Genomic DNA, 72,089 nt, shown 5'->3' on the forward strand with positions numbered 1-72,089 from the left:
GTGTGAAGGATGTGCCGATTGTAGGCGAATTTTCCGAAGTTTTTACAGAAGAATTACCGAGATTACCACCTCCGCGATCAGTAGAGTTTCAGATCGATCTAGTGCCAGGAGCTGCACCTGTAGCTCGCGCACCTTATCGACTTGCACCTTCCGAACTACTAGAGTTGCAGAGTCAACTACAGGAATTGCTAGACCGTGGATTTATTCAACCAAGTTCTTCGCCTTGGAGCGCTCCCTTTTTGTTCGTGAAGAAGAAGGACGGATCTTTCCATATGTATATCGATTACCGCGAACTCAACAAGTTGACAATCAAGAACCGGTATCCCCTTCCCAGGATTGACAATCTATTCGATCAACTGCAAGGATCAAGCGTTTACTCCAAGATTGATTTACGATCAGGTTATCACCAGTTGAGGGTGAAGGAGAACGACGTCCCCAAGGTTGCGTTTCGAACTCGTTATGGTCATTATGAGTTTCTAGTGATGCCATTCAGTTTAATTAATGCACCTGACATGTTTATGGATCTTATGAACTGCGTGTGCAAGCCGTATCTAGACAAATTCGTCATCTTATTCATAGATGATATCTTAATCTATTCCAAAAGCGAAGAAGAACACGAACGTCATTTTCGACTCGTGCTTGAGCTCTTGAGACAAGAACAACTCTATGCCAAATTCTCCAAGTGTGAATTTTGGTTGAATGAAGTTCAATTTCTTGGTCATATTGTGAGCGATCAGGGTATTAAATTCGATCCCGTGAAAATCGAAGCCATTAGCAAGTGGGAAATCCCCACTACTCCTACTCATATCCGCCAATTTTTAGGCCTCGCCAGTTATTATCGTAGATTCATCGAAGGTTTCTCTTTGATTTCACGTCCTTTAACCGCGTTAACTCACAAAGGGAAGAAATTCGTTTGGGCGGCCGAACAAGAGACGGCGTTTCAAACCCTGAAGCAGAAGTTAACCACTGCACCTATCTTATCCCTTCCCGAAGGCATTGATGACTTCGTTATATATTGCGATGCCTCGAAACATGGTTTTGGGTGCATATTGAGGCAACGAAAGAATGTTATTGCTTACACCTCTCGACAATTGAAGATTCACGAACGAAACTACACGACACACGATCTCGAACTTGGAGCCGTTCTCTTTGCACTCAAATTGTGGAGACACTATCTTTACGGAACCAAAAGCACCATCTTCACCGACCACAAAAGCCTCCAACACCTTTTCGATCAGAAGCAACTGAATATGAGACAACGACGGTGGATCGAAACACTGAAAGATTACGATTGTGAACTTCGTTACCATCCTGGCAAGGCAAACGTAGTAGCCGATGCCTTGAGCCAAAAGGAGAGAATGGTACCTCTTCGTGTCCGAGCCTTGAACATCACCATCCACGCAAATCTCAATAGCCAAATCCGTGTAGCTCAAGATGAGGCTCTGATGTGGTAGCGTGGGGGTACGAAATAGTATTATATTTTTGATACGAAAAGCGATACAGATTACACACGTTTTAATTATTTATTTACAAATGAGATATACTTAAACCTTGCTACAACACTATAGGCAGTGTACCTAATCGTAGAGTAGTATAGTTTTTAGTAAGTCCGGTTCGTTCCACAGGGAGCGGGCTTATTGCACACTATATTTTTAAACAATTATATTTGTACAAAATATATTATATTGATAATATATAAAAGGGGGTTTACCGTTTAATGACTGGTTTGTCGATTTTATATTTTAAGTTACAATTAAAACCTAATGCAAAATATAAATGACGATAGTTAAAGTAGCGAAAAATAAATGACAATAAATAAATGACGTTAAATAAAATAGCGAGTAAATAAAAGTACAATGAAATATGAAATAAAATATATTATGCTTATTTAAACTTCCGTAACCATGATGGTTGACGTGTTGATTTTAATTTTATGCCCATGGGTTAATTGTCCTTTGTCCTGGATTATTTAATATGTCCGTCTGGTTTTTGTTCATAACAGTCCATCGGTCATAAATTTAAAGTGCGAGTGTCCTCGTCAAATTATCCTTATACCCGAAGTCAAATATTCCAACTAATTGGGGACTTAAACTGTAACAAGGTTTTAATACTTTGTTTAATAATTACACCAGGATATCGACTGCGTGTAACCCAAGGTTTTAATACTTTGTTATCAATTATGCCAAGTGTCCTTGTACATAATTTCACCCCTGTTTTAATAATTCCATAGATTATTAATCCATTCCCGTGTTCGGTTAAATGAACGATTATTCGTACATATAAATATCCAGCCCATCGTATCCGATCGAGTGTATATGGTTATTTATAGGGACGTCCAATTGTAAATCTTTATATTAAAATTAACAAACTATCATTTAGTTAAACAAATATAAAGCCCATTAATAGCCCATGGTCTAATCTCCACAAGTGTCGTTCTTTTGTCCAAACCCCAATTAAGGTACAAAGCCCAATTACCCAATTTTAGTATTTTAGCCCAACATCATGATTACTTCGTCTTAAATAAGCATAATAATAACTTAAGTACGAGACATTAATTTAAAAAGGAGAACATAGCTTACATTGATTATTTATCGCGTAGTGTTACACGGACAGAGCTTCGACTTTAAAACCCGTAAAATAACATTTACATAACTCAAACTAATCTAATATAAAACTACCCTATACTATATTATATATATATATATATATATATATATATATATATATATATATATATATATATATATATATATATATATATATATATATATTTATTATTATTGGAGGAGTATTATTCTTATATTTTTTATGGCCAAAACTCGTTGCCTTTTATAGATGTGGTCTAATCCTGAGGCCCATGCAATCGCATGGGTTCTCAGTGTTAATCTCATGCGATCGCATGGCCAGTCTGGCCATGCCCAATTGCTTTGTTTGCTAGCTTGTCGACGTTATATTTAATTATATAATATAATATATATAATTTTATATAATTATATATATATATTATATTATATTCTTGTGCATAGTAGACTCATAATTTTTGGTCCGTTGCGTCGGGCGTTGATAGTTGGCTCAGGTCCCGGTTCCGGATTTTTGAACGTCCTTTCGTATAATTTAATATCTTGTACTTTGCGTTCCGCAACTTGTACTTTTGTCATTTTTAGACGTTTCTTATCAATAAATTGAACCACTTGGATTGTATCTCGTACATTTGAGCTTTTTGGTCATTTGCGTCTTCAAATTGTCGTTTTCGCCTTTTGTCTTCGCACTTATTTAATATAAACGATTACAACTTAAAATAGGACAATTACAACTAAATAATTTACATATTGGGAGGATATTGCTACTAAATATATGTTCATTTGGAGCACTATCAAATATCCCCACACTTGAACTTTGCTTGTCCTCAAGCAATACAGAACTTGAAATTAAATCACACTTCACTCGAATCACTTTTTTTTTCTCATACTTTATACATCAGTGATTTTGATACGTCGGTATAAACAATTATAGTAACGATGTGGTTTACAGTCCCACATGACTATGAAAATTTAGATCCTTTAAGGAAATTGAATCTTTATGAAAACATTTGATCTTTTGAAAATTCATTCTAGCTTTTACCCTAGATAAGTTTTTCGGAATAACCCTTCACCAGTGTTTGCAAAATATATTTTTGTGGGTTTTGTGGGTTTCAGATTTTAAAATTTTAGCTCAAAACTTACGGTTTTGTGTCACCCACTTGCTAACCTTGTATTAGGAAAGCAACACGTCTAGTATACTTGCTCCGTATATTACCTTTCGGCAAACTACCGTCCGGTTGTAAAGGAAAGCGATGAACAAGAAACTGTTAAGGCAATGTCCAATGACATGCATTTGTTCATGGTCTAAAACGTGTCGGATGCAATTACTATCCTTTGTAGGAGCAATATTAAAGATCATCCTATGATTTTTCAGTCTGGCACAAGGTCCTGTCTTCGACCATGCTATGCAACCACCGTTCTTACGGTTGACACCCAATTTGGTTCAGGTGACCTAATGAATTCCAGGTGAATTCTCAGGATTTTATGTTCAATGGTAATGAACGCATTGAAAATGGGTTTTCAGAAAACAAATCGGTTTTAATTTTGATCAAAATATTTTCTCGTTCAAGCTCGAGTTTAGATATCATCGAATTCCATGAGTATGTAATTCTCAATCTTTAAGGTCAATCTCTAGGATTGAGTAATATCAGTCTTAAAAGCTGATTTTTAATCTTTAAAGAGATTATCCTTTCTGGGGATCTGATTCATTAGTCTTATCAAGCTAATTTGCACGGCGCCCTCCCCATTTTACGAGACAGATCCTCTCATGGTTAGGATAAGTCTGACCACTTGGCGACCCTGTTTGATGCTGAGGTCCGTGGATTTCCTGCTGATTTTAGAGATGACTTTTCTAGATTTTTCGTCAACCTACAGCTGGTCTGGACGACAACTTCTTGACTAAATCAAGAAGCGCGTGTCTTTTTTGGAAGACTTTACTTCCATTTAATGATGGAATTGATTCATCGTGTAGATCCATCTTTTCTTTTATCTTTATTATAATATTGCGGGTAAAACAGTCAATTTAGTCCAAAACAAAAGCACCTGCAATAACTTTACAGAAACATGTGATAGATAGTTTTTTTTTAATTGAATAACTTGGTACATTCTCCCCACACTTAGTTTCTTTCTTTGCCTTTTTATTCTCCTTTATTCCATTTTAAATGAATTCAAGTGTTTTAGGGTGTTTCTCAATTTTATGTCCTTTCTGAGGTAACGATAATTTCGGTATTAACACCTAGTTTTCATCGTTCATAAATATGTATAAACATGATTTTGAATTCATTTAGTTGAAAATTTTTCAAATTTTCACAAAATTTGGCCATTAAACCAAGTGTAAACCTGAGAGAATTTATAACCCTTCCCCACACTTGAGATCATGCAATGCCCTCATTTGCATGAAATCAGACTCTAATTATAAATTCATGAGGGTGATTAGTGCAGAAAAGTAGTTAAAGATACCCAGTTTTGTAATTACAAAGCTCGTCGAATGATAGATGGCGCGCCTCATCGTTCATCCCTTCTTGTTTTATCACACATGTTTTTTTTCTTCTTAAAAAACGGCTGATTTTCTGAGCTGTTTGTTAATATTTGAAAATGCGTCTTTTACCCTTACTTATTATGCATGTTTATTAACTAGTTATGCACTAACCCGAACCCCTAATTTAACGTTAAGTGGGGTTAGACTTCCCCACACTTAGCTGACGATATGTGAAGTCGGTAGAATAAGTTCCACGAATTAAAATAGTGAGCCAGTTATTTACATCTCGGGTGGTATAAAATATATCAATGGGTTTAAAGTTTAAACCCACCCGATCGACACTACTTAATTCTTTTTTAAGTGTAGCTTTTAGTAAATGGATATGTCTCTTTTCTGGTTCTTGGTCAAATGGATCGATATACACCGACATACATACTATAGGGTGGAAAATTCCTAACATTTTCTTCCTTTTATTCTCGGGATCAAAGGTTTCACCTCTATTACCCAATTGGGTGAAATCCGAGGTGTCATTATCTATTACAGCCCGTAGTTCATCTTCAGTAGATGACTCGTCTATTGAGAATATTGGGTTGGAAGGTTGTGGAATGGTGAATTCCGGGATCGAAGTAGATTCTTCTTCTTTAACGGTACTTATCGGTTCCACCACTTTGGTCTCGGGGGTAAAATTTTCAATGTTATCGTTTTCCCAAGAGTACAAATTTGTCACCCTTACTTCTTCTTCATTCATTGATTGATCGATGATTTCGTCGGTAGAGGCTAATGTGTCGATATGTTGTGAAATTGGTAAAGCTGAATAAAAAGTATCATCGGGATAGTTGGTGATTTCGGAGCTCTCGAATTCAACAAAATTCGATGATATGAGATTTTCTTGTACATGACTCCTCAGATCAACAGGTGTGTAGTCTGATAGAGTTTCAGCTTGCCTATTTACAAACTTTCTCATTTGTTCATTTTGAGCATCAAGTTCTTCGAGTTTGATTTTCATATAATCTAAAGAATTTTCAGACACATAATTTTCCTCGTCTTCTGGTTGTTGAGTTTGGAAATATTCTTGGGAATAATCCCAATTTGAATTGTATTCCTCATAATCATTCCATTCAGGTTCCATGGGTGCGTAATTTTCCATAGGAACATAATAATAACATTCCCATGTTGAATGATAATCTCCACAGATTTCACAACCAGTTATTGTTTCGTCATTCGTGATCCAAGATTGACCGAATGAATTGTCATCAATACCTGTTTGAGAGTATTGATTAAATTGATTTCGGATGTCATAAAGAGTTTCCAAAATATTCTCGAGATTTTCCATAATGCCCTTTTTTTTTACCAAATTTTAGCTACAATGTGGTGCATTTACTTAATTATCCTATTAGTTATAAAAATAAAAATTATATAAGTTATCAAATTAATAGACTTTTCTGATTTTGCCCACGTTTCGAATAGCCAATAGATGCAGCAGGGAGCCAGAACCCTTTAAATCGGAAGCTCACAACTCAGCCACTAACAAATCCAACTATTACTACGAACCAGAAAATTTGGATGTCTATCAATTTAACCGCTTAAAATAATTTTTTTTTCGTTTTTGAAATTTTAGAGAAGAAATAGAGAATTCTATGTCCTAAAAACTAGATCGTCGAGAAATAAGAAAGAAAAAGAAGCGCGTCAAAAAACGTCGAAAAATAAAAATAAGAAAGAAAAACGTCGAAACTTAAAGGTACTAAAATTTATAAACAGCGTCGCAAAATTCTAAAGCACCTAAATCTTAATCTAAAGAAAAGGCACTTAAGTGATTTTACGACAAAACCTAAAATCTAGAAATATAAAATAAGCTACGGCAAAATACTAGTCTTAAAACTAATTACGAACGATAAAAATACAAATATTACGAATAAACGATAGAAATACAAGTTGTAATTAAAATGATAAAAATATAAATTTTATAAAAATATTATTTTTATATTATATATTTTATAAAAGTATTAATTTTTTTATAATTATAAAACTAATTAAAACTTAAATTACAAATTAAATTAAAACTAAAACTAAATATTATTATAAATAACCCTAAATAATAATAGTAATAAATAATACCCCGTAATAAATGCTGAAATAGGGTTTCTGGCGTGTCAGATCAGGCCATGCGATCGCATGGCTTTACAACACCCGGCTCATGCGATCGCATGGGTCAGGGTTCCAGGTTTTTTTTTTTTTTTTTTTGTTTTTTATTGTTTTTCTAAAAATGATACATAAATATATGTATACAAATATATATTAAAAATATAGCGTTTCGCCGAGTCCCCGGCAGCGGCGCCAAAAACTTGATGTTAAAGCTAAGGGGTATAAAATACTATTAAATTTTACAAGGAAATACTATTAAATACGATACAATTTTACACAAGATATTTATTTATTTACAAAATGGATATACCTAAACCTTGCTACAACACTATAGGCAGTGTACCTAATCGTAGAGTAGTATAGTTTTTAGTAAGTCCGGTTCGTTCCACAGGGAGCGGGCTTATTGCACACTATATTTTTAAACAATTATATTTGTACAAAATATATTATATTGATAATATATAAAAGGGGGTTTACCGTTTAATGACTGGTTTGTCGATTTTATATTTTAAGTTACAATTAAAACCTAATGCAAAATATAAATGACGATAGTTAAAGTAGCGAAAAATAAATGACAATAAATAAATGACGTTAAATAAAATAGCGAGTAAATAAAAGTACAATGAAATATGAAATAAAATATATTATGCTTATTTAAACTTCCGTAACCATGATGGTTGACGTGTTGATTTTAATTTTATGCCCATGGGTTAATTGTCCTTTGTCCTGGATTATTTAATATGTCCGTCTGGTTTTTGTCCATAACAGTCCATCGATCATAAATTTAAAGTGCGAGTGTCCTCGTCAAATTATCCTTATACCCGAAGTCAAATATTCCAACTAATTGGGGACTTAAACTGTAACAAGGTTTTAATACTTTGTTTAATAATTACACCAGGATATCGACTGCGTGTAACCCAAGGTTTTAATACTTTGTTATCAATTATGCCAAGTGTCCTTGTACATAATTTCACCCCTGTTTTAATAATTCCATAGATTATTAATCCATTCCCGTGTCCGGTTAAATGAACGATTATTCGTACATATAAATATCCAGCCCATCGTATCCGATCGAGTGTATATGGTTATTTATAGGGACGTCCAATTGTAAATCTTTATATTAAAATTAACAAACTATCATTTAGTTAAACAAATATAAAGCCCATTAATAGCCCATGGTCTAATCTCCACAAGTGTCGTTCTTTTGTCCAAACCCCAATTAAGGTACAAAGCCCAATTACCCAATTTTAGTATTTTAGCCCAACATCATGATTACTTCGTCTTAAATAAGCATAATAATAACTTAAGTACGAGACATTAATTTAAAAAGGAGAACATAGCTTACATTGATTATTTATCGCGTAGTGTTACACGGACAGAGCTTCGACTTTAAAACCCGTAAAATAACCTTTACATAACTCAAACTAATCTAATATAAAACTACCCTATACTATATTATATATATATATATTTATTATTATTGGAGGAGTATTATTCTTATATTTTTTATGGCCAAAACTCGTTGCCTTTTATAGATGTGGTCTGATCCTGAGGCCCATGCAATCGCATGGGTTCTCAGTGTTAATCTCATGCGATCGCATGGCCAGTCTGGCCATGCCCAATTGCTTTGTTTGCTAGCTTGTCGACGTTATATTTAATTATATAATATAATATATATAATTTTATATAATTATATATATATTATATTATATTCTTGTGCATAGTAGACTCATAATTTTTGGTCCGTTGCGTCGGGCGTTGATAATTGGCTCAGGTCCCGGTTCCGGATTTTTGAACGTCCTTTCGTATAATTTAATATCTTGTACTTTGCGTTCCGCAACTTGTACTTTTGTCATTTTTAGACGTTTCTTATCAATAAATTGAACCACTTGGATTGTATCTCGTACATTTGAGCTTTTTGGTCATTTGCGTCTTCAAATTGTCGTTTTCGCCTTTTGTCTTCGCACTTATTTAATATAAACGATTACAACTTAAAATAGGACAATTACAACTAAATAATTTACATATTGGGAGGATATTGCTACTAAATATATGTTCATTTGGAGCACTATCAGGCTCTCAAAGAGGAGAATATCTCTAAAGAACGCTTGAACATTCTCGTCTCTCGATTCGAGATTAAGGAGACTGGACTCCGATATTTCGCCGGAAGAATTTGGGTGCCTAGTTATGGGGATTTACGAAGTATTATTCTAGACGAAGCCCATAAGTCAAGGTATTCAATTCATCTAGGAGCTGGTAAGATAGACCACGATCTCAAGGAGCAATATTGGTGGCCAAACCTTAAAAAGGATGTTGCTACTTATGTTGGAAAGTGTTTAACTTGTTTCGAGGTCAAAGCCGAACATCAAAAGCCATCGGGGTTACTTCAGCAACCTGAAATCCCGCAATGGAAGCGGGAAGGAATAACAATGGACTTCATCACGAAGCTACCAAAGACGGTAGGCGGTTATGATACCATCTGGGTTATTATTGACCGTCTTACCAAATCCGCTCACTTCCTAGCCATAAAAGAAACCGATACGATGGACAAGCTCGCACAACTATACATAAAGGAAATTGTATCTTATCACGGCGTACCCTTATTAATTATTTCCGTCCGAGATGCCTGTTTCGCTTCTACATTTTGGCGTTCCTTACAAGAAGCTTTAGGAACATGCTTAGACATGAGCACCGCATATCACTCGCAAACTGACGGATAAAGCGAACGCACGATTCAAACCTTGGAGGACATGTTACGATCTTGTATTATTGACTTCGGAAAAGCTTGGGAAAAGCATTTGCCTCTAGCCGAATTCTCTTACAACAATAGTTATCACTCGAGCATTAATGCCGCACCTTTCGAAGCTTTATATGGCCGTAAATGTCGTTCTCCTATTTGTTGGGCCGAAGTAGGTGAAAAGAAAATCACTGGACCCGAACTCATCAATGAAACCATCGAGAAGATTGTTTAAATCTAAGCTAGGCTCAAGACGGCCCGTGATCGTCAAAAGAGCTATGCCGACATTAGACGTAAAGATCTTGAATTCTAAGTGGGTGACCACGTAATGTTGAAAGTCGCACCTTGGAAAGGTGTAATCTGTTTCGGGAAGCGTGGAAAGCTAAATCCACGATATATTGGCCCTTTTAAAATCTTGGAGCGTATTGGACCCGTTGCTTACCGTTTAGATCTTCTGACTCAATTGAGTTCCGTTCATCCCACTTTTCATGTATCGAACCTGAAGAAATGTCTTGCCGAACCAGAACTTGTCATACCACTCGAGGAGCTTACGATTGACGACAAACTCCACTTTGTGGAAGATCCTGTTGAGGTCATGGACCGTGAGGTCATGGACCGTGAGGTCAAGACTTTGAAAAACAACAAGATTCCAATCGTCCAAGTCCGTTGGAATACTAAACGACGACCCGAGTTCACTTGGGAACGAGAGCATCAGATGATGCAGAAATATCCTCACCTTTTCTCGACTCTACCGTCTACCTCAGCTTAAAATTTCGGGACGAAATTTTCTTTAATAAGTGGGTAATGTAACGACCTGACTTTTTCGAATTATAATTATATTTATTACTTTCACGAAACTGCGTATTTGTGCGTCCTGAGCTATATTATGTTCGGGGATACTTATTCATGATTAATTACTTTCGTTAACATCTTACAACGTGTTATTAAGTGCGTAATCACTTAACTTGATCCTGGAATGCTTTTATTACCGTTAGTGTCACTTGTCGTTTAAAACGAGCTATGTACTTTGTACACGTTAAATTTTGTCATAACAGGAATATTATGACTACGTAATACTAATTTTTATTTTCTAATGACAATTACTTGGCTTATTGGTTGCTTAATTACGCTTAGTATTTTACTAATGCACACTAGTTAGTCTTAATGGACTTTTTACCTTAATGGACTTCGAACCACCCTACGCTAGCTAATGGACTTTTAAGTTAGCCCAATTTTAATGGATTATGACCCATTAAGATGTAGGACAAAAACCCATTAAGTTAAGCCAACATACTAGCATTTTTGTGTGCCACTACTACACATGTTGCATGGGATCCCAACATACAAGCACCACCTTTGTACCACCACCATGCAAAAAGCAAAAGTTGTCCCCCTTGTCCCCCCGCCTTGGCTCGGTTTTGGAGACACCTACCACCACTACCACACTATAAATACAAGCTTGATTTCTCCATTTCACACTTCATTTCATTCTCATTTCACACACACTTGATCTCTAATTCTCTCTCTAGTCTTTCTCACACTAAAATTGTAAGTTTTTGAATTTTCTTCTTCTTCTCTTTTTCTTCTTAACCACGACATCATCATCATCATCATCATCATCATCATCATCATCATCATCATCAAAGGATCAAACTTTTTAGCTTTTGATCTTATTACATCTTGTAGATTCAAACTTTGATTTGAAATCTTCAAGAACATGAAAGATTTAACTTTTTAGCTTTGAATCTTCATTACTTTGTTGGATCAAAGTTTTAAGGCTTAAGATCACTTTATTTTGTTAAAAGATCAAAACTTGTGTTTATGATCTTCATGTAACTTGTAGATCTAGCTTTTTTGTTTTAAGGATCTTCAAGAACATTAAAGATCCAAGCTTTCTAGCTTAGGGTTTCATTATTTTGTTTAGATCTAAGCTTTTTAGCTTATGGTCTCATTACTTTTACTAGATCTTAGCTTTCTAGCTTATGGTCTCATTAATCTTGTAAAAATCCAAGCTTTCTAGCTTAGGATTTCCTAATACTTGAGATCTAGGTTATTATTGTAGATCTCACTTACTTGGAATCTTTCTATGATCTTTATGGTAATAAAAATCAAGTCTTCATCATCTTAGATGATAAAGATGCATAAACTTGTGTCAAAAGGACAAAGGTTGAAGCTTTATTGTGTTTATACAATAAAGAGACAACTTTGATGTTCAAAACTCATAGAAAGTTAGCTTTTATTTTTAGTTGTGTGTTGATGGTTAAAACTTGGTCATAATGATGCTAAAACATCAAAGTGTTGTACACTTGAAGCTATACGCATCAAGGATGAGAACCGTGATGAGCATCAAACACCGAGAAACCCACCGGAACACTTGTTTCTGTTTTTGAGGGTCTGATCAGACTCCTGGGACTTCTGAAAAGTTGATTTTTAGATAGTTCAGTTTGAGTAGATTACTTTTTGTTCAAGACTTGCCTAAATCCGATATACGGTTTGGAATTTATAGCCTTCTGAAAATCACTACGCCTTCGTAACGACGTGCTGAAATTTCTGACCTACTCACGCTTGAACCGTCGCCACGGTCAAATGACATCTTAGGATCTAAAAATTGGATAGTGGTAAGAGGACACACAAACGGAGACTTGGCCACTGGCCGCGCGTCATTTCAGTTTGTATAGAGGTTAGCAGCTGTCCGAAGTCAGCCTTTGTTTCGATCTCTATTCTTGTTGAAAACCTTACTTTATCTTTTACGTATGATGATAACGATGATGATAATGATGATGCTTAGGACTTAACTTACGTACTTTTAAACCTTTTGGAACTATTTACTGACTTAGCAACCATTGACTTAGGTTGAGGACCTTTGGATCGACCAACTTACTTGTTTGGACCGACTTACTACTTGCTTACGTTTTTATATCGATTTTACCGCACAATCACTGTGAGTTATAGCTCCCTTTTTACTTTAACTATATTTGGGACTGAGAATACATGCGCTTTTTATGTTTTACATACTAGACACAAGTACTTAAACTTTATATATGTGTGGGTGACATAACGGCACAAATTTTCCCCTTAGCTCGGTAACGTTTAACTATTGGTTTATGAACCGGTAGACGCGAATCTTAGATATGGATCCATAGGGCTTGACATCCCCACTCGAGCTAGTCGTGCTAGCATTTAACGGGTGTTTAATACTTCGTCTGTTTTAACGTACTCGCCAAGTGTACTTTTAGGGGGTGATATATTATTTTACGTTAAGTTAGTTACCAAGTGCCCACGGTTAAGCATATACTTTTTCATACTGTTTTGAATACGAAATCTCGTGGTCTACATTACATTATTGTTTACAACAAAACTATAGCTCACCAACATTCGTGTTGACGTCTTAAGCATGTTATTTCTCAGGTGCTTAGATGAAATTGCTTTCGCTGTTATAGACTCGCTGTTTTAGACTTCCGCTACCTTATTAGAGATGTCTCAAGCATGGACTTTTATTTTTGCATTCACTACTTATGTTTTTTTTGAACCATGGTTTTGTAATGACCTTAGTGTCACGTACTTTTGTTAATGCTTTCTATTCATAGAAGCATGTTGCTTTTGTAAAACATTTGACGTTGGTAAAAACGTTACCTTTTCATAAATGCAAAACTTGATTTAAAACAGCATATAGCGTTGTAACCGTATAATGGACCTGTTGTTGATGATCTGTACACATTGATTTTGTACGGGGCACCACACTAAACCCTAGTAATAACCTCAAATTTAACAATAAAAATGAAATTGAAACTTACCACAACGCCATAAGATGAGTAGCAAGTAGCTTCAACAAGTAACCAACTCTAATGGAAGAAAACAAGCTTCTTCTTCTCTAACTCAAGCTTTCTCTCTCTTATTTCTCACTCTAGAAAATGGGTTGAGGATGAGAGGATAAGATTTTGGGTGGAAATGAGATCCAAATCTTATCCCAAGCTTTAAATACATCCACTATTGAAAAGACCAAAGTGCCCTTCTTATTCTTACAAAATAACGCAAAAACCCAGATCTGTCATAGGAACATCGTTCCACATTTAGGAACTTCGCTCGTCAATTCGTAATGCCAGAATGCTGTTTTGAATGCCAGAACGTCGTTCCTCAAACGTCCTCAAACTTGTTATGTTCAATTTTTACACTTTTCAGACACAAGAACGTCGTTCCAGTAGTAGGAACTTCGTTCCACAAAAGAGAATGTCGTTCTTCCTTCTGATTGTAAATTCTGATTCTGATGTAAATTCCTAAAATGTATAAGTATAAGTAGACTTTTCCTGACACTTTTTGAGGACATTGTCTGGTGACACTTTCTAGTGACACTTTCTGGTGTATAAAATTTAGGATCTTACATTCACAATCACCAAATGCTCTTACCACAAGATCCTAATGCTACCACTAAGTGAAACCTCTCTTATCTTCTAGATCCCTTTAAGAAGATAATTTACAAGTAAACTCACAACTAAGTTTACAATCACTCTTGCTTGAATCACTCTAAATTGATTACAATAAGATTTGAATGATATCAGTAAAAGTATGGAAATATAAGTGCAAGAGGTGAGTCTTCAAGTGCTCCAAGGTTTGGCTTTTATAGGCAATAGAAATTCAAACCCGGACGTCTGCGGCTCACCCCACGGTCGACCGTGGGTCGGTCGTGCAGCTCTGATCTCTGAATTTTGTAACCGTTTGAGATCTTTAACTTTGTCTTTTTCCCTTATTAGATGGCTGCAATTAGATGTCAAAAACATTTGAAAAGACCTGCATTACCCCTTTTATCTTGGAAGCATTCTTTGAAGTTGACCTTGGCTTGAAAGAGGTAAGTCACTTTGTACTAGAGGTGTGTCATTGACTCATTGATTTCCTTTTAAGGCAAATGCAGAATTATGATCCCATGACAACCATAAGCTTCCAAACTTCAAGTCACAAGTCTTCAACCCTTTCGTCAACATTAGTTTTGCAAGGATGTGCTCTCATTGGTTACTTGCAAGCTTCCAAATTAGATTAACTTGTTTTTATATGAAGACTTTTGGGAGTTTACACTAAACACTTATTAAACACATAATTAGTGCTTAATGGTTAATCAAGTAGAGAGCATCTCTTTAACTGGGACTTAACGACCATCTTTAAGTTTTATTACTTTTAATTTAGATTTATAAAAATACATTTTGAAAAAAGAACTTTTAACCATACTTGAATGTTTAATATTAATCATAAGCTAAAAGTGTCATTATGGTGTCATTATGTGTGATTAACCAAGATTAGTGTTTTAGTGACCAAAACTCATTTGAATATGAAGGGGGAAACTATTCTAAGTATGTTTAAACAAGTTTTGTAAATTATAGATGCCCCAAAGTAGTCAAACATTTTTCAATCAAAAATCCGGATAGTGGGAAATTGCGATCGTCCCACGGCTGACCTTGGAGTCGACCGTGTAGCTTGTTTCGAAGAATAAAGGTACAGGACAACCACGGTTAGACCTACGGTCGACCGTGGACCCAACCATGCTTCCTTCAGTGTTTTTCAAATGACTCTTTTGACTTAATGATTTTGAGTATTGGTTGTTTGCTAGAGATAGTGTAGGCTTATAAACATGTGTTGTTCTATACGTTGTTGTAAGCATACAAGAATTAGTGTCATCATCAAAACAAAGTGTTTAATATTTGAATATTAATATTGGATTACTAACCAACATTCTCCCCCTTTTTGATGATGACAAACATATGTAAGTGTGCTTAAGCGTATAATACAACACATGTGTTAACATCACTTACCATACACTTTCTCCCCCTTTTGTCGAAGCAAAAAGGTTAGCTCCCCCTAGAACTAAGCGCGCCCTAGAGTAATGCTCCCCCTTGAATGGTACATAATGGTTGATGATATAGCTCCCCCGTAATCGATGAAGGTTTGTTTCATCCATAGCACTTGTGCACATGCTCTTTCCACGACAACATATTCCGCTTCGGTAGTATATAGTGCGACAGATGTTTGCTTCTTAGAGAACCATGATGTTAAGCAAAGTCTGATAAATGCACATACACCACTTGTGCTCTTTTGATCAATCAACGATCCTCCATGGTCGGAATCCATAAAGCACATAATGTCAACACCGGTGAACTTTGGATACCATAGACCAAGGTGCATGGTACCTTTCAAGTATCTAAAGATTCGTTTGACCTCTTCTACGTGAGACATTTTGGGATTCTCTTGGAATCTTGCACACAAGCACACACTATACATAATATCAGGTCGGCTTTCCGTTAAGTATAGAAGAGATCCAATCATTCCTCTATACTTGGTGCTATCAAATGAATCTCCTTCTCCTTTAAGAGTAAGCTTGACATTTGATATCGGCTAAAAAGTCACGTATTTACCCCCGATATTAGGCCTAAAACTAATAAAGATTCAAACTTTATCATCTAAATAAGCATTTATTTGCTTCATTTGGTAGGATATGTCATTACGAAGGCTATGTTTCAAGAATCACTAAAAACGGATGAAAAACGAGGAAAAACGAGCAACACCGGTAAAGAAGAATAACTCGCATTTAAATTAATCATTTTATAATTTTTGGAAAATATTATTTGGTTGATCCTATGTTGTAGGGTTCTCAATTACGAACACGTGGGCACAAGAATCGCTTAAAACGGACAAGAAACGAAGAAGTTAGAGCGAAAACGATGAAACGTTGGAAACCTTATAGAAAAATGGCTTGCCAGTCCAAAAAAATGGCCTGCCGAAGAATGGAAAATGAGTGACCTGATTGAAAACGGGTGACCAAGAAAATGGGTCAATTAAATGGCCCGTAAGGAAATTAAACGACCTGCCAGAAAAACGGGCCTGTTAAACGGCCTGCCGCAATAAAAAACGGCCTGCCAGAGCAAAAGAATGGGTGACCATAACTGATTAAAAATGGGCTGCCGAATGGCCAAAAAAAGGGCTGCTGAATGTATGTAAATTGGTCGCCGAATTGCAAACTTGCTGTTGGTCAGCTTATTTACGAAAATGCCATCAACTTTGCTTATAAAAGGAGGGCTTCATTTCTCATTTCAACACACCATTTCTTTCACTTTTCTCTCAATCATCTCTCTATAATTGCTCTCTAGTGTTTTATAGGAGATTAGTTCTCTCTACTTTCTCTCTCTAGATTCTAGAGAGAGAAAAGTACAGGGATTAGGAATGTAGTCATCTCTCTATTGTAGCTCTCTAGTGTTCAGTAGGAGATTAGTATGTAGTTAGTTGTAGAAGCTATCAAGCATTGTAACGCTTTAGATATTATGAAGAAATACAAATGGTACTATGTCCGCATTATTATTCGGCATTACTATCCGATAATATCTATCCTTTCTTTTATTAATTTGTCATAATGTCTTGTTTGATGTTTGTGATTTATTAAATATTGAAATGCGTATTACCATGATGTGTGAGTAATTGTTTGATTATTTGACATGATTTAATAATGTTAGTAGAGATGATTATCGTTTCATAGTTACTTTCTATCTATGATATTAAACCTCGTTATTATTGTCCTTCCACCAATAAACGTGATTAAAACCTTTTATAAAGTCGACAATTATAAGGTAATTAATTATCTGTGTTTATACATTAGTCAAGGCATGAACCCATCGAAAATACTATAAAGTACATGGGGAATTACCGTAGGACCGAATCAAGACATTGGTCAAGAGTATAAGACTCGAGGAAATACTGTCCAACTGTAGAGTACAGTGTTGATGTACTACAGGACCACTTGAGCATTGTCAAGGTTAGAAGCTATGTAACCACTATAAGTGTAGTACATGGTTAAGGGATTTATTGGGTAGATTTAAGTAAGGGCTGGTTTAAATCATAAATGGGAATTTAACGCACTACAATACAAACTAAGCTTATAAATCCTTAAGGATGACTGATAACTATAAGAAGTTCTAATTTGTCTACAAACCCTTACACTTTACTAAATCATTGACAGAAAAGAATTCGAAACACAATCATAACCACTCCCTTGGGTGATACACTAAGGTGTTAAGAAAAGTTGGATATTATATATATATATATATATATATATATATATATATATATATATATATATATATATATATATATATATATATATATATATATATATATATATATATATATATATATATATATATATATATATGGCTATGCTACTTTATTCGTGCGCCCAAGGTATGCATCGCATCCAAGATGGGCCGCTTATATCCTTAAACTGGATAAAGCGTCGGGAGTTGAGCATAGTCCATCCGATCAGAATCATGATAGCCTAGTTCCTAGTGACATGCTAATCGAGAAATCAATTAGTAGGGTATCTAGTGTTTACACCAAGGTATATCTATCCAATGAGTGTCTCCCAATCATCCCGACTCTACGTTATCTTAAATCATGGTGAACCACGTCTTCTCTATCCTTGCACGCTAGCTAGCTTATTTTAGTTTCCTTATTTTAATTATATTGCTTTGAAATTTTAATTACAATTATAAAACTATATCAACCCAACTATCGCCTTTACACAATTTCATATTCTGGATAAAGTGGTGTCTAGAATAAACCGGTTGGACTTGGTTGTTAGATTTTCCGAATAGTCGCCAATTTATTGGTACCAAAATGATCATGCCTCTCCACATATGGTGTACCCGGCCACTTATCTTGGATACTAAATTGTATATAAACCCTATCTTAATCACTAAATTATCTGAATAAGCTATGTCTCAAATTCGACCGCTCGAGGAACGACCCTAGGTCATAATTATCCTTGCTAACTCATAGGAAGGAACAATAGATTTAGGCCCAACACATATAAATTAAACATTCAGCCCCTGCTGATATCCTGAATTGAAGTTTAGCGACCTAACAACATCGCACTAAAATAAACCGTCCGTTTTGGCTATATCAACATTGGTGGGCATAGGTTTTGAGTTTTCCATTCCAAACTTTTTGAGCATATCATGAATTTACTTTTGTTGATTGATGAACGTTCCATCTTCTAGTTGCTTAATTTAAAGTCCGAGAAAGAACTTGAGTTCACCCTTCATGCTCATTTCAAACTCATCATGCATTAACTTACAAAACTCATTGCTAAGAGACTCATTAGTAGAACCAAATTAAGTATCAACAACATATATTTGAAAAATAACCAAATAATTTTCATGCTTTTTAACAAATAGTGTATTATCAATTTTTCCCATTTCATATCCATGATTAATAAGGAAGGTTCTAAGTCTCTCATACCCAGCTCTAGGAGCTTGTTTGAGTCTATATAAGGCTTTCTTAAGTTTAAACACATGATACGGGTTTTTCAATATCTTCAAAGCCCGGGGGGTTAGGACACATATACTTCTTCATTTATGACACCATTTAGAAAAGCACTATTGACATCCATTTGATATAGTTTTAACCTTTTGGCACATGCATATGCAAGAAGTATTCTAATGGACTCTAGTCTAGCTACAGGGGCAAGGGTCTCATCGTAATCGATTCCTTCTTGTTGACTATACCCTTGTGCAACTAACCTAGCTTTGTTTCTAACAACCTTCCCATCTTCATCTAATTTGTTTCTATATACCCATTTGGTTCCTATAATATTTTGCTCACTTGGTAAGGGAACCAAATCCCATGCATCACTCCTTTGAAATTGGTTTAATTCCTCTTGCATGGCTTCTACCCAACTTTCATCTAATAAAGCTTCCTTGATATTTTTGGGTTCTATTTGGGAGATGAATGCATAGTTTGCAACTAGATTGAAAATTTGTGATCGTGTGGTTCTAGTGTTGATATCTCCTATGACTTGTTCTATTGGATGATCCTTAATATTTTTAAGGTCGATTGTGGGTTCTAAGTTTTCTTTGCTAGGATCGTTTTCCAAATGCGATTCTTTCTCATTAGTTTCTTCAACTTCTTTGGACTCATTTTGGTTTGTGCTAGTCACAATGGCTTCTTGCTCAATCACATCATCATCTACTAGTAGTTTGGACTTGGGTGGAGGAGTTTCATCAAAGGTGACATCTAATGATTCTTCTATGACATTAGTGTACTTGTTTAGAATCTTATAGGCTTTGCTTTCTAATGAATATTCAAGGAATACACCTTCATAGGCTTTAGATTCAAACTTAGTTAGGTATTCCTTTATGTTTAAGATGAAACATTTACATCCAAATACCCTAAGGTGACTTACGGTGGGTTTTCTACCATTTAGAATTTCATAGGGTGTTTTATCCATTAAAGGCCTAATTAGAACTCTAGTTTGAATATACGTAGAGGTTGCGACCACTTCACACCAAAATTTTTGAGGGATTGATTGTTCATTTAACATTGCTCTACTCATTTCTTCCCATTTGATTGGGGAGTTCGAGGAGCCGAGAAGTTATGAGAAATTCCATGTAAATCACAAAAGTCCCTAGATTGGGCATCATTACCAAATTCTCTTCCATGATCCGTTCGTATGGTGACAATTGTACACCCAAGCAAGTTTTGTATTTTTAGCAAAGATTACGAATCTCTCAAAAGCTTCATTTTTGCATTTTAGAAAAAGTGCCCATGTATATCTAGAAAAATCATCAACGATTACTAGGGTGTAGAAATTCCCACCATAGCTTTGAACGGATGATGAACCAAACAAATCCATATGTAAGAGTTCTATATATCTTTTAGTTGAAATGAAGTTCTTAGGTTTATGACTAGCATGGACTTGTTTTCCTACTTTACATGCATCACAAAAATGACTTTCATATTTTAGCTTGGGTAAGTCTCTAACCATTTCTTTAGAAGATATGTTGTGAATTAATTTCATATTAGCATGCCCAAGTTTCCTATGCCACAAAGTGGTAGTGTCATGAATGGAAGTGAGAGAAATATCTAAATGTTTAAAGTCATTTAGTTTACATGTGTAAAGGCCCTTTTTTCCTAATTTCGTTTATAACATTTTTACCATCTTTGGTTATATGTGAAGATAATTTGGTGAATGTCATGTTGTAACCTTTATCACAAATTTTACCAACACTTAGCAAAATTAAAGCCTAGATTTTTAATATGCAAGACATCTTCAGTGTAATTTTAGAGTTAGTGATGTTACCTTTACCGACGATTTTACCTCGTACGTCGCTGCCAAAGATTATGTCACCACCATTATGTTCTTTGTACCTTGTGAATAAATCTTTGTTCCCCATCATGTGCGTTGTACATCTACTATCGATTATCCAATCTTCCTCTTGTACAATGCCATTTAGGAAAACCTATATTTGGTTGATTAATAACTTTAGTACCTAATGTTTATTGGGTCCGGGTTTATTAGCATCAAAAACTCCTACTCTAACCTATCTTTTTACTACTTTAGCATTGTAGTTTCCTTTTGGTTGAGCCCTTGTTTCAACGATTTTCTTCCTAGAGTTTCTAGAGTGATTAGTCTTATTCTTTAAGAAATTCCCTTTAGATTCTACCCTTTTAGGTGATCTAGTTTTTGAAAAAGTACCTGCGGTCGACCACACGATCTGGCCGTGTGTACGCACACCTCCTGTAAAATTTTGATTTTCTTGAGACTTAACACACACTATAGGTTGTTGTTTTGATGGTTTAATTTTGAGGGTGCTTTCTTTAAACCCTAACCCATGTTTGTTATTGCTTGTTCGTTGAACACTTAAGATGTCTTCTAGTATTTTTCCACTTTTATTAAATATCGAAAACTTGATTTTATTTTCAAGTAGTTTGACGGTTTTGTTAAGTGTTCTATTTTCATGCTTTAGATCATCACAAGTAAGACATTCGTATGAGTTAGCTATTCTTTCCTTTAGCTTAGACACTTCTGACTTAAGTGAGTTATTTTCTTCATTTAAGTTAGTATTACTAGTGCTAACTCTACTACTTAGATCACAAAGCTTAACAAAATTATCAAAACTGAATTAAACGAGTTTGGAAGAACCTCATTGTCAATTTGTCTGACTAGGCAAGCTCTATCATCTCTTTGCGAGCTCGGTGCATCAATGGCCATGAGACATGTTTCCTTTCCTTCTTCCTGTGTCTCATTCTCTTCATCGTCTCATTCACCTCCAAGAAACGCTTTCTCGTTCTTTCTTTTGGGACATTCACTTATTAAATGATTTGGATCACCACATCCAAAACATTTCCTTACAAACTTCTTCTTGGAATCAAAAGGTGCCTTTTTTGAGTCCATTGGGGTTCGGACATGATTCTCGGGTCTTCGGTAGAACTTCTTGAACGATTGAACAATAAATGCAAGTTGTTCATCGTCATTTAGGATATCATCTTCATCCTCTTCGTATTCACCTTCTTCACTTGCTTTGTCTTTCAAAGCAATTGACTTATTCTTTTCTTTCTTGACTTTGTATGCTTCTTCATCCTTGTCTAGGGATGACCTCATGGACTTTAAGATTTCCAATGAGTTCATCAAGCGACAATTATTTCAAGTCCTTTGACTCATCTATTGCCGTCACTTTAGGTCTCCATTTGGAGGGTAATGCTCTAAAGAATTTACGAACATATTGCTTGTTCGTGTAGATAGTACCTAAAGCTTTCAAACTTGAACAAATATTTTTAAATCTATAATAGGCAATATCAATTTCTCGTCATCCGATATAACAAATTGTTCATATTGAGCTACTAGTAGTTCTATTTTATTTTCAATGACTTGCACATTTCCTGTAGTGACCCGAACTTTTCCATGTTTATATATATTAATTGAGATTGATATTTACAGGACTAAATATTTCCAACGTGTTTAGCAATCAAACTTGTTAAGACTTGATTAAATGAAATAAGTTTCATATAGACAATTGATCACCCAAGTTGACCGGCGATTCACGAACGTTACAAAATTGTAAAAACTACATGTTGTGGTATATATAGACATATATATATGGTTGACATGAGATTATTATGAGTAAGTATCTCACTAACTATATTAACAATGTGTGATATACATAAGAAATGAGATTACTAAGTTAAGAAACTCGAAATGATATATATAACGATTATCGTTATGATAACGTCTACTAAATATATATGTATCATATTAAGATATTGATACACTATATTTAACATGATAAAATGATATTTAAATATATCATTAAGTGTGTTAACAATGAACTACATATGTAAAAACAAGACTACTAACTCAAGAATTAAGAAACGAGACTTATATGTAACTATTATCGTTGTAACGATATTTTGATGTATATATCATATTAAGAGATATTCATACATCATAATATCATGATAATATAATAATTTAACATCTCATTTGATATAATAAACATTGGGTTAACAACATTAATTGAGATCGTTAACTTAAACGTTTCAAAACAACACTTACATGTAACAACTAACGAAGACTTAACGACTCCATTAGAATGTATATACATGTTGTGTTTTGATATGTATTCTTACACTTTTGAAAGACTTCAAGACACATATCAAAGTACTTCTACTTAACAAAAATGCTTACAATTACATCCTCGTTCAGTTTCATCAACAATTCAACTCGTATGCACCCGTATTCGTACTCGTACAATACACAGCTTTTAGATGTATGTACTATTGGTATATACACTCCAATGATCAGCTCTTAGTAGCCCATGTGAGTCACCTAACACATGTGGGAACCATAATTTGGCAACTAGCAGGAAATATCTCATAAAATTATAAAAATATTAGTAATAATTCATGACTTATTTACATGAAAACAAAATTACATATCCTTTATATCTAATCCATATACCAACGACCAAAAACACCTACAAACACTTTCATTCTTCAATTTTTTTCATCTAATTGATCTCTCTCAAGTTCCATCTTCAAGTTCTAAGTGTTCTTCATAAATTCCTTTAATATAGTTTCATAAAAATCAAGAATACTTCCAAGTTTGCAAGTCTACTTCCAAGCTTTCTAATCCATTCCAAGTAATCATATAAGATCAAGGAACCTTTGTTATTTATAGTAGGTTATCTTTCTAATTCAAGTTAATATTCATATTCAAACTTTGATTCAATTTCTACAACTATAACAATCTTATTTCGAGTGAAAATCTTACTTGAACTGTTTCCGTGTCATGATTCTGCTTCAAGAACTTTCAAGCCATCCAAGGATCCTTTGAAGCTAGATCTATTTTTCTCATTTCCAGTAGTTTTATCCAGAAAACTTGAGGTAGTAATGATGTTCATAACATCATTCGATTCATACATATAAAGCTCTCTTATTCGAAGGTTTAAACTTGTAATCACTAGAACATAGTTTAGTTAATTCTAAACTTGTTCGCAAATAAAAGTTAATCCTTCTAACTTGACTTTTAAAATCAACTAAACACATGTTCTATATCTATATGATATGCTAACTTAATGATTTAAAACCTGGAAACACGATGAACACCATAAAATCGGATATACGCCGTCGTAGTGAAACCGGGGGCTGTTTTGGTTTGGATAATTAAAAACTATGATAAACTTTGATTTAAAAGTTTTTCTTCTGGGAAAATGATTTTTCATATGAACATGAAACTATATCCAAAATCCTTGGTTAAACTCAAAGTGAATGTATGTTTTTAAAAATGGTCATCAAGATGTCGTTCTTTCGACGGAAATGACTACCTCTTTAGTAATTGACATGTAACTTAAATTTCTGACTATAAACCTAACCTTTTTTTGTTTGTATTCTTAAATTAGAGTTCAATATGAAACCATAGCAATTTGATTCACTCAAAACGGATTTAAAATAAAGAAGTTATGGGTAAAACAAGATTGGATATTTTTGATCTTTTTAGCTACGGGAAATGTTTAACAAATCTATACAAATCATATCCTAGCTAACTTATATTGTATTATACATGTATTCTAATATATTATGTAATCTTGGGATACCATAGACACGTATGCAAATGTTTTGACATATCATATCGACCCATGTATATATATTATTTGGAACAACCATAGACACTCTATATGCAGTAATGTTGGAGTTATCTATACAGGGTTGAGGTTGATTCCAAAAATATATATACTTTGAGTTGTGATTTAGCTTGAGACGTGTATACACTGGGTCCTGGATTGATTCAAGATAATATATATCGATTTATTTCTGTACATCTAACTGTGGACAACTAGTTGTAGGTTACTAACGAGGACAGCTGACTTAATACACTCAAATCTTTAAAACATAATAAAAATGGTTGTAATTATATTTTGATCATACTTTGATATATATGTACATATTTGTATAGGTTCGTGAATCGATCCGTGGCCAAGTCTTATTTTCGAGGAAGGAAATATCTGTGAAAGTGAGTTATAGTCCCACTTTTAAAGTCTAATATTTTTGGGATGAGAATACATGCAGGTTTTATAAATGATTTACAAAATAGACACAAGTACGTGAAACTACATTCTATGGTTGAATTATCGAAATCGAATATGCCCCTTTTTATTAAGTCTGGTAATCTAAGAATTAGGGAACAGATACCCTAATTGACGTGAATCCTAAAGATAGATCTATTGGGCCTAACAAACCTCATCCAAAGTACCAGATGCTTTAGTACTTCGAAATTTATATCATATCCGAAGGGTGTCCCGGAATGATGGGGATATTCTTATATATACATCTTGTTAATGTCGGTTACCAGGTGTTCACCATATAAATTATTTTTATCTCTATGTATGGGATGTGTATTGAAATATGAAATCTTGTGGTCTATTGTTACGATTTGATATATATAGGTTAAACCTATAACTCACCAACATTTTTGTTGACGTTTAAAGCATGTTTATTCTCAGGTGAATACTAAGAGCTTCCGCTGTTGCATACTAAAATAAGGACAAGATTTGGAGTCCATGTTTGTATGATATTTTGTAAAAACTACATTCAAGAAACATATGTCGATGTAATATATTTCTATTGTAAACCATTATGTAATGGTCGTGTGTAAACAGTATATTTTAGATTATCATTATTTGATAATCTACGTAATGTTTTTAAAACCTTTATTGATAAAATAAAGGTTATGGTTGTTTTAAAAATGAATGCAGTCTTTGAAAAACGTCTCATATAGAGGTCAAAACCTCGCAACGAAATCAATTAATATGGAACATTTATAATCAATATGAACGGGACATTTCAGTTGGTATCCGAGCGTTGGTCTTAGAGAACCAGAAAATATGCATTAGTGTGTCTTATCGAGTTTGTTAGGATGCATTCGTGATTCTGGACTTCGACCGTGTTTTCTTTAAAAATGATTGCTTAACATTTTTGTTGAAAACTATATATTATTAACATATAAATATTATGTGATATATTAATGTCTTAACATGTTTGACATTGTGTGATAGATGTCTACCTCTAGCACAAATCCCATTGACTCACCTAATAATAACGAAGAGTCGAATATATATTGGCAAGATTCACAAGTTCCCGAAGAACCGGAAGAAGAGGAAATGGAACCGGAAGAAGAGGAACCGGAAGAAGAGGAACCGGAAGAAGAATAGGTTCTGGAGGGTAGAATAGTAGAAACCACAGAAAACCGGTCAAATAAAAGAAAATCCTCAACCAATGGACCAAAGTTAATAATTGTCAATGGTGTTTCCGCTAAGGAAGCAAAATATTGGGAAAATTACCAATTTTCTGATGAATCGGATCCTGATGAGGATTCCGATGATGTTATAGAAATTACCCCGACCCAATTTAATGAGGCAAAAGAAAATAATAAGGGAAAAGGCATCAAAATAGAGAAATCTGATTCCGACCCCGATGAACTTTATATGTACCGTCAACACCCGTATTTTCAATATCGTGACAATAACTCGGGAACCTCTAAACCACCAGGTTTTTCTAAACCAATGTGAAAAATGACGACTCGTATTAGAGGAACAATATATATCCCTAGAAGATTATGAAAAAGAACCAAGTCCGAAGAAGAAGAAACCAGTGATTCAGATTAGAGGGGTGTGAGCATGTTGTGTAATAAATGTATTGTAGTGTGCTTATACTTTTAAGTTCTATGTAAAAATTGCTTGTATTGTTTGTTATTATGAATCTAATCCTTGTCTATTTTACAGTATAAAAATAAAATAGACGTTAAGGGTAGACAACCGAATATTTTAGAAGACCTACCAGAGGATATGATTGAGGAAATCTTGTCTAGAGTCGGTCAGAATTCATCAGCACATTTAGTTATGGCGAAATTAACTTGTCAAACATTTGAAAGACTTTCCAGAAATGCCTTAGTTTATAAAAGGCTTTCCTTTGATAGGTGGGGTATATCACATTGGGGAGACTTTAAGTTACGCCGTGTTTTCTTTAAAGCGTTAAATGCGGGGAACCCAAATGCAATTTTACGCTACGGGTTGAGAACCTATTTTGACTCAACATATCCCAACATAGGATTTTGTGAATTAGAAAGAGCTTCTAACATGCAACATAAAGAAGCATGTTATGCTTACGGGTTAGTGATGTTCGCTTCTTACCAAAGTGAGAAAAAGAACATCGGATTGCAGCTTTTAAATAAAACTTTTCCACAAGTGACGGATTCAGTAGTTGGGGTGAGAAACAAGGTTTTTAGATTATTACGGGGCTGTTGGACATTACGAAACCCTTGTCCTTTTGACGACATTACAACATGCTGCCTAGCCAATGGTCATAACGGTTATTTTCCACAAGACCAAGGATGGGAAGTCGTCTTAGTAAAATCAGAATGCATGACTTGTTTCTGAACTTATGAATTACGTGTCATTATTTTCTTTGCTGAACAACTTGCGTATTAACTAGATTTATCTTCAAAACTGTCCTGTATCATAGTGTACTATATTTCATGTTATATGTAATATAGCGAAGTTGTAAGTTTGAAGAATATTTGTATGTGATATATTATTATAATCAGTTTTTCATATGGAATTGTAGTAGTTGAATTGTATATTAGCTACTAAGTATGAACTTAACGGGTAGGTAGTACCCGAATTTAAACTTATAAAACGCTAATATGAAGAAAAAGCTTTTATAAATGAGTTCATATTATGCTACGAGATACTATTGACTACTCTTAATATTCTGTATGATTAACTTGTTTCATTTGACTATTTTGAAGGAAATGGCACCGACTACTCGACACACCTTGAATATGAGCGAAGAGGAATTTCGTGCCTTTCTTGCTTCAAACATAGCCGCAGTACAGGCCGCACTACATAACTCTGAATCTAGCAATACAGCTAACGGCGCAAGAAATCGTGTAGGATGCTCCTACATGGAATTCACTGTCTGCAAACCTTCAGAATTTTATGGGACCGAAGGACCAATCGGATTGAAACGGTGCACCGAGAAAGTTGAATCGGTGTTTGCCATAAGTAAGTGCGCTGAAGGAGACAAAGTGAAGTACGCTACGCATACCTTCACAGGTATTGCGTTAACATGGTAGAATACCTATCTAGAGCAAGTGGGACAAGATGCTGCTTACTCGCTACCGTGGTCAGCATTCAAGCACTTAATGAACGAGAAGTACCGTCCCAGAACCGAGGTCAATAAGCTCAAGTCAGAACTTAGAGGGTTACGAACACAGGGATTCTATATTACTTCGTACGAAAGACGATTCACAGAATTGTGCCTATTGTGTCCGAGAGCGTTCGAAGATGAGGAAGAGAAGATCGACGCATTTGTGAAAGGGTTACCGGAGAGAATCCAAGAAGATATAATGTCACACGAGCCTGCCTCCATACAAAAGGCATGTAGAATGGCTCACAAACTAGTAAACCAGATTGAGGGAAGAATTAAAGAACAGGCGGCCGAAGAGGCCAACGTGAAGCTAGTCAAAAGAAAGTGGGAGGAAAATGGTGATAAGAGTCACCAAAACAACAACAACTATCCCAACAATCGCAACATCAATCGCAACTACAATAAACGGCACAACAACAACAACAACTACAACAATCATCCCAACAACAATAACAACTGCAATAACAACAACAATCAGAAGCAGCTATGCCAAAGGTGTGAAAAGTATCACTCGGGGTTCTACACCAAATTTTGCAACAAGTGTAAAAGAAATGGTCATAGCGCGATGAAGTGTGAGGTCTACGGACCAGGGGTTAACAGAACGAAAGGAAAAAATGGTGTCGGAACGAGTAATGGCAGAGCAAGTAGTGTCGGAGCAAGTTATGCCAATGTAGTTTGTTATAAATGTGGAAAACCGGGCCACATTATTAGAAATTGCCCGAACCAGGAGAACACGAATGGACAAGGTCACGGAAGAGTTTTCAATATTAATGCGGCAGAGGCACAGGAAGACCCGGAGCTTGTTACGAGTACGTTTCTTATTGACAATAAATCTGCTTACGTTTTATTTGATTTGGGTGCGGATAGAAGCTATATGAGTAGAGATTTTTGTGCTAAATTAAGTTGTCCATTGGCGCCGTTGGATAGTAAATTTTTACTCGAATTAGCAAACGGTAAATTAATTTCAGCAGATTATATATGCCGGAATCGAGAAATTAAACTGGGTAGCAAAATATTTAAGATTGATTTGATACCAGTAGAGTTAGGGAGTTTTGATGTAATAGTTGGCATGGACTGGCTGAAGGAGATGAAAGCAGAGATCGTATGTTACAAAAATGCAATTCGCATTGTACGAGAAGAAGGAGAACCCTTAATGGTGTACGGAGAAAAGGGCAACACGAAGCTACATCTTATTAGTAATTTGAAGGCACAAAAACTAATAAGAAAAGGTTGCTATGCTGTTCTAGCACACATCGAGAAAGTACAAACTGAAGAAAAGAGCATCAATGATGTTCCCGTCTCAAAAGAATTTCTCGATGTATTTCCGAAAGAATTACCGGGACTACCTCCACATCGATCTGTTGAATTTCAAATAGATCTTGTACCAGGAGCTTCACCAATAGCTCGTGCTCCTTACAAACTCGCACCCAGCGAGATAAAAGAACTGCAAAGCCAACTACAAGAACTATTAGAATGTGGTTTCATTCGACCAAGCACATCACTATGGGGAGCTCCTATTTTATTTGTCAAGAAGAAGGATGGTACATTTAGGTTGTGTATTGACTACAGAGAGTTGAATAAACTTACCATCAAAAACCGTTATCCACTGCTGAGAATTGACGACTTATTTGATCAACTACAAGGCTCGTCGGTTTATTCGAAAATCGATTTACGTTCTGGATATCATCAAATGCGAGTAAAGGAGGATGATATTCCAAACCTGCTTTTAGGACGCGTTATGGTCATTACGAGTTTATGGTTATGCCGTTTGAATTGACTAACGCACCAGCTGTGTTCATGGACCTTATGAACTGAGTGTGTGGGCCATATCTTGACAAGTTTGTCATTGTTTTCATCGATGACATACTTATTTACTCAAAGAATGATCAAGAGCACGAAGAACATTTGAGAAAAGTGCTAGAAGTATTGAGGAAAGAAAAACTGTACGCTAAGTTTTCAAAGTGTGCATTTTTGTTGGAAGAAGTTCAATTCCTCGGTCACATAGTGAACAAAGAAGGTATCCAGGTGGACCCGGCAAAGATCGAAACCGTTGAAAAGTGGGAAACCCCAAAAACTCCGAAGCATATACGTCAATTTTTAGGATTGGCTGGTTACTACAGAAGATTCATCCAAGATTTCTCCAAAATAGCAAAACCCTTGACTGCATTAACGCATAAAGGGAAAAAATTTGAATGGAAGGATGAACAAGAGAAGGCGTTTCAGTTATTGAAGAAAAAGCTAACTACGGCACCTATATTGTCATTGCCTGAAGGGAATGATGATTTTGTGATTTATTGTGACGCATCAAAGAAAGGTCTCGATTGTGTATTAATGCAATGAACAAAGATGATTGCTTATGCGTGTAGACAATTGAAGATTCACGAGCAAAATTATACAACTCACGATTTAGAATTGGGTGCTGTTGTTTTTGCATTAAAGACTTGGAGGCATTATTTATATGGAGTCAAAAGTATTATATATACCGACCACAAAAGTCTCCAACATATATTTAATCAGAAGCAACTGAATATGAGACAAAGCAGGTGGATTGAACTATTGAATGATTGTGATTTTGAGATTTGATACCACCCGGGGAAGGCGAATGTGGTAGCCGACGCTTTGAGTAAAAAGGACAGAGAACCTATACGGGTAAAAGCTATGAATATAATTATTCGTACTAACCTTACTACTCAAATAAAGGAGGCGCAACAGGGGGTTGTAAAAGAAGGAAAGTTGAAGAATGAGATACCCAAAGGATCAGAGAAACATCTTAATATTCGGGAAGATGGAACCCGATATAGGGCTGATAGAATTTGGGTACCAAGGTTTGGAGATGTGAGAGAAATGATACTTAAATAAGTACATAAAACCAGATATTCAATACATCCCGGAGCGGGGAAGATGTATAAAGATCTCAAGAAACACTTTTGGTGGTCGGGTATGAAAGCCGATATTGCTAAATATGTAGGAGAATGTTTGACGTGTTCTAAGGTCAAAGCTGAACATCAGAAACCATCAGGTCTACTACAACAACCTGAAATCCCGGAATGGAAATGGGAAAACATTACCATGGATTTTATTACTAAATTGCCAAGGACTGCAAGTGGTTATGATACTATTTGGGTAATAGTTGATCGTCTCACCAAGTCAGCACACTTCCTGCCAATGAGAGAAGATGACAAAATGGAGAAGTTGGCGCGATTGTATTTGAAGGAGGTTGTCTCCAGACATGGAATACCCATCTCTATTATCTCTGATAGGGATGGTATATTTGTTTCAAGGTTCTGGCAGACGTTGCAACAAGCATTGGGGACTCGTCTAGACATGAGTACTGGCTATCATCCACAAACTGATGGGCAGAGTGAAAGGACGATATAAACGCTTGAAGACATGCTACGAGCATGTGTTATTGATTTCGAAAACAGTTGGGATCGACACCTACCGTTAGCAGAATTTTTCTACAACAACAGTTATCATTCTAGTATTGAGATGGCGCCGTTTGAGGCACTTTATGGTAGAAAGTGCAGATCTCCAATTTGTTGGAATGAAGTGGGGGATAGACAGATTACGGGTCCAGAGATAATACAAGAAACTACCGAGAAAATTATTCAAATTCAACAACGATTGAAAACCGCCCAGAGTCGATAAAAGAGCTACGCGGACAGTAAAAGAAAAGATATAGAGTTTGAAATTGGAGAAATGGTCATGCTTAAGGTTTCACCTTGGAAAGGCGTTGTTCGATTTGGTAAACGGGGGAAACTAAATCCAAGGTACATTGGACCATTCAAGATTATAGATCGTGTCGGACCAGCAGCTTACCAACTGGAGCTACCTCAACAGCTCGCGGCTGTACATAACACTTTTCACGTCTCAAATTTGAAGAAATGTTTTGCTAAAGAAGATCTCACTATTCCGTTGGACGAAATCCAAATCAATGAAAAACTTCAATTCATTTAAGAACCCGTCGAAATAATGGATCGTGAGGTTAAGAGACTTAAGCAAAACAAGATACCGATTGTTAAGGTTCAATGGAATGCTCGTAGAGGACCCGAGTTCACCTGGGAGCGTGAAGATCAGATGAAGAAGAAATACCCGCATCTATTTCCAGAAGATTCGTCAACACCTTCAACAGCTTGAAATTTCAGGACGAAATTTATTTAACGGGTAGGTACTGTAGTGACCCGAACTTTTCCATGTTTATATATATTAATTGAGATTGATATTTACATGACTAAATGTTTCCAACGTATTAAGCAATCAAACTTGTTAAGACTTGATTAAATGAAATAAGTTTCATATAGACAATTGATCACCCAAGTTGACCGGCGATTCACGAACGTTACAAAATTGTAAAAACTATATGTTGTGGTATATATAGACATATATATGGTTGACATGAGATTATGATGAGTAAGTATCTCACTAACTATATTAACAATGTGTGATATGCATAAGAAATGAGATTACTAAGTTAAGAAACTCGAAATGATATATATAACGATTATCGTTATGATAACGTCTACTAAATATATATGTATCATATTAAGATATTGATACACTATATTTAACATGATAAAATGATATTTAAATATATCATTAAGTGTGTTAACAATGAACTACATATGTAAAAACAAGACTACTAACTCAAGAATTAAGAAACGAGACTTATATGTAACTATTATCGTTGTAACGATATTTTGATGTATATATCATATTAAGAGATATTCATACATCATAATATCATGATAATATAATAATTTAACATCTCATTTGATATAATAAACATTGGGTTAACAACATTAATTGAGATCGTTAACTTAAAGGTTTCAAAACAACACTTACATGTAACGACTAACGAAGACTTAACGACTCCATTAGAATGTATATACATGTTGTGTTTTGATATGTATTCTTACACTTTTGAAAGACTTCAAGACACATATCAAAGTACTTCTACTTAACAAAAATGCTTACAATTACATCCTCGTTCAGTTTCATCAACAATTCTACTCGTATGCACCCGTATTCGTACTCGTACAATACACAGCTTTTAGATGTATGTACTATTGGTATATACACTCCAATGATCAGCTCTTAGCAGCCCATGTGAGTCACTTAACATATGTGGGAACCATCATTTGGCAACTAGCAGGAAATATCTCATAAAATTATAAAAATATTAGTAATAATTCATGACTTATTTACATGAAAAAAAAATTACATATCCTTTATATCTAATCCATATACCAACGACCAAAAACACCTACAAACACTTTCATTCTTCAATTTTTTTCATCTAATTGATCTCTCTCAAGTTCCATCTTCAAGTTCTAAGTGTTCTTCATAAATTCCATAAGTATAGTTTCATAAAAATCAAGAATACTTCCAAGTTTGCAAGTCTACTTCCAAGCTTTCTAATCCATTCCAAGTAATCATATAAGATCAAGGAACCTTTGTTATTTATAGTAGGTTATCTTTCTAATTCAAGGTAATATTCATATTCAAACTTTGATTCAATTTCTACAACTATAACAATCTTATTTCGAGTGAAAATCTTACTTGAACTGTTTCCGTGTCATGATTCTGCTTCAAGAACTTTCAAGCCATCCAAGGATCCTTTGAAGCTAGATCTATTTTTCTCATTTCCAGTAGTTTTATCCAGAAAACTTGAGGTAGTAATGATGTTCATAACATCATTCGATTCATACATATAAAGCTATCTTATTCGAAGGTTTAAACTTGTAATCACTAGAACATAGTTTAGTTAATTCTAAACTTGTTCGCAAATAAAAGTTAATCCTTCTAACTTGACTTTTAAAATCAACTAAACACATGTTCTATATCTATATGATATGCTAACTTAATGATTTAAAACCTGGAAACACGATGAACACCATAAAATCGGATATACGCCGTCGTAGTGAAACCGGGGGCTGTTTTGGTATGGATAATTAAAAACTATGATAAACTTTGATTTAAAATTTGTCCTTCTGGGAAAATGATTTTTCATATGAACATGAAACTATATCCAAAAATCTTGGTTAAACTCAAAGTGAATGTATGTTTTTAAAAATGGTCATCAAGATGTCGTTCTTTCGACGAAAATGACTACCTCTTTAGTAATTGACATGTAACTTAAATTTCCGACAATAAACCTATACTTTTTCTGTTTGTATTCTTAAATTAGAGTTCAATATAAAACCATAGCAATTTGATTCACTCAAAACGGATTTAAAATGAAGAAGTTATGGGTAAAACAAGATTGGATATTTTTGATCTTTTTAGCTACGGGAAATGTTTAACAAATCTATACAAATCATATCCTAGCTAACTTATATTGTATTATACAAGTATTCTAATATATTATGTAATCTTGGGATACCATAGACACGTATGCAAATGTTTTGACATATCATATCGACCCATGTATATATGTTATTTGGAACAACCATAGACACTCTATTTGCAGTAATGTTGGAGTTAGCTATACAGGGTTGAGGTTGATTCCAAAAATATATATACTTTGAGTTGTGATTTAGCCTGAGACGTGTATACACTGGGTCGTGGATTGATTCAAGATAATATATATATCGATTTATTTCTGTACATCTAACTGTGGACAACTAGTTGAGGACAGCTAACTTAATACACTCAAATCTTTAAAACATAATAAAAATGGTTGTAATTATATTTTGATCATACTTTGATATATATATGTACATATTTGTATAGGTTCATGAATCGATCCGTGGCCAAGTCTTATTTCCGAGGAAGGAAATATCTGTGAAAGTGAGTTATAGTCCCACTTTTAAAGTCTAATATTTTTGGGATGAGAATACATGCAAGTTTTATAAATGATTTACAAAATAGACACAAGTACGTGAAACTACATTCTATGGTTGAATTATCGAAATCGAATATGCCCTTTTTTATTAAGTCTGGTAATCTAAGAATTAGGGAACAGACACCCTAATTGACGCGAATCCTATAGATAGATCTATTGGGCCTAACAAACCCTATCCAAAGTACCGGATGCTTTAGTACTTCGAAATTTATATCATATCCGAAGGGTATCCCGGAATGATGGGGATATTCTTATATATGCATCTTGTTAATGTCGGTTATCAGGTGTCCACCATATGAATGATTTTTATCTCTATGTATGGGATGTGTATTGAAATATGAAATCTTGTGGTCTATTGTTACGATTTGATATATGTAGGTTAAACCTATAACTCACTAACATTTTTGTTGACGTTTAAAGCATGTTTATTCTCAGGTGAATACTAAGAGCTTCCGCTGTTGCATACTAAAATAAGGACAAGATTTGGAGTCCATGTTTGTATGATATTGTGTAAAAACTGCATTCAAGAAACATATGTCGATGTAATATATTTCTATTGTAAACCATTATGTAATGGTCGTGTGCAAACAGTATATTTTAGATTATCATTATTTGATAATCTACGTAATGTTTTTAAAACCTTTATTGATAAAATAAAGGTTATGGTTGTTTTAAAAATGAATGCAGTCTTTGAAAAACGTCTCATATAGAGGTCAAAACCTCGCAACGAAATCAATTAATATGGAACGTTTATAATCAATATGAATGGGACATTTCATTTCCTTGATGAGTAACTATTAAACTATCCCATATTTCATTTGCATTTTTAAGCATAAAGACTCTTTCATATTCTTTTCTAGGCAAAACGTTAAATATGACTAGTTTAGCTTGTTAGTTTTTCCCTACATCCGTTTTATGTTATTTGGACCAATTTTCCTAGGGCACAATTATTCTAGTTGTGATGGCCCCGTAAATACACTTAACGGCTCCGTCACTTGGTCCCACAGCTTGATCAAACTTAAATGAATTTAATAAACAACATTGCATTCTTTTATTTCAAAAGTTTCCCAAAAAGGAAACATACCAAAATAAGTATTTTAAACCCAACATATTAATAACCAAAGTTGACATAACATTTTCATCAATACGCACAAGTTTAAATTATCCAAAAATAGAATGCAAGTTCAAAGTTTCATAAATGTTTAACAACATCTGCCCAAATGCATGCAGACTCTTCTAACACAGCGGAAGCATCAAACAAACTCATATACCTGTGAAAACAAGCGAGTAAACTGTCAACAAAAATGTTGAGTGAATTATAGGTTTAAATAAACGAATAAACTTTAGACCACAAGATTTAAAATGTTAGAAAACATAAAACATTATTTCATTATCGATGAGCCACCTGGTAACCACTTAACCCTTTATTTACCCTTGCCAAACACAATATATATACACCGAACAAGTGTATCTTCAAATAAATACGAAGTACTAACGCATTCCGATTATATATTGCTGGCGCGACTAGCTCGAAATAGGGTTGTCAAAACCGATAGATCTATCAATAGGATTCGCGTTCACCAGTAGAAACCAGTGATTACAGTTACCAGACTTGGGAATAACATAATGAATAATTTAACTTCTATTGCCACTTGTGTCTAAACATAAAACAAAATGCATGTAATCACATCCCAAAAATACTTTAAAAAGTATGAAAAACGGGACTATAACTCACCTTCAAGCAAAAGTAGTAACCACACAAAATGCGAACAGCAAACGAAGTAAAGTGATCAAGAATGATCACAACGCCGACCTATAAATAAAGTAGGTCGATATAAATAACTAACTTATGTCAAGTCTTAGTATGATAGCTATAGTACTTGTTGCAAGTAGACATAGAACAACACTCAACATGCTTCGGTTTGATCAGAACGGCATAAGGACACGTACTTTCTATTTTTAGAAAGTTTCTATTTTTAGCAGGTTTCCATTTTTGGAAAGTTTCTATTTTAGAAAAGTTTCTATTTTAGGAAAGTTTCTATTTTAGAAAGTTGCTATTTTTGGAAAGTTTGTAAGTTAGGAAAGTTTCCTTAATTAGAAAGTAAACAAAAGTCAACTGAAAGTCAAAGTCAACCAAAAGTCAACTCAAAATTCAACCTTGGTCAAACTTAGTCAACATTAATTTTAAAAGTATAAGTTATATTAATAATATAAGTTATAATGTTAATTAAAGTCAAATATGTATAATTATGTCATAACATAAGTTTAATTAAATTAAAATGAATTATTAAAGTTATCATAAGTTTAAATGATATAATTATTATAACTGATAGGTCAGATCATGATGAGATTAAGAGAAATGATAAGATAGAGTGAGATTCGGTATGTAGGAAGGAGACTCGGTATGAGAGAGAATCGGTTAAATTACATTCCACAGCTTCTAGAACTCATTTACAATGCAATGGCTATCTAATTAGGACTACTTAGGTTCCTTATATAGCCCTCTTCTAAGGAACCTTCATTTAAGCTTAATTCACATTAATACTATACAACTTCGGGGTCCTAACAATCTCCCCCTTAGTGTTAAATGTGAAGTTTACAATATAATCCTATCGAAAATATCTAAAGGAACTTTGTTCCTCTGAAGTGAACTTTAGATTTGAATCCCTTGAGATTCTCATATCTTCGTATATTCACTCTTGTCTTGAGATGACTTTTCAATCTTGTGAGAATGTATTTGACAATCTCATTATCTTCAGTTGAATAACAATTATTGATCAGTCTCCATCTCATGTATATGAAAGCATACATCAACGTTCCGTCTGAGTATCTTCTGAAATCTGAGACTCTGATGAAGATCTTTGTATAATGAGAATTGACAAATGCAAACCCATATGGACAGTCGCTCACTTCAAGTAAGGACATGTATCTTAGCTCTTCAATCACTTGATTTGGCGGTTTGATTCTGAGCTTTTTGTGTCCAGATTCCAATCCCATTTGAAAATCATGAACAGACATCCATCTCATCGAATCAAGAATAAACCTGTAGACTGCCTTCATTGCAGTAGCATGATAAGTTGCTGCAGATTCATTCAAGTTAATCAGATAATTGTAAATGAAAATAATGTCGTCCATCTTTAGTTTATCAAAATCCGATTCTGAAAACTGATAATCCTCATCATCCATTCTTGTAACTTGAAACAATGGCATCTTCACTCCATCCTTATTAATCATCAAAACCTTATTAATGCTTTTGATCTCTAAATTCCGCTTAATTTGAAGTTTCTCTTCATTCTTCAATTTGAATTTATTGCGAACACTCAGATAAGCTTTGAGATATTCTGGCTTCTTATGAAATTTCCATGCACCCAGAACACTCATTGATGCAGAAAGGACGAGATCAGAATCACCATAGATTCTATACGCTTGTTGTTCAATGAATGGTGAATGAAGAATCTTTTTCTCTTCATCCTCACTTAGTTGGTAATCAGCATCACGCTCAAGAACAATCTCTGCAGTTTGAAATGGAACATTCAAATCAGGAGGAGTCGTAGTATATTCTTTGCCATTAGAGAAAATCTCCTTTTCGAAGTGTATTCCAAATTCATCAGTTGGATATATCAAGTTAACAAATTGATGATCATTGAATTCATTGGCGACACTTAATGACCCCTTCAAAATATCTTCAATGTTGTCAAAATTTTGATTGTTCTCTTGAGATGACTTATTTTCTGATTGATCAGCTGTATCCATAATCATTAACATTCCTGAGTCACCCTCTCTCTGACTTTCTGATTCATCTAGAAAACTTTCACACTGGATTTCCTCAATTTCGTCACTACCGGAATCAGATATATCAACAAGATCGTTATCCTTCTGTTGACTAGATGTACCAGCTTCATAACCACTGGACCTATGACCACTTTGTCTATTCTCCTCCTCATGAAGATTGTCGGGAATGAAATCATCATGATGAGGCATGTGAATTGGTCCAGGTGACTTGCATAGAGAGAAAGGATACACTATCCTTGCTTGCTCAAGATAAATCATCATAGTCTCACGAACTTCATCAAGATCAGTCCGTTTAGCAAACTCAGCAAGATAGAGCTCCTCCACCTCATTGTCAGAGAGATACTGTAATCCATATCTATTTGAAATCCGAGAAGGTGACCCAGTTGGTGAAATAACGGTGTAACCATGAACAAAAGCAGCATCAGCAGCATCTGTTGAAGGCGATGTCGATGGAAGTGTTTGAGTTACCGTGAGGGCAGGTAAGGATGATTGTGCAGTATTATTCTTATATGTAGGGCTGTACATACTACTAGTCAGATTCGTGATATCCCCTTCTGATGGAGGTTGGGTAACAACCGGAGTTGTCACCGACGAAGTTTCTTTCGAAGCATCCGCCTCCATGACTTTAGTCTCATGAGACTCTGACAGAGTAGCAAAACTACCCGTCGGTTTAGCTCTCGCAGAGATATTACTATCTCCGACTCCTGAAATCATTGATATACCATGAGGTGGCACATCTCTTTCAGTTAAAGACTCTTCCTCTAGACCCTGAGATTCAGAATCCGGAAGAGAAGTGGTTTGATCCAATGGATCACTTTCATGAACTAAGGGATCAGTCTGCTGGAAGTCTGATAAATATCCCGAAGGATTGTCATGTTGACTCGTTTCCATGGGACGCGGCAGATCTCCCTCATTAAGATAAGTTGGACCTCTAGACCCTGTTGTACGTTGAGGTACAGGAGGATTTCTAGCCGATACACAGGGTGCCTTTTCAAGACTTTTTGGCTCCCCTTCGGCCGTTCTGGACTTTAATGATTGAGTTACCTCAATCGATTGAGTCAACGCAGACTTTACGGTAGAGGAAGACTTTACTTCCTTAGATGCCGAAGGACCTTGCTTTGTAGGATTTATTATTAAGTCCTGTTTAGATTGGATGGGCTTAGTGGTCTTTTTACCATCCGTGCGTTTAGATCTCTTGCCTACCGAAGCTTGCGCTTCATTTAGCGTAGGGCTTACTGCTATTATTGGATGTGATACGGAAATGGGTAAGGGTGACCTAATTGATTCTAGGTCTTGGTCCGTATCACCAACGGTTGTAGTAACTGCTTGGCGGACGATAGGTGTCGAAGTCCTAGATCTAGTTACTCGTTGGGTTGGCGGAGTCTGAATCATCTCATCAGGTATATATCGAGTTCTCTTAGGAGAATGTTCGGGAGACGATTCAGATGCTGTTGCTGAAGTGTCGGTGTCACTGCTCACTTCGGGTGTTGTGGAAAGGGTTGGTTCAATCCTAGTTGGACTAGGTTCCCTGATCCTCACGGGTTGAGCTTGGTGTGCTGCCCTAGAATGTTTAAGGTTCACCCTAAGTGGAGGATTAGCTGGTCCGAGTGGTTGTACTACAGGTTCCTCTACAACCTCTGAGGCTGGAACCGCGGCTGGTTCAACTTGTTCTTGTTGTACCGGGTTCGGAAGAGGTATTCCTACAGCCTCAAAATAAGAACGCATACGAGCGTCTTGGGGTTCAGCTAGCCTCACTAGCCAATTTAGAATCGGCGTAGTGAATTGATTATCAGATACCATCGGGGTATTCATCTTCAGCTCCCCAAATCGTTTCATCTGTAATCCATGTGTACCTGGTACAAATATATTTGCATTTCTGCAAGCATTTATAGCATCATGGATAAAGATACAGAAAAACCTTTCACAAGGGATGTATGAACCCCTTGGTTTGTCAACTTGAGCTTGAACCAAATTCCATATTAGTTCTGCATAGTCAGGAGCTTCTACTCTTATGAAAGAGTAGAACAACTTCAGTATAGGCACAGTCAGGCTGTCGGATCCACTCCTTGTCATCAGCAAGCATCTGTTGATGATTGAGAAGATCACATACCACCTTGAGTGCAGATATTTCTTCTGAAACTTAGCCAGAGGAACATTGCGGGCTCCAACATAACCAAGATCGAAGACAGATGACATCATCTGCTGAGTAGCAGGAAAAGTAGGAGCATTCTGCACAACATGAAGTCTGAATATCCTCCTGAAATCAGCCTTAGTGATACTCCTCCTCTCTTGAACTCCTCTCAGTTGAAATTCAAAACGAGCCTGTGTTCCCTCTGAATTTTCAGCAGTAGGTTGTGTAGCTTCCATAAACCTAATTGTTTTGTTAAGTAGCTCCAGATCTGTTACAGGTACACTGACTGTAGAGTTTAGAGCAGGCCACAGAGTGTGCCTCTCTAGAATTGCAGTCCAGTAGTTGCAGGGAATGTTGGTTTCAGAGTTGATGAAGTGATTATTCATCATTTAGCTGTATAAATAAGAAATAGAAGACCACAAGATATTTAACATAAAGCATATATCTCTATTCTTATTTGCCTTTGAAATCCTTTGTATATGTTTTATCTTTTATATTTTATGATTTTTATGGTTTTTCAAAGATATAAAAATCCTTTATACTCAAATATGAACAAGTAATTGACAATCATGACATTCATATGATATTCATCACAATACAAATTCATCATGCAAAATCAATTATATAACACAAAGAATCAGAACAACACTTAGTCAATTTTTAAACACAATACAAGCAGATTCGGTAGTCATGAAAACTTGAGATTCTGTAACCAAATAAGCTTGAGTTTTCAGATCAGAAAGATATAAAATAAACATGTAAAGTGTTTGAAGATAAAAATCAGAAAGTTTCAAGGTACCAAAAGTTAGACTCGGTATCAAGAGAAGAACAGATTCGGTATCTCCAAAATTAACAAAAAGTCACTCAAACATGCATATTCTATCATGTAAAATCACAACCATAATCAATTAACCACTCAATTAGAAGCAGATCAACATGTTAATCGTATGAACAGACTCGGTACTGTAGATAGAACATATTCGGTAGATACAGAATCCATCAAACAATCAATTAAACATGTAATCAAACTTGGTCAAATGATAGATCAATTAATATAACTCAGAGTAGACAAGAAATTCATGTTAATTAACCAAATCAATTGAGTTTAATCAAAGATTAGTAGAATACGACTCAGACTCGGTATAATCAACAAAATTTCAAATTTGAGAGTCACAATCCAGTTATTTTGATCTTTTCTGGTTGAAAAACATTTAATTATCTCAGATCTACACGTATGTATCTAAAGGAATGATTAAAATGAAATTATACCAAAGATTTGAAGAACAGAAGAACGGATTCGGTAGATTAGGTAGATTCGGTATGTTCAATAAGACTCGGTAGGTAATTAAGCACAGTAAGAGAGTTAGTTTGACTTTGACCCTCCTTTTATAGATACCGAAGATAAAGTACCGAATGGGCTTTACCGAATGGGCCTATTTTACAGAATACAGTCCACTTTTCAAAATTTTATCAATTTAACTTCAAAATCTTGACAAATTGATTTTTCCTATTAAAATTCATTTCAATCTTTTCATGATAAACAATTCTGAGACAATTTTTGAAAACTTTGAACTTACCGAATCTGTACTGTTGGATGTCAGATTCGGTATAATGCTAAAAATAGCATTTATTCAGTAAAAAACAAATATTTTTGGATTTTATCTTTTCCAATTTTTATGAATTTTTTTAAATATAAGGTTTGTACTTAAAAGAACTTTGAATTAGTGAACAAAGTACAAATCTTCAGTGATACCAATTGTTAAAACGGGTTGCATACTGAGATGTATACAAGCCTTAGTGAATTATTTCAGATATAAAACAAAGAATTTATGAATTCACTTTTTGAAAAATAATATTTTTGAGTAATTTTCTCATTTTCTCCCTTTTTCTCCCCCTCAAAATGTGATATACAAGAATGTAAATCAACATTTTGATTAAATTCCCAAGAAAATGAATTAACTCCCCCTTGAAATATGATATCAATGAGTTACCTCCCCCTTACGTAACCATTGAACAATTATATCATAAGTTATCATAAATCTAAAGGCTCCCCCTTAAAAGATGATATCCAAAGCATATGAAAGTAGTTGCTCCTCCTAGAATGTATCTACTCCCCCTAAACACAAGATCTCAAGAATAAGTCCCAACAGATCTAAGGAATATCAAGCACTATACTCTACCATGCCAATCTCTTTGATCAAGAACTTTAGCCTAAGTTCATCTAAGGGCTTAGTGAACATGTCAGCTAATTGTACTTTGGTAGGCACAAAGTATAACTCTACATCCCCTTTCTCTACATGGTCCTTAATGAAATGATATCGAATATTTATGTGTTTAGTCTTAGAATGCTGGACCAGGTTGCTTGTTATTGCAATAGCACTTTGTGAATCACAGTAAATCGGGGTCTTAGAAAACTTAAAGCCATAGTCTGAAAGTTGAATTTGCATCCACAAAACTTGTGAACAACAATGAGCTGCAGCAATGTACTCAGACTCAGCTGTTGATAAAGACACACAGTTCTACTTTTTGGATGACCAACCAACTAGCCTATTCCCCAACATCTGAATTGATTCAGATGTGCTTTTTCTATCAACATGGCAACCGCCATGATCTGCATCAGTGTAAGCAGTGAGATTGAAATCGGATCCATGAGGATACCAGATCCCAAGGTTAGGTGTACCTTTAAGGTACTGAAAAATCCTAACAACCGCTTTGGAATGAGATTTCTTAGGGTTTGACTGAAAGCGGGCAAAGACAGTTACAGCAAGTGTAATGTCGGGTCGACTTGCAGTCAGATACATTAAAGAACCAACCATGCTTCGATAAAGTGTAATATCAAAGGGTTCCCCATTAGTATCAGCATCCAGTAAAGTCCTCATTGGGGTTGTCATTAGTTTTAAAGCAGTCATTTTAAAACGTTTTAGCATATCATTGATATACTTTGTTTGACTGAGAAAAATCCCGTTTGGTAATTGTTTTACTTGTAACCCTAAAAAGAAATTTAACTGGTCAAGCATGCTCATTTCGAATTTGTTGGCCATAAGGTCACCAAATTCTTTGCATAAGGCCGGGGATGTAGAACCAAAAATAATGTCATCAACGTAAATTTGAACCAAGAGAATGTGACCGTGGTTTTTACGGATGAATAGCGTTGTATCAATCGTTCCATGAGAGAAGCCATTGTCCAGCAAATACTTTGTTAAGGTCTCGTACCATGCACGCGGTGCTTGCTTCAAACCATACAAAGCTTTCTCCAAGTAGTATACGTGATTTGGATGAATGGGATTGACAAAGCCTTCTGGTTGATCGACATAGACTTCCTCTTGAAGATGACCGTTCAGAAAAGCAGTTTTGACTTCCATTTGAAACACTGTGAACTTCATATGAGAAGCAAATGCAAGGAAAAGACGAATAGCCTCAATCCTAGCAACCGGAGCAAACGTTTCGTAATAATCAATACCCTCTTATTGTCGTTATCCCTTGGCCACAAGACGTGCCTTATTCCGAACCACAATTCCATCAGAATCCTTCTTGTTCTTAAAAATCCACTTAACCCCTATTGGTCGTTGACCCGTTGGTCTTGGAACTAATCGCCATACTTTCAACCGTTCAAATTGATTGATCTCTTCTTGCATTGCAACCACCTAGTTCAGATCTAGTAAAGCTTGAGCAACCGTTGTTGGTTCAATCTTACTTTGAAAGGCAGTGTATAGACACATATTCCAAGTAGCCCTTCGAGTTGAGACTGGAGCAGATGCATCACCAATAATAAGATCTATTGGATGACTTTTAGTCCATCGGTTGTGTGGAAGATGTTGTACATCAGTGGCATCCATTGAAACATCAACCATTGTTGACGTTGAGCCTTGATCCGCTTGATCTGATGTAACATGATCTAATGGATTCAATTGATTATCTGGAGAAACAGCTGGAGTTGTATCAACTGAAGAATCTTGAATTGGTTCAAGATTATTAGTAACAGGAGGTGGTAGGGAGGATGAAGAAGCAACAGGTGAATCAGTTGGTGTTGTATCTTCATCAAAAAGACTTTGTTGAGTCTCCACAGTAGTTGACTGTGACGGTGTAACCGGTACGGCTTGAACATTTGAATTCCGTTGAGGAACATAAAGACTATCAAACAAAATATCCAGTTATTCTGATGTAACCGTAGGAACACCCTTCGTCGAGAAAATTGAGTTTTGCGTGGAAGAAGAAGTAGCCAGGTTAGGATCGGGTTTTGAACTGAGTTGTTCAAAAGCCATTCCCGAAAATTCATCAAACTTGACATTGATGCTCTCTTTAATCGTTTTTGTCCGTTTGTAATAAACCCGATAAGCAACTTTGTTCGAAGAATAACCGAGAAATATGGCTTGATCGTCATTTGGATCAAACTTTCCGAGGCTGTCAAAATCGTTAAGCACATAGCATATACAACCAAAGACACGGAAATATTTGACATTCGGGCGTCTACCATATAATAACTCATATGGAGTTTTATCAAAACTTTTATTAACAATACAACGATTTTGGGTATAGCATGCAGTTGAAATGGCCTCCCCCCACATTTTTGGAGGTAGTTTGGAGTAAGCAAGCATCGTTCGAGCTGCTTCGCACAACGTACGATTACGTCATTCGACTACTCCATTCTATTGGGGGGTCCGAGCAGCAGAGAACTGATGTTCAATGCCTTGGTCTTTCAAATAACTATCAAGCGGGGCATTCTTAAATTCCGTCTCATTATTAGTTCGAATGCTCTTAACATGTTTGTTAAAAGAGCATTGAGTCTTTTTAATGAACTCAATGATAATGGCGGGGGTTTCTGACTTAGTTCGCAAAAGAAAAATCCATGTAAACCGGGTATAGTCATCGACAATGACAAGCACATGTTTCTTGCCACCGAGGCTAGAAATACGCATGGGTCCACATAAGTCCATATGCAATAGTTGCAAAGACGATGAAGTACTGGGGTTTTGCTTAAGCGGATGATTAGACCATTTCAGCTTACCTATCGCACATGATGGACACACATGATGCTTATCATATTGAAAGGTTGGAATACCATCAACTAAGTCTTTAGAGACTAGTCGATTGATACCCTTGTAATTCAGGTGTGACATCCGATGATGCCATAACCATGAATTTTCTTTGGTAGAACGAGTAGCCAAACACATGGTTGCATGTGAAGGTGCATCATTGAGGTCAATAGTGTATAGTGAAGCACAATGTTTACCAACAAGAAGATCATTTCCTTCGGTGGATTGCACCGAGCATTGTCGACGTTCAAACAGAACTTTAAGATCTCTATCGCAAAATTGACTCACACTAAATAAACTGCACCCCAAACCTTCAACATATGAAACCCGTTTGATTGTTATGCCATTTTGCACATAATATCCGTAACCCATTATCGCTGCAATTTCATCATTTCCAAAAGTAACCGTTCCTAGGAATTTGTCAATGAAGTTGACAAGCAAGGATTTATCGCCCATCATGTGTCGAGAACAACCGGAATCGATATACCAAACACATATGTCGAAACCCTGTAAGTGTGAATTTCCTAGAGTTTAGGTACCCAAAGTTTCTTGGGTCCTCTACGGTTAGTACCAGCAATAAACTTTGGATCAAAAACAAGATAATCACGTAAAGCATCATGCAGTTTAGACAATAAAGCATCATTTAAAACCACATTACATGAAGCATCATATGCAATATCAAGTTTTACATCGTTATCAGAAGTCTTAACACACAATTTATTCCAAGTAGATGTTTTGTTCACAGACGAAAATTGAAAAACATGAGATAATTTTCTAGGCCGACTAGCAGATTGCATTGGTTTGGTTGCTACTTTCTTAGTCGTGGACTTGGGAACCCATACAGATTTGTAATACAAGTTTGGATTATGACCTGTGACACGAAAAACACCTTTGTTAGTTAGACGTCCAAACTTTTCAGTTGACACATGAGATGATTGATTTTGCAAAATTTCCAATTTGATTTTACGTTCTTTTGCATCATACTCACTTAAATCAGGTTTAGGACTTGTGTGTTGTGTGGACTTAACTGATGTCGTTAAAAGACTCGCTTTTGAAATTTTTGTCATTGGAATCATAGGAATCTTTTCAGTTGACACAGAACCATCGGGACAATGAACCTTTTTGACAACAAATTGAGTTGTAGAAACAACCTTTGAACCACGATTGCCAAATTGAGAACGTAGAGGATTTTTAAGAATAGTAATGGGTTTTACATCCTTAGATGTTGTTGTTCCCTTCCCCTTCTTAGTAATCCCACCAATACATTCAAGCACATTGGTTGCAACATTAGACGATTGCTTAAGTGTGTTAGCCTGTTTTAGTTGAATTATCTTTTGTTTTAAGCTTTTAATCTCAAGACATAATTCTTCAGCAGAAACTATCACTTCACCTTCCTTAAAAGCATAGGTACATTCTTTCTTAGGCAGTGAAGGCAATTTATCACACAAAGCAAGCATTTGTTCTAATGATTGGCACTTAAGTTGCAAGTCAATATTCTCCTGCTCTAGTTGAGCTACTATACGATTCAAATTACGTACAGCAGGTAGATGCAAATAATAATCGTGCAAAGGATCAAGTTGACTTTCAAAATCTATCAAAGGTTCAATGATTGGTTCATTATGAGGTTCTACTTTTTCATCTAAAGACTTTTGACCTAGAGATTCTGTCTCAAAGAAAACAGTTAGTTCATGTGCTAGGTCTTCACGGAAAACATTATCAGAACATGCAGGTAAAGCAGGTAGAATTGGTTTCACATCAAAAGTTGATTCATCAAACACCTCATCTATGTTAACAATGATGGAACTAGGTTTGTTAAACACTTCATTCTCAAGCATTAAAATATATTTCTCTAGCATGAGTGTAGGAATGTAAACCAATCTACGTGTCGGCACATAATTAGCACATTGCACATTCTTTTCAGTTGCAACAAGTTCCTTCAAGAAATCAGGATTTGATTTACCCATTTTTGCATTAATTTTCTCATACATTAAGCTAATTTAATGGTATTTTTTAGATTTACGATTAATAATAATATCATCAAAATCAGCATCAGAAGAATGCTCAAAATGCGGTGGTAAACCAGCTTGAAAGTAATCAGAATGATATAATCCTGGAATCTTTTTAGAAGCTCCATCTAAGATCTTAGGATCTTCATAACCCAACCCCCACTTTTCACCATGAATCGTTTTTGGTCTATTCATGAAAATCGTTTGTTTTGAAAGTTCCATATCCATGATAGCTTTGGATTGCTCTGTTCGATAGAGTTTCTCCTCATATCGAGCAAGTTTTGCTTTCATTTGAACAGACTCTTTTGACAACAAAGAAATTTCAGTGTCTTTTTCAATTATGACATTTTCCAAATGAATAATTTTCTTGTTTAGCTATGAAAGTGTGGGTTTATGTTAGTTTTTTAAATCAGAAAGATCTTTTTCTAAGAATTGAACTTTTTCTGCAAGTCATTCAGATTTTAAACGATAATCAGTTCGTTCAACTTTAATCGGATGAATTGTATTTTTAAGATCTTCCAACTTAGTTTCCGTAGAGTTGAGTCTCCCAGAGTCAATCGTTGCACATCCGTTTGCAATTTGGATGAGGAAGGTCTGGTCTCATTTAGTTTGATTTCATCTTTTAAAATCTTGTTTTCAGATTTTAAGCCTTTGACTTCTTTTGACATTGAGACCAGATTCTTCATCAAGTCATTTTGCATTTTTATAAAATCAGGTGAGATTTCAGTTGATTGTACCTCATCATCGTCAGATGTTGAGTCAGAATTATCCAATGCTTCCTTAGCTTTGATAAGCTTAGTCACCTTGCAGACATTTGCATGTTCCACCTCTGAGTCTGAATCATCAGTCCAGTTAAACCAAGTATCATCAACCGGTTTCAGCTCTTCCCCAGTTTCCACAATCTTAGCCATCAACATTTTCTTCTTGTAGTAAGTTGCGCCCTTCTTCTTAGGCATCTTGCAATCACGAGAGTAATGACCAGCTTTGCCACAATTGAAACAGATTGAATCTTCCTTCTTGGAATCATCAGCACGTTGCTGTTTGGATTGATCGGCTTTCTTGTAGTATGAGGAAGATGATGAGTGTTTGCATTGATTGCTTGATTTGCCTTTAAACTTGTGTTTGTTCAAGGCGTTTATGAACATGGCTGCCATCTTGACTAATTCAAGGTGAGAATCATCAACATCAGAAAGATTCAACTCTTCATAATCAGTTGATTCTTCAACAAGCACTTTCTTGGACAAGCTTTTGGAAAATGATTTGCTCTTCTTTTTGGCAATTAGAGCAAGAGGATCGCTCGGAGAAGACTCTTTCCTTCCTTCTTGAAGTTTAGACACCTCAGGTTGGTAATGCATAAGAACTCCAACAAGCTCATGAATAGTCAACTTGTCAATCTCTTTGGTAGATCGAACAATGGTTCCATAAGGAAGCCAATCAGCATTGACCTTTTTGAGGAATTTCATGTTGACTTCAGCATGTACTTTTACAATCTTACACCTTTTCAACTCATTGAGAACACCATTGAAACGACGGTAGGTGTCCTTGAGTAGTTCTTCTGGTTCCTGCTTGAAATCTTCATACAATCCCAGAGCCTTATTCAATTTAGTAACGTGACATGTCATAACCTTCTTGTTGTCATTTGATCTCATCCCATATATCTTTTGCAGTAGTGTTGCTATCAACATTTTCAAATAGCTCATATGGGATAGCTTGCATGACAATATTCTTAGCCTCTATGTCACCCTGAGCTCTTTCACGTTTATCACCAGAAAGTTCATAGACTGGAATTGGCATACCAGTATTCAGATGAAAATCAACAAATGGACCATCTCTCAGAGAAGCCCATATATGTTTAGCTTTCTCACCCTTATAGTCTATGTACTGAGTGATACGATGAAGCCACTGAGTGTACTTGCCATCAAACAACACTGGAGGTCGGGAATCTGATCCAATGATAAGAGTATCTTGTGTAGACATCTTAAATTAAGGTAGATTCGGTATAGATTCGGTATTAAACACAATCTATGATCAGGGTTCAGTATAAAATCTAACAAGAATGTCAGATTCGGTAAAGATTCGGTACAGTAGCAGATTCGGTAAGTGGTTCGGTACTTTAGCAGATTCGGTAACAATTCGTTAAACCAGATTCTGTATCAGAAACTGATAAGAATCACAAGTAACACACCCAAATTCGGTATGGATTCGGTAACCACACAACTTGAAGCCTCAATATACTTAAAACCAAAGAATTAAGTGAAACCGAGATTCTGATTCGGTAAATGACTCGGTAGTCAAATTCTGTAAAATATTATGTGTAAACTCAATCCAATTCCCTTGAATTAGATTCGGTAACCTTGCTGCACAAGAACACAAGTTAGTAACAAACAGAATATCAATGATACCGAAAATTCAGGATACCAAATGTAAAATGTAGCAGTTGACAATACCGAGTCTAAGTCTAAAACTTAGAAATATAACAGAATCCTTTCTCAAACCACACCAATTAGCTGCGTATGATCAAACCGAATGTGATAGAATCACAAACACACCATAATCTGCAACACTTAAGATGAATTTTCAGTAATGAAGCAGATTCGGTATGACAGTTACGATACCGAGTGTTGATCAAATCTTCAAAACTTGAAGAATTGGAGAAATTGAACCGACAGAAATGTGATTTAACACCTCACGAACACAACTGAATCTTTAAATCTTCACAAAACTCCAGAATCAAGCTTGAATTAAGCAATACCGAGAGTTTTAGCCACAAACTCTAAAAATCAACTTGATTCTCCATAATTGAAGTTAATAAGCTGTAATGATGATCGAAACTCTTTCTAATAGACCTAATACACCTTCACTGAACTTATCACAAGAATCTGAACGTCAGATTATCAAATTCGATAATACCGAATCTGATTCATTTTACTGAGAGTATTCAGATTCTGTAATCTACAATCTCTGTATCGATATAGTGATGTAGAATCACTTCCTGGAAGCTCTGATACCAAATGATAGGTCAGATCATGATGAGATTGAGAGAAATGATAAGATAGAGTGAGATTCGGTATGTAGGAAGGAGACTCGGTATGAGAGAGAATCGATAAAATTACATTCCACAACTTCTAGAACTCATTTACAATGCAATGTCTATCTAATTAGGACTACTTAGGTTCCTTATATAGCCCTTTTCTAAGGAACCTTCATTTAAGCTTAATTCACATTAACACTATACAACTTCGGGGTCCTAACAATAACATAAGTATTTAATTAATTAATTAAATATAAGTCATAACATAAGTATTATTAATTAATAATAAATTTTAAATCATATCATAAATATTATTAATTAATAATGAATTATTAATCATATCATAAGTTTTAATTATAATTATTAAATCATAAGTATTTAATAATTAAATTATAATTAAATAATAACTAAGCCTTATAATAATTAAATAGTTAATTAATCCTTAATATAAGTCTTATTAAAATAATCTCATAACATAAGTTTAATACTTACCATAAGTATTTTTCATTAATAATAAAATTATTATTAACCATAAGTTTAATTAATTGTTTAATTAAATTATAATTAATTAATAAATGATATAATAAATATGTATATCATAAGTCTTAAATTAAAATAATGACAAAATTACATGGGGGGTCCCTGTGGTATGTTCGAAATTACAAGTGGAGTCCAAAAGAATTTTTTCACCTTGGAGGGGTCACTGTGGTATGCAATAGTTTCACCGGGGGTCCAATTGCCTAACATCTGTTAAAAATTCTGTTAAATCCTATCATGTGCAATGCACATGAGGGTAAAAATGTCTTTTTTTATTTCTTCTCTTTTATCTAGCCATTTTAACCTCTACTGTATTGTACCACCACCGCCAATTATTAAAAAAAAAACATCTAAAACCCAAATTAGATTTGGTCAAAATTAATAAACAACCAAACCTTTTCCAACTCCCACCGCTGCCACCACCATCATTATCGTCGTCATCACGAGCCTTCATCCTTAAACCCTAAAATCCACCATTGTTAAACCCATCAAATATACAACTTGCTGTCATCGTGTTTTTCTACATTTATTTTACCTCCATTCCTTCCAAAATTGACAATTGGATCCTTATCATTGTTTGATTATTTGGTTCTCTAAATCTCAATTATTTCTGCTGCCCCTTCATCAATTCTTATTGCAACAGAGAGTTCATTGCCCACCCTTAGATAACTCTATGTTTGGGATTATTCAAAATAAATCTCAAATCTCATAAATTCTTACTCACCCTTCAAATTAATCATCATCAAAAGCAAATCATCTTCACCTATGAAACAAGACTGAATCGAGAGTTTATTTTGGGTACCATCGGTAAGAGAACATAAATCGAGATCTGATCCATGAACGCCATTAGCGACGGATCTAGAACTTGGTGAGTGTTCACGAATCTGGAACTGCGACGGATCTGGATCTGAAACGAAGCATCGTTTTTAATTTTGTTCAAATTGTGATTTAAAGAAAGGGAAGTTTAACATTTTTTATTGTGGGTTCTATCGTACTTATGATTCATCATTTAGATACAGAGAGTATAATTTTTATTAGCTTCAGAGTGTAAGAAATTAATTTATTTGATATTATTGTTGTTGTAGTCGATTTTAATTTTAATTTTAGAGTTTTGATGAATTTTTTGAGAAAATAGAATAAAAAGAGAGAATCTGCTTTGGTTTTGAGAGAAAAGAAGAAGAAGAAGGGATCTAAATGACTGTTTTACCCTCACATGTTTAGCATGTGAGGGGATTTAACACAAATAACTAACGGCGCTAGCAAAATGGACTCCCCGTGAAACAAATGCATACCACAGTGACCCCTCAAGTCAAAAAAAAATCTTTTGGACTCCGGTTGTAGTTTTGAACATACCACAGGGACCCCCATGCAATTTTGTCTAAAATAATTACTTTTTATATCATAAGTAATTTATTAATAATGAAAATCATTATTTATGTCATAAGTCTTATTTAATAACCATAAATGTAATTAAAAGTTCATCGGGTCATAACTTGAGCCCCGGGAATCAGTTTTCGACGAGTCTTATATATATATATATATATATATATATATATATATATATATATATATATATATATATATATATATATATATATATATATATATATATATATATATATATATCTTCGCCTAACCAACCCACCCGAAATATTAGTGTGTTCAAGAACATCCCAAGAACAGCCACCAAGTCGTGACCTACAGCCATTATTCAACTTGGAGCTTTAATCCGTTCAAAAACATGTTTTAGTCATAACGGGTGATCCGTGGCTCGGATTTCGATGACCCGAACATGAAAGTTCATCCAATCATCAATCCCAACACACTAGTACACCCTAAAGACTCCAAAAGTGGTCACAAAATTGGACCATACCTGAATCAATTCGTTTTCACATTTTAATTTCAATTAAACACCATTTTATCCATATCTAGAGCTCCGGGAATCGAAATAACATGAATACGGAGTCTAAAATTAATGTCTTGATGAGAGGAACACATATAGACACTTTAATTTAACTTTTATATCAGTTATTTTTACAGAAAAGATCAATCAAACCGCTGTCCCAAAACAATCAAACCGAAAACATATATAATCGAGCATTTCTACGCATACTATCAACAATACAATAACATATAATCATCATACTATCATTATAACATGTAAAAACATAAAAATTAAAGAAAAATTGAAAAGTTAGGGTTAGGGTTTATACCCTAATCGATAATCAAGAGATATGGTTGCGTAGAGAATGACGAGAGGAACGCGTTTATGTGAATGATTGGTTGATCCAAGCTTTATTTTATGATGAAATGATGGTGGTGGTGGTTCTAGAGCGATGACCAAGGGAAGGAGAGGGAGAAGGATGAGAGCAAATGAGGAATTAGGTTTAAGTGAAATTGTGAAAGTGATTTGCAAAAGTGAAAAACAAATGGGAGTATACACCCTCCCTTGCAATCGGCCGAAAGGGTGCATGGGGGTGGCCCCCATGGCCCAATTTTGTTAAATGTTTAAATGCTTGTGGCCCAAATGCCCGATCAAAGCCCTAAACGCGAAAACACGACTACGCAATTAAATATTCGGAGAGATATTAAATACGCGACGAAAAATATATATAAACACTATATATAAATATATGATATTAAAATATCATATTTAAAATAATTAGGATTTAAAAATCCCAAAAGCTTGACCGTTGGTTTGAAAACTGAAAAGATTCGCCGGATAGAAATCCACGCTTCGTGTAAACGTACGATTTAAAATATGAATACAAATATTCATTTAACACATAATAATTTATATATTATTACTAAAATAATAATATAGGTCATAGAAATGACATGGCACAAATAATAATTAACGGACGTTAAATAGTAACGGTAAAAGATAACGAAAAAATTAGGGTCGTGACACTAGTTTTCCTATCATCACTTACTGTGAATGGGACATAATCGCCCTTAGTAATAATGTTCCAAAGGTCTATATCTTTGGCACATACATATGTTTCAAATCTTTGTTTCTAATAGAAAAATCCTTCACTCTCAAGTAGTGGAGGTCTTTGTATAAAGGAACTTTCACTATAGCTCAAGTTCTCAAATTTTTGTTCCATGATATTTAACTCAAAAGTTTAAAAAAATTAATTATTATCTTAAAAAGATAATTTTAGCAAAACGTTTAGAGCAACCGCTCTGATACCAATTGTAAGTAACTATAGGGGGTGAATAGTCACTTAGTGCAATTTTAAAACCATTTTTCGATTTAGATCTTGAGATTACTATAGTGTGATTTGAATAGCTTGTTCATAAGTATAATAAATAGGAAGATAAGGGATAAGAGAACAAACACGAAGATTTATAGTTGTTAGGGAAGATGTTAACTAATCTTCCTTAATACACTCCTCAATTCAATTTCACTATGATGCTCCAAACTCAGTGGAGTGTCCGGAAAATACTAGCTCCTTGATAAGCCGCAACTTATGAACCCTTACGTCCCGTTGAAGAATTCACAATCACCAAATGCTCTTACCATAAGATCCTAATGCTACCACTAAGTGAAACCTTACTTATCTTCTAGATCCCTTTAAGAAGATAATTTACAACTAAACTCACAAATAAGTTTACAATAACTCATGCTTGAATCACTCTAAATTGATTACAATAAGATTTGAATGATATTAGTAAATGTATGGAATTGTAAGTGCAAGAGGTGAGTCTTCAAGTGCTCCAAGGTTTTACTTTTATAGGCAAGAGAAATTCAAACCCGGACATCTGCGGCTCACCCCACGGTCGACCGTGGGTCGACTGTGCAGCTTTGATCTCTGAAATTTGGAGCTGTTTGAGATCTTTAACTTTGTCTTTTTCCCTTATTAGATGGCTGCAATTAGATGCCAAAAACATCTGAAAAGACCTGCATTACCCCTTTTATCTTGGAAGCATTCTTTGAAGTTAACCTTAGCTTGAAGAGGTAAGTCACTTTGTACTAGAGGTGTGCCATTGATTTTCTTTTAAGACAAATGCAGAATTTTGATCTCATGACAACCATAAGCTTCCAAACTTCAAGTCACAAGTCTTCAACCCTTTTGTCAAAATTAGTTTAGCAAGTATGTGCTCTCATTGATTACTTGCAAGCTTCCAAATTAGACTAACTTGTTTTTATATGAAGACTTTTGGAAGTTTACACTAAACTCTTATTAAACACATGACTAGTGATTAATGGTTAATCAAGTAGAGAGCATCTCAGTAATTGGGACTTAATAACCATCTTTAAGTTTTATAACTTTTAATTTAGATTTATAAAAATACACTTTGAAAAAGAACTTTTAGCCATACTTGAATGTTTAATATTAATCATAAGCTAAAAGTGTCATTAAGGTGTCATTTGTGATGACCCGGAAATTTCCGACCAAATTTAAACTTGATCTTTATATGAATTCGACACGATAAGCAAAGTCTAGTAAACTGAATCTCAAAATCTTGAATTACCAACGTTACTGTGTTTGTACTTCACCTATCTATCCTATATAAAATATACATGGGTTGATTCAAGAGAAAAAGCCACCACAACTCTTTCTCTTTCCCTTGCTTCATCTTCAAACCACTACAATTAAGACTTGTTATTTTTGTTTCTTGATCAAAACTCGTTTGCTACTATTATCACTCGGTTGTTTCGTTGCTATTATTAAATCAAGAAAACCACATTAACCCATCACGACTAGGTGCAGCTCAAACAAAACCATAATCCATCACTTGAACCTCTTATTTATTTCTTGTTATTGAACAAACACAACCTTCTTTTATTTCTACTCACCACCACAAACCCATGGACCACCCTACTCCATCACCACCGTGAGCCACCTAAACAACCACAAACCACCATGATACCTACCTCAATCTCTCTCTATCTCTCTTACTCTCTCTCTCTCTACAATTTTTCGAAAACCTTGAAAACCGCCATTTTTTTAAGCAATGAAACATGCAGCTACTGCTGCACTTTCTTTCTGTTTTTAGGTTGCAGTCGAACAACAACCCACCACCAAAACAGCCACCAACACCGTAAATCACAGCAGCTGCTACTGTTGCAATCCTATTTCGATGACCAACACAAACACCCTATTATTTCTGCTACATATTACTTGTTTTGTGTTTCCTTTAAATCACCACAACCTATTAATTAGTTCCTGTTTCTGTTTGGATTCGAAAACCTGAAGGTATCTTTTTGGTCTCAACCCGTCATCTGTTTCCTATTTTTTTTCGAACTAACAGCATTATTGCTATTCACCATTCCTGTTCCAGTTGAACATCAACACCCATGATGATACAGTGAAGGTGACAACACGAAGAAGAAGATACGATAGTATTTATTTATTTTTCGTAAACCACCTTGTGCCACCATAGAGACTACCATCGACATAAACCACATACACCCACGAAGAAACTGTTGCAAAGATTACGGTTAAACCCATCAACAACAATCACAAGTCACTGCTTCCTTCCATTTTTTTTGTTTTGGTTTGCAACCAACAACCATCGATTACCTTCATCAAGTATAACCACACCACCCAATTATCGAACCTGCTACTACTATATTTCTTTTCCTGTTTCGGACACACCATAACAGATACTTCGAACTGTTGGGGTGCAAACCTATCCCACATAGGAGGGAGACAAAAACAAATGTATGTATATAAGTCTAAAGGGAAGTCCCTCTAATACCAATTGGTTTTAGAAAAGGATGGACTCTTGGGCTTATATTGCAGGACATTGTGCTTGGGATATACGATCTTACAAATGGTATCAGAGTTAGGCTATAGCCCGATGTGGTAAACAACGCAGTGATGGCGCACCCCTAAGCGCACGGTGCGACATGGCACACCCCTCAGTTTGCCAACGATAATGGAGCCATGGTGCCTTATATCGAAAGTCTTCCTTCCCAAGGCGTGGAAGTGCGGCGTGTCCCGATGGTGAAAGAAAAGTGAAAGAAAGAGATCGACGGTATAAGAGGCGTGTCCCGGTAGTGAAAAAAAAGAGACCGGTGATATAAGATGGCGGGAGTATCGTTGAAGGGGAGGCTCGGTGATGTGGTCTTCGGTTTGAGGGGAGGATTGTTGGGGTGCAAACCTATCCCACATAGGAGGGAGATAAAAACAAATGTATGTATATAAGTCTAAGGGGAAGTCCCTCTAATACCAATTGGTTTTAGAAAAGGATGGACTCTTGGGCTTATATTGCAGATTGTGTTTGGGCTATGCGATCTTACACGAACTGCTATTGTTACCACTTATTTTGGTTCAACATCAACCCAACACAAATCCATCGAGAACCATCACCATTCGTTTACCTTTACCGCTACTACTTTTCTTTTGATTTTTTTTTCTTTGGCCGACAACTACCCATAAGTGGTACCACTTGTGCAACTTGTGATTAAATAATTCTGATAATTATTCATGAGTGTTGTAGAGCCAGACAAGATATTACATGCTCATATCCTATTGATTTGGTACCGAATAATTTAAGGTTCTACTTTATTTAATTTGGGCCGTGATATTGTTAATTGATACTTGGGCCATTAATGGACTTCTCGTTGTTGGGCTACTGTATCTTAGATTCTTAATCTGGCCATATAACGTCTGTTGGATCAAAACATGTGAATTAATGATGATGAGCATGTGTAATTGATGATGGAACAAGAAGTTGATGCTTTAATGATGATGAGAGTTATGATGAATTGATTGTGTAGTTTAGGGTATTACGATCGTGGTTATGATTTATAATTTTGATTATGAGTTATAATTATGATTTAAGATTATGGTTATGATGATTGATTAATAAATAATGGTGAACAAATTAAATCATGATATAGATGATGATGAATAAGTTCTGTGTTATGTTGTGAATGGAGAAGATGATGATAGATGCTGATGTCGATGATTAGATTAAGAAGAAGAAGAAACATATTCGTTATAGTTAATAGGTTTTATGATACGACATTAAACAAAAACGAAACAGACAGAGGAGTGGATATGTGTGTTGTGTGTTAAGCGAGAGGTTGCGGGTTCGAGCCTGGTATGGGGCATTTTTTTTTTTGGGAAGAGCTTTAAAGGTAGTCTTCCATTTTTAAGATTATTATTTTAATTATTATTATTATTGTTGTTGTTATTATTTTTAGATTACTTATTATTGTTAGATTACTTATTATTATTACTAAGACTAACATGATTATTATTATTATCATTAAGTATTAATTGTATTATTATTATTATTATTATTATTATTATTATTATTATTATTATTATTATTATTATTATCTTTAGTAGTAAAATTATTATTATAGTTATTATTATTATTATCAGTAGTATTATCATTATGATCCTTAAAGTTTTTTTTATTAGTTATCATTTTTATTAGTATTATTATTGAAATAAACATTTTACTTAAACCATCATTTTTATTATTAAAAGTATCACTTTTATTATTATTAGAATATCCTAATTTTTATTACAAGTAGTATTATTTTTATCATTATTATTATTATTAGTATTATTAACATATCAAATAAAGATGTTCTATATAAAAATATATTTATGACATAAAACCTAACCATATTATTACTTTTGTAATAAATGTTAATTATCTATATAAAAATAATTATATATCTAATTAAGTTATTCATAAAAACATGATATAAAATAACAATTTAAAATAACTAATAATATATATATATATATATTTGTTTGATCACCATTACATGTGTTAATATATATAAATGGTATAGGTTCGTGAATCCGAGGCCAACCCTGCATTGTTCAATGTCGTCATATGTATTTTTACTACAAAATACATTATTGTGAGTTTCATTTGCTCCCTTTTTAAATGCTTTTGCAATATATATTTTTTGAGACTGAGAATACATGCGCTTTTATAAATGTTTTACGAAATAGACACAAGTAATCGAAACTACATTATATGGTTGAATGGATCGAAGCCGAATATGCCCCTTTTAAACTGGTAATCTAAGAATTTGGGAACAGACCCCCAAATTGACGCGAATCCTAAAGATAGATCTATCGGGCCCAACAAGCCCCATTCTGGAATTTAGAATGCTTTAGTACTTCGAATTTATCATGTCCGATGGGTGTCCCGGAATGATGGGGATATTCTATATGCATCTTGTTAATGTCGGTTACCAGGTGTTCAATCCATATGAATGATTTTTATGCAGATTGCATGTTATTGAAAAATAGAAATATGAAATCTTGTGGTCTATTAAAATTATGGAAATGGTTGATTATGATAAACTAATGAACTCACCAACCTTTTGGTTGACACTTGAAAGCATGTTTTTCTCAGGTATGAAAGAAATCTTTCGCTGTGCATTTGCTCATTTTAGAGATATTACTTGGAGTCATTCATGACATATTTCAAAAGACGTTGCATTCGAGTCGTTGAGTTCATCAAGAATATTATTAAGTCAATTATAGTTGGATATATTATGAAATGGTATGCATGCCTGTCAACTGTCGATGTAATGAAAGTTTGTCTTTTAAAAACGAATGCAATGTTTGTAAAATGTATCATATAGAGGTCAAGTACCTCGCGATGTAACCAAATGTGATGTATTCGTCCAGATGGATTAGGATGGGTCGTTATATCATTAAGTGTGATTAACCAAGATTATTGTTTTAGTGACCAAAACTCATTTGAATATGAAGAGGGCAACTATTCTAAGTATGTTTAAACATGTTTTGTAAATTATAGATGCCCCAAAGTAGTCAAACATATTTCGATCAAGAACCCGGATAGTGGGAAATTGCGGTCGATCCACGGCTAACCTTGGAGTCGACCGTGTACCTTGTTTCGAAGAATAAAGGTACAGAACATCCACGGTTAGACTTACGGTCGACCGTGGACCCGACCGTGCTTCCTTCAGTGTTTTTCAAATGACTCTTTTGACTTAACGGTTTTGAGTATTTGTCTTTTGCTAGAGATAGTGTAGGCTTATGAACTTGTGTTATTCTATACGTTATTGTAAGCACACAAGACTTGGTGTCATCAACAAACCAAAGTGTTTAGCATTTGAATATTAGTATTGGATTAATAACCAACATAGTAGTTGTAATTTATTTTATTTTATTGAATAATATATTATTAGTTTTATTAAATAATTTGTTAATTTTATATAATAAAATGTAAAAATAAAAAAATGGTGGACCATACACAAAACAGACAAAAAAAAACAAAAAAAAAACTGACATTTTAGGTTATTGAAGGTCAAACACTGATATTGTCATATCACATGCAGATTTTACTTTTTAGCTATGTTAGAAATGGTTTTACACAATACAATGCCAAAAAATATTCATTAAAGCGTTATGGGGTTTTCACTAACTTGTAAGATAATGATATTGCTTTATGCATATACTTAAAAATGTTAATTTCATATATAAAAATAAATTAGAAAAGATTTTAAATAGATAATACACATGTTTTAATCAAAGGGCTTCTGCCCAGTAGTATCAAATAGTCTCATTAACCTTGAAGTAATGAGTTCGAATTTCGTCGTGAATAAAAATGGGGTGTGTGTGTGTGTTAGTTGTTCCGGAAAGAAAAGAGAACACAAATTTTTTGTTTTATAATATAAAAATTTCAATTTCAATATTGACGATAACATGTTATTATATATGGGCTTAATGATATAATGATTATATTAATTGTTATATAAGGAGTAATAAATAAATGAACTCGATTATTATTGTTAATGTTAATATATATAATTGTTGTCATGTTTGACTTTTTCTAGTCTTTTGTTAAAAACTTTGACTATACTTTTCTTTTGTTGTTCTATATAACACTCGATAAAAATTATATCAATGAAAACACGTTTAAAAACTCAATCCATTCCCATGAATTTCATTAAATAGTATATAACACAATTTAAAATATTTGAAGTCAAAGTGGAAAAATAAAGACTGAAAAAAATCAAACAGAGCAATAATTATGGAACGGATGAAGTACTCCATAATAAACAGATATTTTGGATAAAGAAATAAAAGAATCTGACACTATATTATTCAACAACTTTATTGATTTGTTATATATATATATATACATATATATATATATATATATATATATATATATATATATATATATATATATATATATATATATATATATATATATATATATATATATATATATATATATACATATATATATATAGAATGGTCAACTTTATCAGTCAAAAGCCATCAGTTGGGCAAAAAAAGTTAATGCAATGCTAGTTTGAACAAATAATGTCTAGGATTTACGGATGGGAATGAGAGGAAAAAATCCGTAACTCGCAGGTATTTTTGTCCGTTACATGTGGATATTTATAAAAAAATGAACTTGGGGGCACGGTTCGAATAAAATTTTGTGCTCGTTGGCGGTCGCGGCAGGTCTCGAGTAAAACCTCACTCGTTAATCCGCTATACCCGTTTAAGCTACATGTGGCCCGTTTACCCGTAATTTAATTTTTTAATGTATTTCCAGACCTATTCGCAACTTTTTTCGTGGGTAGTGGGAATTCGTGAATAACAATTAGTTAAAGTGCACATTTTGTAAACTAGCGGGTTTATCCGCGGGTCGCCGGTACTCGCAGGTGGGAGACACCCTCCGATCGCGGGTACAGTTAGAAAATTTTACCCGTTGGCGGGTAAATGGGTACCCGCGAGTAAGGAAAAAATCTTGACGAGCATGTCACGAATATTAATTATTCGTGGCCGTTGCCCGTTGGTGTCATCCCTAACACGAATTGAACCCATAACCTCAAGGTCAAAGGGGCTCCTCGATATCGCTAATCTAAAGTCCCTTTGGCAAAAAAAATATAAAATTTTTAAGAATTTTATTGGAAGTTGAAGGTAAGATGATGAGGAAAGTGATGGGTAGAGTTACAAACATACGCTCCATCAATTGTTATTTCTTTGTTATTTTAAAAAAATTTGTAACAGAATAGCTGGGATATGAATTCATGCGGGTCTCGAAAGTATTTAATATAAAATTCATATTTTATTATTATCTTTCAAAATATAGAATATAGATCAAATATAGAATATAGATGAAATATAGATATAGATGTATAACTCCTTAATCTTTTATTTTTTTTTATTTTTTTTTTATTTTGTAATAAACTTTATCTTGAATCTTGATTTTTGAATTCACCATTTCAACTATTTTATTGTGATTATGAGTATATGTTATAATTATTTTGAATTTTATAATTATCTGATTTCATAAAAGTTTATCATCTTAAATTTTAATAAGTTTATTTTGAATTAAACTTTTAATAAGTTAATTTAATAAGTTTATCATCTAAAAGTTATTTTTTTTTTCGAAAGGCAATAGATAAATTTTATAAAAATAAAACTAGCAAGAAGCTAGTACGTACAACCATCCTAGATAATAACTTCAACAAACACGATTTCACGACTCTATCGACCTTGCAAAGTACAATATATAAGGTTACAATCAACAACCAAAGCTTCTAATCGCCGCAAATCAACATTCACAAGACCACATAAGGGCAACACTAGTTAGAATATGTGAAGAAGGGTAAAAGAAAAAACTAGCCACGATAACACCACGATAACAACGATACCCCCGTCGATCACACAATCTAACCAAGTGGTGGTATAGTGAAATGTCGAATTTTAGCGAAGAAAGAACTATGAATGTAAAATCACAACCAATATCCACGACTTGCATCCCCACGCTAGACACCGAATCAACAAGAACTTCCAATCATGAAATCAACTCGAAATCAAACATCGAAATAACCCGAATCCACAAATTTAATTTCACGAACATAACCCTTAACACCATGACCTAAAAAGCACGAAAACACCAATACAGACCACTTGCAATCACCATCTAATATCACAATCACCCGAAGCTACTAATCAAAATCACCCGAAACCAAGTTATTAACATTCCATGCGAACTACAATTTTTTATAACCCACAAAGGACATAATCAACTAACAATATTCTGATATTAATCTCATAGATGCTAGTATATAACCAACATATAGTTGTAGGTGATTTTCAAAATCACATACTCGAGATTATATGAAATTGTCACTGGCTTTTATAATCATGCAAATTTATATAACCCAAACACCTCATATCTCTAGTTACTTGCCACAACTCAGATGTTATACTGGTAACCGCCACAACCCAAACACAACCCGAAACAAACCTAAAACACCCGAAGCAACCCATAAACACCTCGAAACAACCCGAACTGTGACACCCCCAAATAGGGCCTGGGGTATTTGTGTCTAATTATATCAAATCACAGTTGTATAAACGACAACGACTCTACATGAGACGTTTTGTTGAGTTTTGCAGCGGAAGATAAATATGTCTTTAATTGATATGATATGTGATGAAGACTCCAAGCATAGCAAGCAATCATCATCAAAGCAGTAGATATACTGCGGAAGCAATATTTAAGTACCTGAGAATAAACATGCTTAAAAAGTCAACACTAGGTTGAGTGAGTTCATAGGTTTGTCATAAATAATGATTTCAGTAATAGATATAGACCACAAGATTTAGTTTGTAAAGTTGATCTCCCGCAGGATCAAAAAGTTATGCCAGTGCGTGATATTTAGACTAAACGTTGTTTGCCCCGTGACAAGTTGTTCTGTCCTTGTCGTTTTAATTTCATTATGAAGTAATACAAAGACTTCGTCAAATGTATCGGGGACGTTACTCCCGATAGGCCTATCCCCAATAATTAAGAATGCCGCAGCAATTAAAAATATCACTGTAGGGACTTAGTCGGACATAGCCGGGTATAGCAAAGTTTAATAGTTGGTACTGATATTTAGACTAGACTTTCAAGTTTACCCTGTACAAGTTATCGTTTATACTTGTCGGTTGGGGACTTGCTGGTCATAGCCCAACATATCACAGTTTAATAGTTGGTACTGATATTTAGACTAGACTTCCAAGTTTACCCCGTACAAATTATCGTTTATACTTGTCGGTTGGGGATTTGCTGGTCATAGCCCAACATATCACAGTTTAATAGTTGGTACTGATATTTAGACTAGACTTTCAAGTTTGCCCCGTACAAGTTATCGTTTATACTTGTCGGTTGGGGACTTGCTGGTCATAGCCCAACATATCATAGATTAATATTTGATACGTGTAAAACAGTTATAAAAGTTGCGCATGTATTCTCAGCCCAAAAATATATAAAAAGGGAGCAGATGAAACTCACGATACGACAGTTTGTATGATATGCGTATGATAACACTTGAACAAGTACAGAGATGTCCTCGGATTCACGAACCTATATCATTTGTATATATATTAACACATATACTCATAATCGAATAAGTTTATTTATATAAAGTTATTAGTTATGTTATTTTTATATTAATAACTTGTAAGTTTCTTATATTTATTTTATATATATTCTAAATAGATGAAAATATAAATTTTATTATGTTATGTGTAAATATATTTATATATGCATATATCATTTGTTTGTTAAAATAGTAATTATAAAAATACTAAAATAATATTAGTAATAATAATAATAATGATAATATAAATATAAATAATAATGATAATCATATTAATGGTTATATTGATGATAATTAAATTGATAGTTTTAATGGTAATGGCAATCTTTATTAAAAGTGATGATTTAATACAGTGATAATTTTAATACCTTTAATAATATGAACGATAATAATGATAGTAATAATAATAATTTCAATAAAGATGGAAATTTTGATAAAATGACAAGTTAAAATAATACTTTTAATTATAACCATGTTTTTAATATGCATGTTAATGTTAATAATGACTTTAATATTAGTAATAATAATAATAATATTGATAATTAATAATACTAATAATAATAATATTAGCAATGGTAATACTAATAAGTTTTTAAATGATAATAATACTTCTTTATCATTAAAGATAATAATGTTAATACTAATAATATTAATAATAATGATAATATAAACTATACTAGTCATACAAATTTTAATGTCCATGTTATTAATAATTAACAATAATGATAATATTTAGTAATACAATAGTACTAGTACTAGTAAATAATAATAATAATAATAATAATAATAATAATAATAATAATAATAATAATAATAATAATAATAATAATAATAATAATAATAATAATAATAATAATAATAATAATAATAATGTTGAAAAAGAAAACTACCTTAAATAAGCCCTTTAAAAAGAAATGCCTCAGATGAGGCTCGAACACGAGACCTCACGCTACCCCGCTAACACTCTCAACCAATGCTCCATTTCTCATTTTCTAATTTAATATCAAGAACAAAAATATATAACCAGTAATTTTTTTAATCATCTTCTTCTTCTTCTTCTTTTTAAAAAAAAGATAATCAATCAGATCAATTCCAACAGATATCTAAAATTATTTTTGATTATTAGGAATATAGTTAATCATTTATATTGGTTTGTATTAATAGAAAACGAAAAAATAAAAAAAAATAAAAAAAACAAAAAAAAACTTGCTGCTGCTGTCGTTATGTTTGTTTTTTTTTAAAAAATAGTTTGATTTTCGGTTTCCAAGTGTTTTTAGCTCATGAATATAACATGAATTATATTCTAAAACTTCATTATAAACTTCCTGAATCGTTAATTAAAACAGAAACATTAAAACAAACTCTAATTTCTTCATGAACAAAAGAGTTGACTTTTAAATTTTAAACTTTGACTTAGAAATTCGTAATCAATAGAAGGAGTTAGAAACTGAAAACTTACAGATAGTTTGAATGAAGGATTCCTAACACAATTGCGTTTTTAGATTTTGAATTTTGGTTCGAATTTTAATTTTGGCCAAGAAGTTGAAATACAGAGGAACCGTTGTAAAATATATATATATATATATATATATATATATATATATATATATATATATATATATATATATATATATATATATATATATATATATATATATATATATATATATATATATATATATATATATATATATATATATATATATATATATATATATATATATGTATATATATATACATCTGTTATTCATTTGTGGTTGCAGAAGACAAATTTTATAGAGTGATTAACACATGTTGTAGTGGCTATAATTGACCCTAATTGTTTTGTAATGAATATGGGAATCGACAGGAAGATCACGATCAACAGAAAATTAAAAAAAAAAGCTGATAGAAATAAAAAAAATTGCAAAGACAGGAACCAGAATTAGGTCGATCTGTTTTCTACTGATTATTGGGTCAATCATAGTGTAAAGAAGAAGAATTAAAAATGAAAAAGCAGATAAAGTTATAAACCTAATTTATATAAATAATTAATATTAATAATAATAATACTTTTAATATCATATTAATAATGATAAAAAATATTTATAATAATATTAGTAACAATAATAATAATACTAATAATCATAATACTAATAATAATAATAATAATAATAATAATAATAATAATAATAATAATAATAATAATAATAATAATAATAATAATAATAATAATAATAATAATAATAATAATAATAGATTATGTTAATGATACTAATAATCATATTAAATCATAATAATAATAAATGATAAATGATAATAATAATAATTTTGATAATAATAATATTAATATGAACAATAATGATATTTCATTATTTTAATATTAATGTTAAGTATTAATACTAATACTAATAATATTACTATTATATTAGTAATTATATTAATAATAATAATGATAATTATTCATAATAATAATTATAATACTGATAATAATAATGATTGTAAATGATATATATACATACACATATATATATTTACATATCTTTTTATAACCGGTTATTCGTGAATCATCAGAAACAGTCGAAGTTTAGTTTAAATTTAATTCGGGAATTTTCCGGGTTGTTATAGTACCTATCCGTTAAAAGAAATTTCGTCCCGAAATTTTAGTTGTTGCCATCCATCGGCGTTGTTTGTAAACAGGTGAGGATAATTTTGTTTTATTTGGTCTTCACGTTCCCAGGTATGCTCGGGGCCTTGCGTGAATTCCTACGGATAGAATATTGTTTTGTTTCAAGCGTTTAAGTCATACAAACCATAATCTCTATAGGTTCTTTTACGAAGTGCATTTTATCATTAATGCAGAGATCATTCAAAATGATGATGTTATGCAAGTCATTTCAGTAAATTGGATACATGAAATGTGTTATGAATAATATTGAGCTCATTTAAAACCTTGAGCGTTTATGCTGCTGTAAGACCCAAATAATTGTAGTGTTCATTTGTGTGAATATGATACTTGAAGTGGGGTTTTGTTGTACATATTAAAAGGGGGCAGATTCTGATCTGGGGATGTTGCGCGCCGCGCGGCCATTTTGCGCGCCGCGCCGATGGCCTGTGACAGATTCCTTCTTTTTAAAATTAGATATTTTGAGGGCAATTTGGTAAAATCACTTGGAGCCCAACTTTAAGGCTTTAGATCAGTTTTGGGAGCTTCATTCACTCCATTCATAACCACCTTATCATCTTCCATTCAAGTTTAGAGAGAGAGAGAGAGGAGGTTCTAGAGTGAGAAAACTCCATTAAAGGAAGAAGGAAGTCGAATCGAGTCTTAGTGCGAGTTCTAAAGTCGTTCATCTAGTCGCTAGCTAAGTGGTGATTGTGTTGGTAAGTTATAAAACCCAATTTCTTACTTTAATTGTATTAAGGGTTAGGGTTTGGGTTAGTTAGCACACAAAACCCATTTGCTAGTAAATTTGGGGGTTTTGGGTGAATTGGGTCATGTAGACTCAAAGGTAACTAATTAGGGTTTTCAAAGTGTTAATTTATGTTTATGAACCTAATTAGTTAGCTAAAGTACTAGAACACTTCAATGATATGTAAATGGGTGTTAATTGGGCATGGATGACCCAAATGGGTGTGTTGACCTTGAAATGGGTCAAATGGGTCTTTAATGACCTAAGTGGTCTTGCATGTGTGAAATTGAGTTAAATTGGTGATTTAAAAATGTAATAAGACCATATTTGACTAGAGTTAGGGTTTTTGGTGAAGTTGACCCATTATTAGGGTTAATGGTGCAAAATGGGGTCGGGATTGCACTTTGGGTCAAAATGACCTAGTAATGGTGAGTGTGTGAGTTTGACCAACTTGAATGAATGAATGATTATATGTAATTTGTAATAGGTGCGTTACCTTGAAGTTTAAAGCTTGGTTATCGTTTCACCGAAGGCGTAAGGTGAGTGGAATAATTATATGTGTAGGTATATAATATATCTATTTATTGTAGCATGAAATGTGTAGTGTCGAGGTGTTAAGACACCATGTTTCACGTGATGAGTGAAGCATCGAGGTGTTAAGATGCCACTCGGGGTGAAGCATCGAGGTGTTAAGATGCCATCTAGGGGTGTAGTGTCGAGGTGTTAAGACACCACTCCATAAAATAATGAGTGAAGCATCGAGGTGTTAAGATGCCACTCGGGGTGAAGTGCCGAGGTGTTAAGGTGCCACCCTAGGGGTTAGTGGTGTGAGGTGTTAAGTGCCCTAACGGATGTTGTGAACACCGATGGCGTTTTCGCGAGCGTCGTTCCCTTGTACTATTGGTTAACCATGGTTATTTGTGTTGTAACGTAAGCATATTATATTCGTTTATATTATATATGATTTTATTTTGCTAGCTCATTTAATGGAGGTTATAGCTTGTATTTGTGACGATAAGCTATTTGTGTTACTAGCATGTATGCGGAGTTTGTGTAAGTGATTTGCAAGTAGGTGTATTATATATGTATGTGTATAATTATTGCATTCACTAAGCTTTGTTTACCCTCTCGTTATTTACCTTTTTATAGGTTCGGTTGTGGACAAGGGTAAGGGCATCATCTTGGATTAGAGATCCCGTCGTTGCTAGAGAATGCTTTTGGGCTATTTAGCTTTTGGAGTATTGACCGAGACTTGGGTAGTTTAATCCCAAACACCATGATTGTGATAGGTGATGAGTGATATCCGGAAGGATTAGCTCTTCGTTAACCACCTTTGGTTGTGAGTAATAGCTGGTTTTTACTCACACGTTGGTATTAATAATCCAATAGCCGTGTTTCGCTCACATATTATTGGTAGTGTTGCAATAGCCGTTTTTGCACACTACGGATATATCGATAGTCGTTTTTGTACACCTTGAGTTTTGTATTGAATAACCTTCTTATTTTTAGTATTGAAAACTAATGGTTGTATACGCCGGTGGTTAGGTCATGAGGACCATGTTGTGCGACTAGTGATACAATAGCCATGTTACATGTGGTAGATGCGTATTAGCCATGTATGCGTACTAAGAGGAGTGTTAGGTGGTAAGTGTTATCCGTAAGGATTCGTTTTTACTTGGTCTTCATCTTTTGGGTTTTTGATATTAGGTTGAGACTTGGTTGTTTTTAGCATTGTACTTGGTAAGGGTACGCTAAGGGATTGATATCTTGGTACGAGATCGGTTAAGTTTTTCCCGATATAAGGGATTGAGCAAATTTTGTGCTCAGAATTGTGGACTTTAATAAATTGCGGGTGACAATTTGGTTATTAATGTTGACTCTTAGAGAAGGATTGCCTAAAGAAGTTGGAAGAATACGTGACGATTTCGCGTATTCTAAGTGATCGTTATAGACTTAGGATGTTGTGTGCATTGCACATTTCGGAATGCGTGCAAGTGTGTATTTAGTTATTGGAATAATCTTCGAATTAATGATTAATTGGTGGTATGATTTTGATTGTGGTTTTGTGATTGTGTGGCGAGTGTTGTACGCTCTTGTCGGCCACTCTTTTCTTTTATGATTTTGGGGGTGTATACGGTATGCCGTTCAAGAGGCACTTCCGTTAACCACGTTCGTGTACGAGTAGAGTCATGGTGGTTAACTATCCTTATGTATGTAGGTAACCGGGTCAGTGGTTAGGACGAAGTCAGAAAGGTGTAAGCCTTGGTGTTTCAAGCGCCTCCTTAGTGTTGAGTTGAAAGATAAATAGGCTAGCTAGGCAGCCTAGGTGGATAGTGACTAGCGGGCGTCGTTAGGAAGTCATGGGCGTTGAGCCGTAGGGTTCGATAGATTTGGTGACCGCGTGTAGTCAGGTGACGTGTGACACCGGAAGTAGACCCCGTAAGGGCCGAGTCTTTGGAGACTCGGTGTTGGTAATTGGGGTTGGATAACACAACGACAGGTGCCTCCTTATACCTGCTAGAGTAACTTTTAACTCCGATGGTGTGATTACTTTGATTTTGAGTACCGGTGAGAAACCCGAATTTACAACTATAGTATAGTGTGATGTTTAGCGGAAAAGTTCCTATCTAGTAGGCGTGATGAGCAAACGGGTGTCGCTTATTTAGAAAAGGAAAGCTTTGGTGGTCTTCGAAAAAGTCTCAAGTTGGACTTTGGAAATTAATTGCGAAGGTAGTTAGCGATGTGAGTCGGAATGGCAAGGTTCCCGATAGAGGGATACGAGAGATTTTCGGAAAGCGTCGGGATGATTCTCGAATATTCCACGATTGAAAGGCGTAACGACGATGATTGTCGGTGAATTGTGTTACTTTTAGGACGACTGTGGAGTGTATGGTACGAGTTTGGATACTCGGCATAGGAGCAAACGGTTGTGGTTGTTTTGTCTCGTGGGTTGATTACCCGATATCGTTGAAATGAGGGAATGATATAGCTTTTGGAAAAATATTATGAAGTTTTCACGGTGTACTTCCGAGTGAGTGGTGGAAGTTTTGATCGAATGGAAGTGAGAACCCGGATGGGTGATTGCTACATGTGTAATTTCCGCATTGGAGACGGAAATGTTCAAGGTAGAAGTGATTAACTTCTAGTATTTGGTGCGGATCACAAGGACGTGATCCAATCTAAGTGGGGGAGAGTTGTAAGACCCAAATAATTGTAGTGTTTATTTGTGTGAATATGATACTTGAAGTGGGGTTTTGTTGTACATATTAAAAGGGGGCAGATTCTGATCTGGGGATGTTGCGCGCCGCGCGGCCATTTGGCGCGCCGCGCCGATGGCCTGTGACAGATTCCTTCTTTTTAAAATTAGATATTTTGAGGGCAATTTGGTAAAATCACTTGGAGCCCGACTTTAAGGCTTTAGATCAGTTTTGGGAGCTTCATTCACTCCATTCACAACCACCTTATCATCTTCCATTCAAGTTTAGAGAGAGAGAGAGGGGAGGTTCTAGAGTGAGAAAA

The sequence above is a fragment of the Rutidosis leptorrhynchoides genome, chromosome 3 (assembly GCF_046630445.1).
Source record: "Rutidosis leptorrhynchoides isolate AG116_Rl617_1_P2 chromosome 3, CSIRO_AGI_Rlap_v1, whole genome shotgun sequence".
Classification (NCBI taxonomy): domain Eukaryota; kingdom Viridiplantae; phylum Streptophyta; class Magnoliopsida; order Asterales; family Asteraceae; genus Rutidosis; species Rutidosis leptorrhynchoides.